Source organism: Lissotriton helveticus, chromosome 12 (assembly GCF_964261635.1).
Source record: "Lissotriton helveticus chromosome 12, aLisHel1.1, whole genome shotgun sequence".
In the NCBI taxonomy this organism is placed as follows: domain Eukaryota; kingdom Metazoa; phylum Chordata; class Amphibia; order Caudata; family Salamandridae; genus Lissotriton; species Lissotriton helveticus.
Window position 1 is genome coordinate 749,191,823 of NC_136073.1, and position 72,089 is coordinate 749,263,911.

The following is a 72,089-nucleotide window of genomic DNA, read 5'->3' on the forward strand; positions in this document are numbered from 1 at the left end:
CGAGACCTGACTTCTGCCATGTCACTGTGGAGAGGCGATGGCGCTTAAGACAGTTAATAACCCCTTTTCAACAACAAGGAGCTGAAGCATATCTGATGTTCCCGGCGAAACTTAAGGTTATCAGTGGTGGGCGCACAAGGTGGTTTTTTTCTGAGATAAAAGCAGGGGAGTACCTCGAAGAGCTAAAGGAGCAGCGCAAGGGGAAATAGGAAAGATCAACAAGGAACAAGACTATGGAATACTTATCAAGGTCTACGGACTGCAAATTCGGGACAGCTAGGAGGGAGAGGGAGGGCGACGCTACAATGCAAGCAGCCAACACATAGGTCAGGATTGACCTATTTGCCTGTAGAAGGGGGGGGTGGGGCTGCCGTGGGAGGGAAGGGGTGGGGGGGTGTGGGGTGGGAAAGGATCAGGTAAAGTCGGTGAAACAACACAAAAGAATAGATTGGAATGAGATAAGATTTGCAACAAAACAGAGCAAGTGGGTAAAATTTTCTTTAGGAAAAATTTATAAGGTGAAATGGCGTTAAGGATTGCAACAGTGAATATATGTGGATTAAACGATGGAGGGAAAAGACAAAAGGCGGCGTCACTGTTCAGACAGCTAAAACTGGATGTGATTTGTTTACAGGAGACGCACATTCTGGAGAAAGAAAAGTTCAAACTTGAACAGTTGGGATATGAGGTGTTGGCTAGTACAAATCAAGACACCAGAACAAAGGGGGTGGCTATATTAGCAAGGAGAGGGGCTATTAAACTTAGAAGGAAAAAAGAAGATTCTGAGGGGAGATGGGTTATCATTGAGGGGGAAACTACTGCCGGGAATTTAACAATAGTATCTGTATACGGCCCAAATGACGACAACCCGGAAATGTTTGAATGGCTAGATCAGGAACTCGCACTCTGGATAGAGCCGGTAATTATGTGCGGTGATTTCAACATAAACGGTTTGCATGGCTTGGGGGGAGCAGGAGGGGGGAGATACGTAGGTAGGAAAAAAAAAATATGTAATGCTGTAATCAATATGCTGCAGAATAATGCTCTTTCAGATTTTTGGTCTAAACGCAACCCATTCGGGTCAGGAGCTACCTTTTATTCGGCACCCCACAAAATGTTTGCAAGACTAGATTATATCATAGTGTCTAATGATATAACAAACGGGGCCCAGATAGAGCGAATACCGAGAATGATTTCGGACCATCATTTATTGGTAATAACCATCCCCAGGGTAGATAGAGGGAGTATTAAACCCTGTACTTGGACATTTGAGAGAAGATTACTGAAAGAGGAAGAATATATCAGCAGGATGAATAATTGGATCACACAGTTCTGGGAAATAAACAGGGGATCGGCTCCAGCTAAAATCGTCTGGGATACATTTAAGGCCGGAATAAGGGGGGAAACCCTGAGTTATACCTTAAAAAAGAGTAAGATGGAGAGAACAAGGATGGACAGATGGGTAAAGGAGATGAATAGTTTAGAAGAACAATTAAGCTGTGCAGTGCAGGGACAACACATAACTGAAATAGAGGACCTTATACTGGAAATAGAAGTCAAGAAAGCAGAAACGGGAGAAGCCCTCTTGGCAAAAGCGGCGGGGAATTACCTCGCTAAGAAAGAAAAGTGCTATGAGTACAGTGAGAGAGTAGGACACCTCTTAGCTATTAGAATTAAACAGAATCTGGCTGCAGGGGAAATCAAAGAAATTAGTAATAGCGATGGGATAGTGGTAAATAAGACAGAAGAGGTTTAGGAGGCATTTAGAGAATTTTACGAGAAACTATATGATCAGAAACCAGAGGATATAGGGGAAGGGTGCAGGGACTATTTGACAGGGATATCGCATGATAAACTGGACAAGGAAGAAAGGGACAAATTAGATCTACCGTTAACATTGCAGGAGATTAAAATGGCAGTGAATAACTTACCAGGAGGCAAGGCTACAGGGCCAGATCAAATACCAGCTGAATTTTACAAAACATTTTGGGAAAGACTTGGGGAAAATATGCTGGAGACTTTTAGACAGGCACAGCTGCAAAAATCTGCACCTCAGTCTTGGGATGATGCAAATATTATTGTGATACTGAAAAAGGATAAACCCCCACTAGACCCAGGGTCATATAGACCTATCACTCTCCTGAATGCAGATGCAAAATTATATGCCAAAGCTCTAGCACAAAGATTGAGTCGAGTTATCGAGAAACTAGTAAGCAAGACACAACACGGTTTTATTCCCGGGAAAGGGACTACTCAGCACACCAGGCAGTTAATTACTATATTAGATGCTGCTGAGGTAGCAGGAGACCCTGTCGCAGCCATATTTCTTGATGCTGAAAAAGCATTTGACAGGGTCTCCTGGCAGTTTTTATGGAATGTAATGGACTGGTTTGACATAGGCAAAGGGTTTATAAGTGCTATACAGGTGTTGTATTTGCAGCCAAAGGTGAGGGTGAAAATAAATAAGACATACACTAAAACGGTAAAGATCACACGTGGAACTAGACAGGGCTGCCCGGCATCACCCCTACTCTTTGCCTTATATCTAGATCCATTTCTCAGGAGACTAATAGGTAACATTAACATCTCGCCAATAGTGATACAGGAGACAGAGTACAAAGTATTCGCATACGCAGACGATGTGGCACTGATAACTCCGGAACCAGGAAGGGCCATGAGGGAAATAGAACAGGAAGCAGCAGTTTTTGGGGGCTTATCAGGATACTCAATTAATAAAGGGAAAACCCAGATTATTTTGAATGAATTTACACCCTTTGCGGATCCCAGAGTGGTAAAGGAGGCAGTATACTTAGGAGTAAGAGTGTCGGCAGACTTGGCGGAGTTAGTGAAAATAAATATGGAACCGTTATTATCTAAGGTAAAAAGCAACACAGAAAGAATTCACAACCTGCACTTGACACTATTGGGACGCATAAATGTAATCAAAATGGTTACGTTACCTAAATTTCTTTATCTGTTTAGGGCTATACCTCTATTTTTCGAACAACTTTGGTTTACTAAGCTGGAAAAAATACTTAATAGACTAGTATGGGCACAAGGGAAAACTAGAAGGGCCTATAGACATATGACACTTACACGGGAGAAAGGGGGATGGGGAGCACCGGATTGCAAATTGTACTATTGGGCGGCAGCTCTGCAATACTTTCAAGGTTTAATTGGAGGGAGACGGGAACACACAAATGTGTATAGAACCATAATGGGGGAGACCGCGGTTGATGGTCTTCTGAACACAATTGATTATAGACTCTTTAAGAACACCAGGTTTAAAACACTAAAAGCTGTTTATATGATCTGGAAAGCTGTGGTGAAAAAAGTGGGTATAGGCAGATTTAATAGATATACTAGGTTAATTGATAATGAAACCCTTCCGGGGGACATCTTTAGGGATGGAACGATGAGGATATGGAATGAGAGGGGCATCAGGAAAATAGGGGATCTTCTAGATACAGAAGGAGATATAGTAGAATTTGTAGATTTACAAAACAGATACGACCTACCCACTAACACTTTCTTTAAGTATTTACAGGTGAGGAGCTACTTGAGGGATAAAAAGGGTGGTCGGATAGGTTTTAAACACTGTAGGCTATTAGATTGTATAGAACAAAGTAAAAATTGTAAGATACGACAGATACATGCAGAATTGTACGCATACAAAGTAGATGACAGAGAGAAATTTTCAAAAAAATGGACAGAAAAAGTTGGGACCTCCCCGGAAGGACTTCAGAAGTCTCTAGATTTAGGAAGATCGGTTTTATGCTCGGCCACGCTGCAGTCACAGCACTACAAAACATTATATTGTCTCTATTACACGCCGGCAAAAATAGCGCAGTGGGGTGGGACAGAAGGTACTACATGCTCTAGATGTAATTCTACGGAAGCTGATATAGTACATATGTTCGCCCAATGCCCACAGCTGTACACCCTGAAAACGGCCATAGAGGAATTCCTGGGGAAAGCTCTCGAGATTAAGATAAAATTAAGCAACGAAAGACTATTGTTGGGGGTGAAGACTGACGAAGAAGAAAATGACTCTACAAAGTTTTTGTTTATGGTGGCAGCTGTATATAGAATTTGTATTGCACAGGCTTGGCTTGATAAGACACCTCCTACATTCCAAATTTGGATAGCTAGATTACTAGCGTCATATAACCTAGAGAAGGCTATATATGAGAGAAAGGGGAAAAGAGCAAAAAAATTGGGAGAGGAGATATGGCAACCCATCACGAGGTGGAAGTATAAGCAAAATAGAGTAGGAGTTGGCTAAATAGCTGTAGGCAGGATTGGCCTATCTATTTGTATTTTATTTATTTATGTATTTATCTGGTTTTTTTTTTTTTGGTTTTTTTTTCTCTTTTTCTTTGTCTTTGCTATTTTCTTCTTAAGTACAAATTTTGGGGAGCACTGTTGCAAGAAGGTATCTGCTCGGTATTTAATTTACTCTATATTATATAGGATATATAATATGTGTATTTTGTGTTGAAAAATTTGATGTCTGTAATATGGGGGGGTAAAAATTGCTTTTAAAAATGTCTCAATAAAAATATTTAAAAAAAAAAAAAAAAAGAAATTCACCACCAAAAATTCCTCACAAATGTACCTCAGACAGTAGTATCACAAAATGGCTGTGGTTTCCTCTCATTTGACATATATACATAACCAATTAACTTTCATCACACACAAATACAAAACCAAAGTAACATTTTAATTGGTTCTAAATTTCAACACTTTCAAATGTGTTTTCCCCATGCAATTTTCCATAGGACATTTACATACGTCTACAGCCTGAATGGCTGAACGGAATTACACCAAACTTGGCAAAATGGTACATCAAACCTAAGAGGTCAGGAAGGATCTACTATGCCCCCTTATGGTCATTTCCCCCTTCGCTTTGACCTCCTCTTGTCTCTCAATCCTACCGAGAGACAAGATGGCGGCCGCTACGGACTGTTTGGAATGTTGACAGACGCCGGAGAACCAATCAGCTTCGCAAAGCTCCGTAACGCGAAAAGTACGCGAAGCGGAGCGCTGTTACAGATATATATCTTTTTTTGAACGTTAATTTCTCAAAATCCACTGGAGCACATATATTGAGACCTAGCAAAGGCACATCGGGCTACCAGTCCCTAATATTTTACCAAGTTTCGTGCAAATCCATTCAGCCGTTCGATTATTATTATTATTTTTTTTTTTTGCCCCGCGGGGCCCTTTTAAAACCTCCACATCAAACCTAGGGGGTCAGCGAGGATCTACTATTCCCCCTTATGGTCATTTGCCCCTTCGCTTTGGCCTCCTCTTGTCTCTCGATCCTACCGAGAGACAAGATGGCGGCCGCTACGGACTGTTTGGAATGTTGACAGACGCCAGAGAACCAATCAGCTTCGCTTCACAAAGCTCCGTTGCGCGAAAAGTACGCGTCCTGGGCCGCTGCCCGGTCCGCTGTTACAGATATATATCTTTTTTTAAACGTTAATTTCTCAAAATCCACTGGAGCACATATATTGAGACCTACAAAAGGCACATCGGGCTACCAGTCCCTACAATTTTGCCAAGTTTCGTGCAAATCCATTCAGCCGTTCGGGCTAAAAGTGAGGCCAACCGCCCTATGGAAAACTCAATGTTAAAAACACGTTTTGGGACCCCCCTTTTTTCTCGGCCCCCACTGGACGAACCCCCCCCAAATTTTCAAGGGCTGCTCAGAAACAAAATGTGCCATTTTCCTGAAAATTTCAGCCAATTCCGTCCACAAACGCCAAAGTTATTAGACATAGAATTTTCAAAAAACCCATAGAGAAAAAATCCTAACTATATATACCTACTGGCGACCGCCAGTAGGTAATATTTATATATATATATATATATATATGTATACACATATACATTCATACACATGCATATATACATATACATATACACAAATATATACACAAATATATACATATACACACACACATATTTATATATTATACACACACACATGGTATACACCCGTTACGACGCAACTTTTACTCCGCACTACCATTACAACGCGGGCATTACAACGCATGACATTACAACGCATTGCGCTGGGGGGCGCTCTAGGATAAGAGGTAAGTTTAATTTACTATCCAACACCTTCCCTAGGGTCCACGGGGACTGGAGTTAGAATAGTAAATTATACTTACCACTATCCAGCACCCCAAAGCGCTATGCGTTGTAACGGTATTCGTTGTAAATACCGCGTTGTAATGGTATGCGGAGTAAAAGTATGCGTTGTAACGTCATACATCCACACACATGTATACACATACACAAATATATAATATACACATATACATTCATACACACGCTTTTTCTACATATACACAAATATATACATATACACACATATATTTATATACACACGCACATTTATACATATACACAAATATATACATATATATTACCTACTGGTGGTCGCCAGTAGGTATATATAGTTAGGATTTTTTCTCTATGGGTTTTTTGAAAATTCTATGTCTAATAACTTTGGCGTTTGTGGACGGAATTGGCTGAAATTTTCAGGAAAATGGCACATTTTGTTTCTGAGCAGCCCTTGAAAATTTGGGGGGGGTTCGTCCAGTGGGGGCCGAGAAAAAAGGGGGGTCCCAAAACGTGTTTTTAACATTGAGTTTTCCATAGGGCGGTTGGCCTCACTTTTAGCCCGAACGGCTGAATGGATTTGCACGAAACTTGGCAAAATTGTAGGGACTGGTAGCCCGATGTGCCTTTTGTAGGTCTCAATATATGTGCTCCAGTGGATTTTGAGAAATTAATGTTTAAAAAAAGATATATATCTGTAACAGCGGACCGGTTAGCGCTCTGGTTCGCGGACTTTTCGCGCAACGGAGCTTTGTGAAGCGAAGCTGATTGGTTCTCCGGCGTCTGTCAACATTCCAAACAGTCCGTAGCGGCCGCCATCTTGTCTCTCGGTAGGATCGAGAGACAAGAGGAGGTCAAAACAAAGGGGGAAATAACTATAAGGGGGCATAGTAGATCCTCGCTGACCCCCTAGGTTTGATGTGGAGGTTTTAAAAGGGCCCCGCGGGGCAAAAAAAAATAATAAAAATAATAATTGAACGGCTGAATGGATTTGCACGAAACTTGGCAAAATATTAGGGACTGGTAGCCCGATGTGCCTTTGCTAGGTCTCAATATATGTGCTCCAGTGGATTTTGAGAAATTAACGTTCAAAAAAAGATATATATCTGTAACAGCGCTCCGCTTCGCGTAACGGAGGTTTGCGAAGCTGATTGGTCATTCTGTCACTGGGCTATAGTTGGGCTACATCTGGCTGATATTTGGGCTACATTTGTTTTTTTGTGTGTCTGGCGGCCATCTTTGGGCTACATTGGGCTACATTGGGCTTCATTGGGCTACATTCGGCTAATTAGCAAATAGCTCATCGCAAACTAGGAATGGTAAAGAATCGCTATTTATTCCTTAAAGTTCGCTATTTAGGAAATGCAAATAACTTTGATGATACATATGGCGGTTCATCTCTAACAAGATAAGAAGCATAGGGATAGATTTATGATGACTGGCGCATCACCAGGGATGTGTTAGTCATTCTGTGCCGCTGTTCCGTCACCTATGGTGTGCTGCATTTACAATGCGGCGCATCATGGGGCAAAAACAGCACAGATGCGTGATGTATCTGTGCCGTAAAGGTGGCGCATTGCTGGAGTTGTATCGCAAGTGTGATGAAGCTCCAGCAAGGGTCGGGGGTGCCCCTGTCGCAGGGTTTCTGTTCTCACACAGAACTGTGGACAGAGGATTGGAACCTCGGCGAATTAGGGTGTCCCAAAACTCACGTTAGTAATCAAAAACTATTTAGCAAGCTAGGTACAGTGTCACATTGGATATAACAAACTCTCAATGTTTAGACAATCCAGAATATGAACTTATAGTACCTCAGGATACGTGGAACTCATGAACAGTCGGTCGTTATAGATTTCTTAGAAACCAGAACATGGAGTTAAGAAGAACAGATGTGTATTTGAAATGTTTATTTACTAATGCCGTCTTCTCAGGCGTAGTACCTTAGATAATAAAAGTACACATATTATCAGTAGCAAAATTACCAGCATAGTTACTAGTACATAAAAAGTGAATGGTGATAGTATGTTAACATGCTGTAAATGAATAAGAGTTAGCAACACTTATAAGCAGCCGCGGGCCGTGGAGGGAGTTACGGTGAGGCAGGGAGGCGGGGAGGGGGAGAAGCAGGGTGGAGAATACAAGTACACATATTATCAGTAGCAAAATTACCAGCATAGTTACTAGTACATAAAAAGCGAATGGTGACAGTATGTTAACATGCTGTAAATGAATAAGAGTTAGCAACACTTATAAGCAGCCGCGGGCCGTGGAGGGAGTTACGGTGGGGCAGGGAGGCGGGGAGGGGGAGGGGCAAGGTAGAGAGGGCTCCACCCTGCTTCTCCCCCTCCCCGCCTCCCTGCCCCATCGTAACTCCCTCCACGGCCCGCGGCTGCTTATATCTCACCCTCCCTAATACACATATTATATTATTTGCTAAGAAGGTCTCTTTGTGTTGGTTTAGGGCGTGTCCATACTTTAGTGTCTTAGATTTGAAGGAATCACATCAGCATACACCAGCTCTCTCTTCATGTGAACCGCATCAACTGTTGTGTATGTGTGTTCGGCAAAGCAATATAAAACCCGCCTCATGCCCAGAATTGGCAGAAGTTGCACTTATGTTATGAGTATGAAGTCGTGGAGATCAGACCTCATAACAATTCTGTATCGTGTTGTTCTTGAAACTTTAGCACTCGCTGTACAGATATAGTTTAACAAGTAAAGCAGATAGTAGACCAATAACATATTATTCTCATGTAAACCACGATGAACTACTAGGTGGAAAGCTAAAGCAACAACTAAGTGTCGTGTGCAGAAGTTGCAAAAAAGGAAAAATGGCGTTTAAACCGGTAATGAGCCCATGCTAACTTAACACGGTGTAAAGATATCCAGGACCTAGATGACACCTCCTCATGATCCGGAAACGAACTGAATAAGATAATAGAAGTGCCATCTCATGAGAGCAGATTGCAAGTTTATATGTGGACGGTCCGCAAGGTAAAGCATTAAAAACTAGGAAAATTCAATGCTAAAGAAAAATAAAACAGCCAAGTACTTTATCGAGTCTTAAGCCAATAGGCAAGGTAAATAATAAAAACTTGACAAATAAGTCAATGAATTGTCAATGAAATGCTAGTACTCAGCATATCAAACATGAAAAAGGTCTATGACATAACTGTGTATGCAAAATAAGCTGCAACAGCCTCCAATAGGAAGTCACCGTCTTCATCCGAAAATAGTTCAGCCATCCAATTTAAAAGCGGAAAAGAACATACGTGCTCTCCCAGCACCGGATCCTCTATCACCATCAGAGGACAGCTCGGTGGGTTTTCAAGAAAGCTGTGTTCCAAGAAAGACTGTGCTGCCGCCAGTAAATTCCAGGGACCAAGTAGTCCATGCATCAATGCCACAGCCATAATCCTTTCGCCAGGACAAATCAACTCGTGAGTAATGATAGGAGTCATCAGCTGATTAAAGTCGACGTCAGGAGAAACCGGTCCGCAGAGACACAAATCAATGGCCCAATCGAAATCACAGGTCAGGCAGTGAAATACAGGCTGGACACAGGTGAAGTAGGAGAACCGAAAAGATAATCCATATGCCGTGCTTAATATCGCCAACGGCATTGTGCCATAATATTCTAGCATGCGATTGCGGAACAGTGTCAGCAGCTGCAGGGTCGGAGGTTGCATAGGAGGGACATCCATATTTAAAAATGTAAAAAAGCACAAGAGCGTCCGCTGGTAATGCAAGTAAAAATGCCAATCCACGAACCAGAGTGCAGAAAATACAATGAAAGGGAGCAGGGATGACTCCAAAGATTTTCTCAAATGAAGTCACGAGACCACTGGTAACAACTTTAAAAAAGTGTGCCAGGGATTTTGTGGAGGATGCGTTAAAGATAGTCGGAAACATGTTGCTGAAATTGAAAGGCAAACCTGTGTACGGGTGTTCGCTATGTGAAGTACGAAAGTTTCACGGGCCGAACTCAAGGCCACCTCTCTCTGAGACAAAAGAGCTCTTATTCTTGTCATGCCGTTGAAACGTGTCCCAAGGTTGGTATTTGTGGCCAGATTGAAAACTTCCTATGTTCATGTGTGGGAGGAAATAGAACATTTCTGCAGCAAATAACCCGTTCACTTACTGTTACGATAAAAGGAATACTTTTAATTAACTCAGAACAATCTTCATTATTGAGCATCAAATAACTACCATTTTCCAACAACTTGAACGTGGGGATGATAGCAGGAACTGGCGTGCCTTGCAACACGCAAGCCATATTTGGTCGGTGTTTGTTGCATGAATCGTGTAACTGTATGTGCCTACACATTAGTGAATGATCTGGCGTCTCAGTGCATTCCTCTCCATTCAGATAAACTTCTTGATCATCTTTGAAACATCTGTATGTGTATGGAAGCGACCAGGCCTCATGAACAAAAGCACTACCTAAAGGTTCATAAAGACCTATTGGTATATATTTCATACAATTTGAAAACTTATATAAAGCAAAAGGCAGCGTTATTAAACCGTGGATAAGGCATGTTGCCAAAAAACCCGCAATCCTCTGCTGATGATGTCACTGAGCATGTCATGAATGATGTAATATGTGACATCATCAGTAGTGGATTATGGGTAATAGTATCTCTAGTTTACTCCCCTATAGCTGTCTTTCTTTTAACATAAGTGTGTGTTTCCTTCCCTTATACTTACTGTTTTTGGTTCGCTTCCAGTTCGCGTACCAGCGAGCGAACTAGGAAGCGAACTAAGAGAAATAGAGGTTGGCACAGTTCCAAATATTGTACCAATTTTTTAATAACGGGGAGGTAGTTCTGAAAAGAACTTTTTTTTTTTTTTCTGAACATTTTTTTACTGTTTTTGAATTTTTCGGAACAGTTTTATATTTTTTTGGGTTTTTCTTGGAGGGGGCAATGAAAACGATTCATTGTAAAGGGCTCAACAGGAGCAACAAAACAAAAAAAAGAAGTATTTATTATTTTGGGCGTTTCGGACAAACTTGCATATGATAGTCAATAGCTCTGTTGATCAGAGTGATGCTTCTTTCTCCGTAGGAAATTAATCCATCGCAAAATACGCAGGTGTGTTTTACTTCACCAAATCTCATTTGTATATTTGGCACCATCTCCCTGCCCTCTGGTCCCGTTACTTCCGGTACAACAGATCTTCTGGCCATAACAGGGAGATTATCTAGGTCGTTCCGAAACTGTGCAGCACTGTAGTTGTTAGGATGCCACCTAGTCATATGGCGATGCATTGTGTAGTTTCCGAAACTGTATTTTTTGTCGGTCCCTCTGGACAGTCTATCTTGACATATAAGGCAAGTTACGTATCTTGCATTTACTTTTTTCTGACCTTTGGGAATTTTAAAAAATTGCCAAATGAAGTTTTCTTTCCGGTGAGACGTCTTGGGCTGCTCAGGCAAAAACTGCCTCTCTTCGTGCTCGTCCTCCTGTTCCTCTTCTTCTTCTTCTTGTTGAATTACAACTTGAGCAGGTGGTCCACTCTTCCTTGGATGTGGTGGAGGTGGTGGGGAAGCACCAGCTGAAGCTACTAAAGAAGCCATTGCTCCGTGATCACAAAGGGTCTTTCTCTCACAATGATGAAAGTCAGAGTGAGGAAAGAAGGAGGGATTTTCATCATTTGGGAAAAACAAGAGTTCTCAACCAATCAAAAGTGTTCATTTTAGATTATATGACCTAGTCTTACATCATTAGGAAACCAAAAGTGAAATGAACCAATGAAAAGTGTTATTACCAAGTCACATGACTTGCTGTGTTTACGTTAAGCGCTTTGCAGGGCCTCCCGGTTTGCTTCCAGAAACCTGCGCTTTGGCACTCGCTTCGCTACCAGTTCGCTAACGTAGCACGTCATATGACGTATCACGCGACAACGTGGAACGTCATGCGGACGGGAGGCGTCACGATGTTGTTTTCTAACGCGGCACTTGCGGTAAAGAAACGTTTACCGGCTCGCGGTCTATTTCGCGGCATCAAGGTCAGCTAACGGGAAGCTTCCCGATTCGCGAAGCGGGAACGAAGAAAAAAAAATATTTTAAAAAAAATTTATTCATAAACATATAAAATATATTTTTGGATTTAAAGAAGAATACATTTTACAGCTACAGATATTAGCTGTTAAAAAACCAATGAAATTCACAGAAAAAACCATAGGTTATAGACCATATATAGTTAGGAATTAGCATTTACAAAACCTTGAAAATTCACTGAAAAAACCATAGGTTATAGACCATATATAGTTAGGAATTAGCATTTAGAAAACCTTATTTTACTCACACAAAACCATTGAAATTCCATATATAGTTAGTTGCACTAACTATATATCGCGCACCCGCAATCCACTGCTGATGATGTCACATATTACATCATTCATGACATGGTCAGTGACATCACTGATGACATCACTGATGACATCTCAAATGACATCACTGATGACATCACTGATGACAACATCCAGTGACTGTATGCTTCTGTAAAGTTAAAATATGTCTTACATATTGAAGAATGAGTGGTTGATAAGTGTCTGGATGAAGGATTTAGTAGGTGCATGACTGACTGTATAAGTGAGTGATTAAATGTGTCTCACTGAGTGCATGGGTTAGTGACTAAACTGTTTTAAATTGTGCATCATTGTGTCTGTTGTTTTGTAATCTGATGCATGTGTTGATCATTAGCTATATGACTAACTATATGGGTTATTGATTAGTTGCCCAAGTATTTGTATGGGAGACTGAGTGTGTGTGTGGGTGTCTGGGAGGTGTATGACTCTGTGCATAGATGTGTGAGCAGTTGATTCACTAGATGTATGGGTTCAAAAGTGCATGTGGAAACATCTGTATGGGCGGTTGACTGTGTGCATGAGTGTATTGGTGAGTGAATGGATATCTCAGTGCTACATGTCAAAGTAAGTACATATGTAAAACACAGTACATGTGATAGTTGACATATATAAATAACTGTGCATAAGAGCCAGTGAATGTGTGAGTGGCTGTATGGATTATTGTGAACTTGTATCAGGGATTGTATAACAGAGTAAATATGTGTTATTATATGTTCCAATAAGTAAGGTGTGTATAACTATATAGTTGAGGAAATCGAGGTGTGATTGATTCTTTGCAAGACTGACTAGGTGTGTGAGTAACTCCATGGATGAGTGACAGTCTGTGAGTGTCTGTTTACACTGAGTGTATCTAAGGTTATATTAGAGTCTGAAGAGGTTCATTGTATCATCACATGAATGATGTCATCAGTGATGTGATCAGTAATGTCAAATGAGATGTCATCAGTGATGTCATCAGTGATGTCATTTGAGATGTCATCAGTGATGTCATCAGTGATGTCACTGACCATGTCATGAATGATGTAATATGTGACATCATCAGCAGTGGATTGCGGGTGCGCGATATATAGTTAGTGCAACTAACTATATATGGAATTTCAATGGTTTTGTGTGAGTAAAATAAGGTTTTCTAAATGCTAATTCCTAACTATATATGGTCTATAACCTATGGTTTTTTCAGTGAATCTATATATACATATGTATGCACATATATTCATACACACACGTATATACATATTCACAAATATATACATACATTTGTATACATATATAAATGTATATATATATATACAGATATATATAGATATATAAATGCTTGTTTGCTGTGCCATCAATGGACATGTCACTGTGAGTGCAGGATCCCCCCTTCAAACCTTTTTGCTGCTTTCAGCTTGTACAGGAAGGATTTGGCGTTTCTTCTGTCATCTATGCCTGTGCATTTTGGTAGTTTAAATCGCCTTTGCATTTTTCTCTGGGACAAATACCTGTGTATTTTTCAGTATTCTATTTACAATAAACAAGCTAGTTCTCAGTTCCTTCAGATATTCACAACGATGCTAGATTTTTCTCATTAGAAAACAAATCTCTCAAGATGAGACTTTCTAATTCCATGCCCAGGCACTGGGAAGTCCTCCCCACTGACCCCCACCTACACTGCCATAGTTCAAGTTTAAGTTTAATATTTGAATAGCGCACTACTCACCCAGAGGGTCTAGAGGCGCTCGAGGGAGGGGGGTATTCATGCGGCACGGAAACCCTCTACGTGCACATTTCAAAAGAACAGCCACACCCCTGCGGGTTGCGGGGCCTTTTTAATTGCGTGTTTGCCTTGCCATCAATGAGTATGCCACCGAGTGCACCTCGGACACCATCAATTGTTTAAGCCCCTTCAGAAAAGAGTGGGCGTTTGCCATCAAAGCAACTGTCTGAGTCTATTTGCGCATGTGCGTGTGTGCGCGCGCACGTGAGCACGCGCACAGATGCGGTGGATGTAAATGCTCCGCTCAATCTCACACGTGGGTGATTCTTCCGGGAATGGTTTTACGCGCTGATTCCATGTCAAAACATAGACTGCAAACCATATTTTGCAAGAAACATAGACTTCAAAATAGAGGTTCCCCATAAAGTGGATGTTACATACATTTCCCGTTGTGAAAATATCCAAAGAAGGTTAGGAGGTTGTTTGTGGTCTGCTTTTTTGGAGGCATCTGAGAACACACATTTTCTCCACCGTTGACCCTAACTTAACTCACACCCATCAACCTCTCTGCCAAAGATTGTCTTATCGCAGTAGTTGCTTCATTGGTACTTTATTGGGTACCATCCGGTTAATTACTCTAATCCTCCACTCTCATGTCTTTCCTTCCCACATACAGCTGCTGGTGCTTGCTTAGAGGGTGGGAGGGCAAGGGTCGAGGCTTCATATGGCTTATTCCCATTGGCCTGGGATAGGTTGTTCAATTTCTCTTTTTCGATCACTAAGTATCAATGTCTCTCTTGTCCACCTTTGTGGAGTTATTTTCTTCATACAGGGATTCTGTATATTCACTTCCAATCTTCAGGGCAACCCGTAGAGTGATGCCAGGCTTTTGCTGCATTGGGTGGGCCTCATGTTGCTTACTAGTGGGGATCGCCACTGTTTCTCCCGCCTGCTGCCTGCCCATCAGTTGCAGGTGCTGTTTTGGGTCCACTTCTCAGTCAAGCCAAGATCTGGGCAATTCAGTCTTCTCAATGTTCTGTGGCTTCTTTCATTTTTATTCTGGAGGTGCTGTGAGTCTGGATGACTCTTTCAATTTCTTTATGGGGAATTCTTCTGTTAGTTTTCAGGTCACTTCAGTGGGGTTGCAGAGGCGCAGGGGCAAGAAGGCAGCATTGTAATGTAAATGTAATGTAATGTAAAAAATATTTTTAAAGTGCAACTAACACCTAGCGGTTTCTTGGCGCTCGAGCAGAGGGGGGTAGACAGTAAACAAGGCGAAAGGCGTTAGTCATAAACATTACAGAACAAGTGAGTCTTTAACCCCTTCCATGCTCATGACGGAACGGTTCCGTCATGAGCTACGGTTGAGCTGTGCTCATGACGGAACCGTTCCGTCACGACCACACCCGTTTTTATTACGGCCCAGCACCGGAGGGGGAATCGCGGTCGCGCTGAAAAGGTTAAGAGGGACCTAAAACGGGTACAGGAAGAAGCAAGTCTTATGTTCAGGGTAAGGGAGTTCCAAAATGAAGGAGCAAGGACAGAAAATCTCAATCCACCATGTTTCTCCCGTTTAAAAAATGGAACCTTAAGCAGAGCCAGGTGAGCGGAACGAAGATTGCGGGAAGGAACGTAAGGGTGTAGTAACGAGGAAATGAAAGATGGACCAGTTGGTGCACAGACATAATATCGACTCCAAAATATCGTTTGGACAGAATATCGAGTTTTAAATATCGTTTGGAGAAAATATCGACAGGACAGAATATCGACAGCAAAAATATCGTTTTTAAGGTAAGTGAAGTAATATCGACTGTAAATAATATCGAAAGTAAAAAATATCGTTTTTTATATAATATGTAATTATTTATAGTGTTTTTATGTTATAATATGTGTGAAAAGTGTCATTTTATGTTATAATTATTTTTAATTAATGATTTTTTTTAAATTATTGTGTAATTTTATTCTGTAGCGGGTTGTGGGTTTATAGGGGAATAGGGTGGGAAGTAATTTAATTATAATTAATTAAATATGTAAATTTATTAATTGGTAGTAATAATTAATTAATTGGTAATTAAATATTATATGTTAATTATTTAAAATTTAATTGGTAATTAATTTAATTTAATTTATTAATTGCTAATTATGTAAATTAAAATAATGTATTTCCTGTAGCGGGTTGTGGGTTTATAGGGGAATAGGGTGGGAAGTAATTTAATTATTATTTATTAAATATGTAAATGTATTAATTGGTAGTAATATTTAATTAATTGGTAATTAAATAATATTTGTTAATTAATTAAAATGTAATTGGTAATTAATTTAATTTAATTGATTAATTGCTAATTATGTTAAATTAAAGGGGTATTTTTAGGGTTCAGGGTCAGTTTTTAGTTTTTGGGTAAAGGGGTATTTTTAGGGTTCAGGGTCAGTTTTTAGTTTTTGGGTAAAGGGGTATTTTTAGGGTTCAGGGTCAGTTTTTAGTTTTTGGGCAAAGGGGTATTTTTAGGGTTCAGGGTCAGTTTTTAGTTTTTGGGTAAAGGGGTATTTTTAGGGTTCAGGGTCAGTTTTTAGTTTTTGGGTAAAGGGGTATTTTTAGGGTTCAGGGTCAGTTTTTAGTTTTTGGGTAAAGGGGTATTTTAAGGGTTCAGGGTCAGTTTTTAGTTTTTGGGTAAAGGGGTATTTTTAGGGTTCAGGGTCAGTTTTTAGTTTTTGGGTAAAGGGGTATTTTTAGGGTTCAGGTTCAGTTTTTAGTTTTTGGGTAAAGGGGTATTTTTAGGGCTCAGGGTCAGTTTTTAGTTTTTGGGTAAAGGGGTATTTTTAGGGTTTAGGGTCAGTTTTTAGTTTTTGGGTAAAGGGGTATTTTTAGGATTCAGGGTCAGTTTTTAGTTTTTGGGTAAAGGGGTATTTTTAGGGTTCAGGGTCAGTTTTGGGTTTTTGGGTAAAGGTTTTTTTTAGGGTTCAGGGTCAGTTTTGGGGTACAGGGGTACAGGGGTACAGTGTAAAAATAAAGTAAAATTAAATTTACATTAATTTAATTTAATGAAATGAAATTAAATTAAATTATATTTAAATAATTTTAAATAATTTAAATTTAAAAAAATTATTATATACTTACCAATACTTACGGTGTAATGGTAGTGCGTTGTAAAAGTTGCGTTGTAACGTCATATATCCACTGTTGCACTCTTTGCAGTGGGAATAGTAATTTTTACTCTTTTGTATTTGTACGTTAATAATATTGGCTATTATTTAATTAAATTTTGTTACTATATATATATATATGTTTTAAGAAATATGATAAAAAAATATTATTTTTTTACTTTCATTAATTATTTAATTATTAAAAGTTATTTTAAGTATTGTTAATTATATTTTAGTAATTAATTTTTTATATTAATGTAATTAAACATTGTTTTTATTAAAGTCGATATTTTTTACAACTATATTTTTGTTAACGATATTTTGTACTCGATATTTTTGTACTTACCTGTTTGTACATACAAACTCGATATTTTGGTTGTAGATATTTTCTCGTTGATATTTTGGGTAGTCGATATTTTGGTAGTCTATATTATTTCAGTGATCCGGACCAGTTCCAGCGAGGGATTTAAAAATAGTGCAACCAAGTTTAAATTTACAACGCTGAAACATAGGAAGCCAGTGAAGGGATTTCAACAAAGGACGGACGTGTTGGTGCCTGGGTTGACGGTAGATAAGACGGGCAGCCTGGTTTTGAACAAGTTGCAACCTCTTCAGCAGGTAGGCCGGAATACCAGCATAAAGAGATTTGGCGTAGTCTATCCTCGAGATGACTAAGGCCAACAGAACTACAATAAGGGCCTCAATGGTCAGGAAACGAACAATCTTTCGGATTTTACGCAACTGAAAAAAACTGGATGAGACTACAGCGTTGATCTGGGGCTTCATTGTGAGATCGTTGCTAATGATAACCCCCAGACGTTTTGCTGAGTCAACTGGGTTGGGGGGGGGAACCCAACCTCACAGGCCAAAAGATGGGTTTCCACGGGTTGGCAGCTCCCCCGACAAGGACCAACTCTGTCTTGTCGGGGTTAAGCTTGAGGTGGTTTACCCCCATCCAGTCACTGATGTAACAGAGGGTGGACTGAAAATTAGCAATAGACTGGTCCAAGAGTCAATATTAAAAACTAGCTGGATGTCATCCGCGTAATTAAACGCGGTGACATGACTACCTCGCAGGGAGCGGATAAGGGGAGTCAGGTATAAATTAAAAAGAAGAGGGGATAAGGAGGAGCCCTGCGGGATGCCGCACGTCAGTCCGACCCCTTCGGCAGTAAACCGAGAGAGCCGGACCGACTGGCGGCGGTTTTTCAAAAAGGAGCGGACCCAGTCAAGGGCGGTACCCCGAATGCCGGCCTCCTGCACACGGTCGACCAGAATATCGTGGTCGACCGTGTCAAAGGCGGCCGAAAAATCCAGGAGCACCAGAACCTGACTGATGTTAGAGCCCGCCCCTCTCTGCAGTTCCTCCATAACTGAAAGTATAACTGACTCCGTTGAGTGGGCGGGTCTAAAACCGGCTTGTTGAGGGTCAAGATATTGGGAATGTTCGATAAATGATCTCAGAATGTTGGTAACATGAGACTCAAGAATCTTGCTGAGGTAGGGGAGGAGGGAAATGGGCCGAAAGTTGCTCATGACCAAAGGGTCCGCCGTAGGTTTTTTTAAGATGGGCACAACCTCAGCAACTTTAAATGAGTTGGGAACCAAGCCGGAAGAAAGAGACTTATTCAAAAGCCCCAAAGGGGGAAGCGGGCAGGCTGTGAAAGCCTCACGAAGAACTAAAGGGGGACAACAGTCAGAGGGAGACCCGGAAGTGACTTTATTTAAGAGAACTAAGAATTCCCCCACCAAAATCGGAGGGATCTGAGTCAGTTGCTGAAGGTTAGGAGACGGCATGGAGAAACTGAACCTGGGGGGCAGGGGAGGGCCCGCAAGTGAGATGCTATTTTTAATATTGGCAATTTTGTCCACGAAAAACTGGTTGAGGGAGTCGCAGAGAGCACGGGAGGGGAGAGGTTTAATAGTGACCATGTCTGGCTGTGACAGCTCCTCCACAACGGAGAAGATATCTTTGGTTTTGGAGGACGAGTCAACAATCTTTTTAGAGAAGTAAGAGGTCTTTGCATGTAAGACCGCTGTTTTGTATTCTCTAAGCAGAGATATAAACCGCAGCTTCGTGTCAGCGGCATAGCCTTGTCGCCAACAGCGCTCAGCCTGCCTGAGTCCGAGCTTTAAAGCTTTGAGATCCTCGGTAAACCACTTTTGTGCATCATGAGGGCGCTTGAGCTTAAGATGCCTGAGAGGGGCTACAACGTTACTGGCTGAATCGAGCCAGCACGTTAAGGCAGAAGCTTGAGTGTCAATGGAATCAGAAGGGGAGGAACAAAAGTACTAAGTAAATTAACAAATTCGCTAAGGTTAGCCCCATTCCAAATCCGGGCCAGGAGGTTGCCCTCCAGGGCCCTATTAGGGAAAGAAGTGACCGTAAGGGAAAAGAAGATTATGGAGTGGTCTGACCATAGACAGGGAGAGACAAGAGGGACGGAGATGTCCAGGTTAGAAGTCCAAACCTGGTCCAAAACATGACCTTTGATGTGGGTCGCTACGTTTATATGTTGACTACAATTCATCCCAGATAATAGATCAGAAAACATAACAGAACAGACACTCTCCTTTTCATCAAGGGGCCAATAATTGAAATCTCCTATAACTAAAATTTTAGAATTGTTAATGACTAATTGAGAAAGCATATCCCCAAACATCATCGGAAAATTGGGCATAGGCTGAGGAGGGCGATATACTAAAACACAGATAAGAGGCGTCACTGGAGATTCCAGTCTCAGCACGAGATAATCAACCGAGGGAATACTAACAGTAGTCAGAGTAGAGAATCTAATGGAGTGTTTGATAATAGCTGCTACCCCACCTCCTGGCCTACCTGAGGCTCTATTCACTTGAAGAATGTAGTAGCCTGATGGAATTGCGGCAAGGGTGTCTGGAGAGGATTCCTTGTTCAGCCAAGTTTCGGTGAGCAACAGTATATCAGGATTCACAATATCTAAATAGGTAAAAATTTCCAACTGGTGTTTAACCAGTGAACGAGTGTTAAGATAACTCACATTGAGTTTAGAACATAAGGGCCCTTTAGTTGAAGGGAGATCAGTATCTGGGGGGATGATGTGGCAGAAGGAAGGGTTGGGACTGAGGCCAGGGGAAAGTCTATCTCGGGCAAATTTTCCCGAGCACAAAATAACCCCAATAACTCAAGTTTTGGCCGAGTGGTAGGGGTAAGAGGCCAATGAGCATGTAGATGGGTTAAATCGGAGGACGAATACCTTAAAAAACGAGCAGGGAGACATGCCCCAAGCCCCGAACGGCCGCGGACGGGCGCAGACTGGCTTACCTTTGGCACGCCATCGTCACCCTACTGAGGGAACGAGTATTAGATCACCCGCTAACTGGCCCGTTGGGCTAACTGTACATTGGATCTGCTCAAAGCCATGGACTGCACCCTCTGATCTGGCTTTTTGTCCCCCGCTGTTGTCCAGACTTCGTGTGCGAGTACTGGTCCTGGAGTGTAGGCATTTCTAGATTTCTACTTCAAGGTCTGGTGGTGGTGCTTCCGCATGTTGCCCCAGGAGCTCATTGTCCCTTCTTTCCGCATCAGCAGAACTCTTGACCACACCCTCATAACCCTCCTAAAGAGCCATGTGTGGAAGCTGATCATGACATGGGTGTGCCCAGATATAGGTCCCGTGCTCGCTGTGCCCGTGAATTCAAGTTAGCCTGGCGGATATGGGGTGATGCCCCAAAGCTGCTCCCAGGATGCTTGTTTACGGCCCGTGCAGGACCTGGCTTGGTAGTTCAGGCTGGATTGGTCCCATGAGGAACAGGGTCAAGACTGATTTGCATATGGCTGGGTCCAAACTGGGGTGACAGAGTGAGCAAAAGAGCAATGGATTAAACCCAGATTTTTGTGACTGGGGGTGTGAGTGTTTGATTTGTTCAGCATTCTATCATTTGTTTGTGCAGCATTTTTCACTCTAAATGCGATGAATATGCCCAGAAGTGGGTCCCTTCTTCACTGCACCACTGGATTCAAGCTAGCCTAGCTGATATGCGGTGATGCCCCGAAACCGGTCCCATGATGCTTGTTTCTAGTCCAGGGAGGACCTCGCCTGGCACTTCAGGCTGGACTGTTCCCATGAGAAGCAGGGTCAAGACTGATTTGCATATGGCTGGGTCCAAACTGAGGTGGAGTGATGAGCAAAAGAAGGATGGATTTAACCCAGATCTTCAGACTGGAGGTGAATGTTTGATTTGTTCAGCATTTCATCCATCATTTGTTTGCACAGCATAGACCACCACATAAGGGCAAGGACAACTCCAGTTACCCCCTAGCTTGGTGAAATGCTCTTGCAACCCTAAAACAGTAGCTCACCATAGGCTGGGGGCAGAATGGCAAAGGATTTATTAGTGTGAGCTCTTGTAGTGCTCCAAAGTTCATTAAAACAAAAATTATTTTGTTTGTGTTTAAATAACATATTATTTAGTATTATTTAATACTATGTAATACATAGTATACTTGCTATACTAGAGGTCAAAGTGAGCAGAAACTACTGAGATTGGTGTTCCCACACATATTTTTTATTGTGTCATTTCCTATTCTTCGATTAAAAGTAATTTTAAAAAAGGTCTCTATTCGAAATGCGGTGCCTGCACAGAGGATCGTGTTTTTTTTAGGTCTCCCTTTGCTTCAGCTGTAGACTCTATCACAGGAGTGGAGGGGCTGCAGGGGGTTCTTTTTCCTAAACCCAAACCCAAATAGCCTCTCACTGTGCTGGGCATACGGCTTGTTGTCATGCCTCTTTTTTCTAGATGAAGTAAACATTAATAAAGGTCTAGATTTTTTTTATGAAAGCGATTGGCATTCTGAAACCTGTATTTTTTGTTTTTTACTTTATAATTATTGGAAGGTGAATGCTGAGGCCCATGTCTCTTTCTATTCACACTGCCCATGCTGACATCTCACCCTCCCGTGACAATTCCTCCACACATCATGGCTGTGTCCCAAAGCACAGTCCAATATGTTTTTTGCACTTAAACCACTGCGCAACGTAATTGCTCATTTTGTTCTGTGTTCTTCTTGTAAATGTGTAATAGACTATGGATCTGAACGGGATTTATATTTCAGCGGACAGGATATCCGGCACCGTTGTGACAAAGTAACCCGTCAGCCGAGTTCTGAATCAGGCCCTATGTATGGAAGCGCCGAAATATTAACAAGTGCAGATATCCAGTCCTGCGAACCTATTGAATAAATGTGCAATAAAGTGAACGTGGTCGCCATCTTGTGCCACTTCCTTCCATGAACTCAAATAGCAGTACAAAGGGGAACAGGAAGTTGCGTTTCCACAAACAGGATCATGAGTCTGAAGCTCAGGAAATTCTCTGCTTCCAGTTCTGAAAATAGGCTACAGGGACACCGGTGGGAGGAAGGCGGAGGGAAGCAAAGCATGGTAATCTGGTGGCTGGGAAGTGACTGGCCATGGATGTGAGCAGGACAAGGTCACGGCGGGTCTGAGAGAGGATGGTGACCCGGGGTGAGGTCATGCATTGTTGCTGTAACCAGGAGTCTGACTCCAATGGTGCATGACAGGCAGTGCTTACGCAGAGCGACTGATGCAGAACAGCCACCAAGTGGGTGATAGACCAGCATGGGCGAAGAGAGAAGAAACTGAACTTCAGTATGGGAAGCTACGCTGCTTCAACAAGCATTGGCAATGCCAATAGGTCAGGCTTTAAAGGGATGTTGTATGGTAATGTGAAAGCATTACAAATAAATAGCACAAGAATTTTGTGAAAGCAAAGAACTGTAGAATAAAATTAGCGTAGGTTAAAGGGATTAGTGACAATTGTACTGTTAAGCCAGACCCAAATATCCTTGAAGGTTAATGACTGCAGCACACAACTTCTGCCCAATAAAAACATGTACTCCTGGATCCCACCATGTGGACGGAGCCAAAGCCCCCTTTAGTGATGAGCACATAATTGTCTGGCGACAGTGCCGCTGTCAGGCCAGACCATAATAAACTAAAATACAGCAAAACAAGAGAGATGTGTGTATTTATTTTTAAAGGAATGGATGGGTTTAGATACAAGAAGCTTCAAAGGCCCTCATTACGAATAGTCCAGAGCAGCAAACCCCTTTGAGTAGTGCTTCCAGACCCAGGATTTCAGAACCTAGTAGCTCCATGCGGAGGTTTGGGCAGCAGCTGCACCCGTAGCCACCGCCCACCATGCTCCTGGTCAAGGTGGAGAGATGCGAATCCACCCCCAGCTATCCCCTCACCTGCTCTGCCCTCCTCCTGCTCCATACCCCACCACACTCTCAAAAAAGAAAACCATTTAATCAATTATTAACTGCTCCCAAACAGGATTTGTCTTGTTAAGTTCCCGGTGATGAGGAAGAACAAAAAGATTTTACATGGTATACCTGGGTCTGCGTGTTATTCCCCATTCCTGAGAAAATAACTCATAAATCCCAGATTTTAGTTGTGGGGATTGAAACTTCTGGCTCCACAGTATCCCCACACGTAAATCAGTAGTTGTCATTCAGTGCAAGGTGTGTGATGAATCACTTCTGGGTCCTCTTTATTTTACAATGGTGAAACGTGCACTATTGTATTTGCATTTATGTAGAGCAGCATATTATAATGTGGGAGCCAAAGTGCATTATCAGACGCGTTACATGCTACCTTGTGGGGGAGTGCATGGTTGGAATGGTGTTGTACTTGCAATGAAGGCCCATGAGGGACGCGTTGTAGCGCTCCGATTCCGTCTTGTGCCGCAGTACTTCTTGATATGGGAGACATAGAGCATACACAGTTTACATTTCAAACTTCTAGGAGTTACTCTGCTGGTCACTTATGAAGCTCTGTGATCACAGACCTTCAACTCTCGTTTTCGGCTTGATACAGCAGTCAGGACGACACAACAGCTGTTGTAGTTTCTTGTGTGGAGAGAAGACTGTAAAGGGTCAGAATGGCCTGTAGGGCAATCTGGCAGTGTCAAAATCTCTGATCTGACCAGTTACTGTGGGCTGTTTTTGAGCTGTTTGTGGCCTCTTTTGTGGTTCAGTGGGCCTTTGTTTACTGTCCCTGATTACCACAAACGTGTTGCCTGCAGTAAGCATAAACACGTTCAGTCTAACATACATTGCAAAACACCTATATAGCTTGTCTTTACAAGTTCAAAACTGACCTCATTTGGAAATACGGGCCACTTTTTTTATCTATCTGATTTGCTAATAATAGCCATTCTTATTTGTAGCCCGGGCCTATTCTCTGTCCTACCTAAAGGGGGTGGTCCCAGAGGCAATGCAATATCAAATGAACATCAATATCGCCTGTTAAATCAATTACAAACAGTACTTATTCATGTTTTAACTTATTTAATCGAGCTTGAACATTTAATGTCATGTCCAAAAAAACAGCACATTTGTCAGTAGAATTGCGCCAAAGTGCCCCGAAGGGGGAGGGAGGGAATGGAGCAGCAATGTGCAAAAGAGAGCTTAAGTGAGAGAGGAAGGGCACTGAACAGTATAGACATCCAAAACATAAAAAGCCTATCTAGCCTTGACCAAGGCTAAATTATTTGCACAACCATAATGTTTGAGAAGAACCGGTGAATCTATCCCTGTGGTCTCTATTTGGTAAACGTAGAATAGGGCTGTCGACGTTTCGACCCATGGTTGGTGTAGGAAATTCAAGTCCTTACAGAAGGGTCTTCATCAGGACCGAGGGGGGCACCCTATATCCACCAGGGCATGCGGTGGACGAAATGACATGAAGGGCCCGCAGGCTCCAGGGTCAGAGAGGGACGGTTTCCTTGTAAAAGAGTTGATGGCTTAAAATAATTTCTTGAATGTAGTGGAAAAGGCACAATGACTTCAAGATGCTTTAATGGTCTTGGAATAGAATACACATCCATTCGCTGGCTCAGTGTGGCAAGAACTGATGCATCACCGGTCTGCAGCTGGAGAAATCGACGCAGCACCTGGTTCGCCACTGCCGCATCGCCTCCAGTGCATCTGGATTTTCCATGCATTGCACCTGCGCGCCAAATTTACACCAACGTTGGGGCCGCAGTAAGAAACCAACACATTACCTACCCGCACAGTAAGAAACCAACGCCTCACCTCCTCTCCAGTAAGGCACCAACACAGCATCTCCCCTTCATGGCAGTAAGGAACTGGCACATCACCACTCCTGGAGTAAGGAACCAATACATTACCTTCCCTACAAGTAAGGAACCAACACGTCACCTTTTGTGCGGCTGTTTTTGCTTGTGATTTTTTTCTTCGTTTCAGGTGCTTTGTGCTGAAAGTGACACATCCTTAGTTCCCTACGGATAAAACTGTTTTTATCTTTTAAAAGTCATATTTTGATATCTATATGTTGGATTTTTGTCATTTTAGTTTTCTTTATTTTAGATGAACGGTGTGGTGTCCATTTGTGGTGTTTTTAATGTGTTACTGTGGGTTATATATACAAATGCTTTACACATTGCCTCTGTAGTTTAGCCTGACTGCGCTGTGCCAAGCTACCAAAGGGTGAACACAGGCATACTTAGGTGTGCACTTTACTCATCCTGACTATAAGGAAGGGTCCCTACTTGGACAGGGTGAAAGCCAGTGTCAACTAGACCCCCATTTCAAACACTATTCCTTTGTGTTACACTGTAGTAGCAGTCTTGCAGTAGCAATTTGGTTCCTTTGTAGTTTCAGTAGGTATCCCTGACATGGGAAGTTGGGTTGCAATGTCAGTGTGGTGTAGAAAGCATAGTTTGTGACTTAATTTACAGATGGAATCAGGGACAGATTGGTATCAAAGGGCATTGTAACTTCCAGAAAAGAATGCAAGACATTGCAGTCTGGGTGACCAACAGCTGCCTGAAGCTCAACGCCGAGAAGACAGAAGTCCTCGTCCTCGGAACCACCCCGTCAGCATGGGACAACACCTGGTGGCCGACCGCCCTCGGAAGCCCACCCACCCCCTCAGACCACGTCAAAAACCTCAGCATCATACTCGACTCCACACTCACCATGAACCGACAGGTCAACGCCGTCACCTCCAGCTGCTTCAACACCCTCCGCAAGACCTTCAAATGGATTCCCCCTGAGTCATGAAAGACAGTCACCCACGCACTCATCACCAGCAGACTGGACAATGGAAACGCACTCTACGCCAGCATCATCAAGTCCCTACATACTCGTCCTTGGCATCCCCCGGCACCAACACATCAGCCAACAGCTACAAACACTTCACTGGCTCCCCGTTAAGAAAAGAGTCACCTTCAAAATACTCACTCACGCCTACAAATGCCTACACAACCATAGACCCAAATACCTCAACAACAGAATCAACTTCCACGTACCCACAAGGAACCTCCAATCCTCCAGCCTAGCACTAGCCGAAACCCCATGCATCCACAGAGCCAGAGCAGGCGGAAGATCCTTTGCTCACATTGCAGCCAAGACCTGGAACGAGCTACCAGCAGAGATCAGACGTGCCCCCTCCCTGAACACCTTCAGAAAGACCCTCAAGACTAACCCTGGGCATCCGAATCGGCTACGCCCACGGAGTAGGCGTAGTGTTGCCTCCTACGCATTTTGCGTAGGCAGCGTAGCCGGCAACACCACGCCCACTCCGTGTGCGTAGCCGAGTCGGCCGCCACCCGCCTCCCTCCCGCCCTCCCCTACATACATTATCTAAGCAAAATACCCTTATTAAAGCAATTTTAAAGCACTTACCGTGTCCGGGCTCGTCCGGGGCTCCCTCTTGGAATAGCGTCCATTCACAGATACCAATGCGCATGCGCGGCCGCCCACGCATGCGCATTTCTCGGGAGAAATGCGCATGCGCGGCCGCCCGCGCATGCGCATTGGTATCCATGATGACGCGATTCCAAGAGGGAGCCCCGGACGAGCCCCGGACACGGTAAGTGCTTTAAAATTGCTTTATCAAGGGTATTTTTCTTAAATAATGTATGTAGAGGACAGCGGGAGGGAGGTGCGTAGTGGGGCTACGCGAAGTGCGGGAGTGGGCGTAGCTTCTCGCCCACTCCGCGTAGCTCCGCGGAGCCCCACTACGCCCACTACGCCCAGGGTTACTCAAGACCTGACTCCGGCTAAACAGACGAGCGGGCCGCCCCTCCCACCCCCCGCTCCATCTCAGTGCCTTGGGACCCTCACGGGTGAGTAGCACGCTTACAGTTCCCTTGATTGACTGATTGCAAGGACTCCTGCATCCCTTGATGTCTCCTGCTGTGTGCCCAGTTGTTTTGTAGAAGTTCAGATTACTTCAGTTTGACCGAGTAATCTGTAAGAAATCCAGTTTTGATATTTGCAATGTATTGAGGTATGTGTAGTTCTGCATTGACGCTTAGACAAGCTAAAGTCTTTAAAGGCAAGGAAAAAGAAAGGATGAGTTACTTGTGACATGTGACAGCCAGGCATGTGGATTGATTATGTTAAGTAACGTGACATAGAGCAGCAATTGGGATGCTCAGCGAAAATGAAGAAAACCGATAGGGAGAAAAAAAGGGCTAGCAAGAAAGAGAAGAAGAAAGCAACTAAGAGAGTAAGGAAAAAAGAAAGAGAAGAATAAAACAACTAAGCGGTAAGACAAAGAACGAAAGAGCAGAAGAAAGCAAGTATGACAGTGCATAAAAGATAGAAGAGGAAAGAAATAGAGGAAGGAAAAAAGAAAGAGAAACTATGTGGAAACTTCTAAGACAAAGAACGAAAGAGCAGAAGAAAGCAAGTATGACAGTGCATAAAAGATAGAAGAGGAAAGAAATAGAGGAAGGAAAAAAGAAAGAGAAACTATGTGGAAACTTCTAACAAATGATTGTAGTCACACAATGAAAGAGACAACTAGTAAAAGAGACTAACAAGAAATACAAATATGATGGAGAAAAGCGAAACGGGAGAATCTGCCTAAAATACGTGAGAAGAAAGAACACCATGGAGTGGAGTTGGGAATGTGACATCACAATGCAGTTACAGCAGGCAGAAGAACGTACAACATGCTTCTAAAAATCACGACTTTGGGAAATTCCAGGCCATGTGTGTTTTGTTCGTAGAAATTTCTCTTGTGCAAAGTCTGAGGTTCAGCAAAAGTGTCTGGAGGTGTGCTGGTGGTAGACCATGGAGAACAAGCACACAGTCTGTCCCGGGCAAACCCAATAAAACATGTTTTGGCAGCGTGTGGCTACTAATGAAAAATACACCAGAAATGTAAATATTTAAAATGAGGACTTCTTCCGAATACTAACCGGGGCTGTTCTTGATCAGTCAACCAGACACCACGGCTTACCTGAAATTGTGAGTCTGATCCCACCAGACTATTAGGAACACCAAGGCAGAAGCTTAAGGCCTTGAACAGAGAGGACATTGGAATCCACAAGGACACGATGGTCCAATTGGATGACGTAGTGGAACAGAGCCTCTCCTCACTCGGTGTCGGACCACGGGTCCAAATCAACCGCATAATTTCTTACCTTCTCATGGTCCAAGTGATAGGACCTGTTGGTTTCAGTCTGCTGCCCACTTTGCACTGGAAACCACCGCAAAAGTTGGTACGGTTAGTAGCAGTTTTAGCAGAGAGGCCTAGCAACGAATGGGTTTGGAAGTTGGAACTGTGATAAAACTTTGACCTCCGCAAGCAGCCTTGCTGCTCAAAGATGGACCCAATGGATACGTTCCTGACAGCGGGAGATACTGTTTCTCCTTATTCCATGTCACTAGGTTTATGTTATAAAATGACTGTAACCTATTGCAAACTATCCACGCGTGATGCACTGAAGGTACACCCGGATTGTATGACCCAGAATGCAACATGTCATAAAATGAAATGCCAGGACTAGAGCCTTGGGTCCTTTGTGACATGGATCCAAATTAAAACTACAATGTTAAGATTCATGCTTTCCATCTGTGGCACATCTCACCTTTGAACTTGCTCAATACACCATGTAGAATTACGTTGGATTATAGAGATGTTTCTCACTGATGGGTTCTGCATGATATCGAGTAGACAATGAGGGCGAAGCTCAAGTTGTTTATGATGTCACTCAGAACCCTGAGGTGAACGAACATCCCTGTAATTCACAATTTACTCATCTATAATTTTATGTTATGTATGGCCCCCAAAATCATCTGCCCCTGGTTTCAGATGCTATACAGGAGCATCGGAAAACAGGGGCGGGGGCATATAAAATGGCTTCTCTTCTGTGACATAAATGTGAAAAAAAATACCTTACCAGTCATCCTTAAGTAACCCACACCACCTTCCCTGCCTTCCTCCCCTCTCCTGCAGCTGTGCTTTCTGCTGAGGCAAAGAAGGCAATCAGGGCTGCAAAGCCCTGTCCACCTGGCCTGGAAGGCCTTTAGGACATAGCAATGGTGGGCACCAAGTTTTGTTACCGACTGGTGCTATGACATAGCAGTGAATTGCCAGATTTCGAATCTGGTGTAAGCGATATAGGCTTACTATGGAATGCAGAATTATAGATGGGTAGTTTTCAGTAAAAATCACCTCAACTCCCTAAGTCAGCAGTGGAGATAGTGCTGCTATCCGAAGCTACTGCATAGCCAGCTAAATGCATTTAACTATCAAATGTCAATCTACACACTGCTTCACTCTCACTAAGGCTTGAGGCTCTGAATACTCAAGATTAGTCAGTTTCATGACAGCTACAATGAATATGCATCTGGAAAATGTGCATAGATTGTATTTCATTTTTGTTGGTCATATTTGTTGGTTATTCTGAAAACCCAATAAGGGTTTACTTTTTGTTGCTATTCAATATGTCCACAAATGTTCTATAGTACTTCTTGGCACATGTAATGTGATGGAGAATCAACAAAATATATACGTTTAGTGAATCATATTGCAGTCATTGCTTCAAATTAAAATGTGTTTATGTTGTTTTTTAACCTCACACATATTCTGTGGGGTGTCAGAGCGGTGTCCAAGAATGGGCGAACGGCCATAGTTTATAGGTCAACTGAGGAGGGAACATTGAGCGCTCCATTGAAATAGACAAAATACTATGACGTATAATTCTGATCATTAGGCAGCTGCATTTCTGGCACTTTGCCCTAGAATCAATATATATATTATATATATATATATATATTCACTGAAAAAACCATAGGTTATAGACCATATATAGTTAGGAATTAGCATTTAAAAAACCTTATTTTACTCACACAAAACCATTGAAATTCCATATATAGTTAGTTGCACTAACTATATATCGCGCACCCGCAATCCACTGCTGATGATGTCACATATTACATCATTCATGACATGGTCAGTGACATCACTGATGACATCACTGATGACATCTCAAATGACATCACTGATGACATCATCCAGTGACTGTGTGTTTCTGTAAAGTTTAAATATGTTTTACATATTGAAGAATGAGTAGATGTAGAAGTGTCTGGATGAAGGATTTAGTAGGTGCGTGACTGACTGTATGAGTGAGTGATTAAATGTGTCTCACTGAGTGCATGGGTTAGTGACTAAACTGTCTTAATTTGTGCATCATTATGTCTGTTGTTCTGTAAACTGCTGCATGTGTTGATCAGTAGCTATATGAGTAACTATATGGGTTATTGATTGATTGCCCAAGTATTTGTATGGGAGACTGAGTGTGTGTGTGGCTGGCTGGGAGGTGTGTGACTCTGTGCAGATCAATGTGTACTTGTATCAATGATTGTATAAGAGAGTAATTATGTGTTAGTATATGTTTCAAAATGTAAGGTGCTCTATGTTTAACTGTATAGATTAGAAAATGGAAGTGTGATTGATTCTTTACAGGACTGACTAGGTGTGTGAGTAACTCCATGGATGAGTGACAGAGTGTGAGAGTCTGTATAGGTGTATGAGTGCATATGATAGTGTTCTAAAGATGAGTGATTGTATGTATGAATGATTGTATGGGTAAATGAGTGAATGTGTGTGTAAACATAGGAATCACTGAGTGCGTATGTAGTAACTAGTATTGGTGTGTCAATGGTTTCAAAAATTATACTCTGTATTTAACACTGGGTGTAACAGAGGTTATATTAAAGTGTGAGGAGATGCATTGTATTGTCACATGAATGATATCATCAGTGATGTGGTCATTGATGTCAAATGAGATGTCATCAGTGATGTCATCAGTGATGTCATTTGAGATGTCATCAGTGATGTCATCAGTGATGTCACTGACCATGTCATGAATGATGTAATATGTGACATCATCAGCAGTGGATTGCGGGTGCGCGATATATAGTTAGTGCAACTAACTATATATGGAATTTCAATGGTTTTGTGTGAGTAAAATAAGGTTTTTTAAATGCTAATTCCTAACTATATATGGTCTATAACCTATGGTTTTTCAGTGAATTTTCAAGGTTTTGTAAATGCTAATTCCTAACTATATATGGTCTATAACCTATGGTTTTTTCAGTGAATTTTCAAGGTTTTGTAAATGCTAATTCCTAACTATATATGGTCTATAACCTATGGTTTTTTCAGTGAATTTCAATGGTTTTTTAATAGCAAATATCATAAGCTGTCGAATGTCAAGTACGTGGTAAGAATTTTTTTTTTCGTGTTTATGCACACTGATCTGCTTTGATTGCTGCCCCCCACCCCTCATTTCTATTAGGAGTACTCTCTCTTTGCAGATAGTGAAGGGTAGTTAACGCAGCCCTTTGCCCCCTTTGTAATCCGTCGTGCCTGCTTCTCTCTCCATTTGATTGATTGTTCTCTTTGGTTCATTCTCTATTTACAAACAAGCACAGAGTCGCAATACTCTGTTTAGTCTTTGCAGATAGCGAAAAATCGTGTAAAAAAACAAAAGGAATCGAGCAAAATCAGTAGGCCACTAATGGGATCTCTTTTGACCTCGCTAAAATAGAAACATTAGGAACAACCTGTTGAAAATAGCAATGCGTATGTATATAAGCGGCGTTCATTTGTGTTCACAGTACCCCTTGTTGATTGTTTCAATCGAGCATTGAATTGTTCGAAGTTAATTCTCTTAAGGATCTTCTCTACCTGCAAACGAGGAAGAATAGGAATATTCTATCTCCCTTTGCAGATAGTGAAGGGTAGGTAACGCAAGCCTTTAACACGTCGTACCTATTTCATTCCTCATTGATTGATTGATTGTCCGAACATTGACTGTTTGGGAATTAGTTCTTTTTGGAGGTATTCCCTGTTTGCAAATAAACGTAGGAAAATCTTTGCAAGTAGTGAAAGGGTACGTAATGCGGACCGTTCTCCCCCGTTGTAATCTGTCATGCCTATCTACTCCCCACTGATTGATGCACCTTTTTCACCCGGACCATTTACTAGAGATACGTCATCTGGCCCGACCAGAGAGCACCCCTAGTGAAAAGGACATATGCAATAATAACGAAGTGATCACTGTATCCTGTTAACAGAAACTTTACCATGAAACAACCTGGAAAGAAAAAAATAGTAAAACGAAAATCAGTAGGCCACTGATGAACATGAACTTTTATTAAACAACGAACAAAGAAACGATAACATAACGTAATGATAAAACCTATTAATGTCCTAGAAACAAGAAAACGTTAAAATATGCCAGTGGTGAGAGACCAGAAAAACAGTAAGAGAAACCAAATCACCCCTCGCTGTCCCACCGCCTGCCACGCCAAAAAAATCGATAGACTAGGGAAAATGCAAGTCAGTAGAACATCCACCCCCACTCTGGAAACTTCCAAGGTGGGGCAGGGTTCCGGCTACGCCCAGCCGGGAGCAGCCCATATAAGGCAGGTCCTGCTGCCACGCCTCGGCCAGGAGATCCTAACGTAGGGTGTAGCCGAAGGAGAGGCCGAGGCCAGCGGGACCCGGCCAGGGGATTGCCTTTACAACGCTGAACAGTTGCAGGGGGGGGAATGTCTCCTCGACCCTCCCCTCTCTCTCCCAGTCCGGCCGCGGTGGCCCTTGAGAGTTGCAGGTAGTCCCGCCACATGCTCTTCCGGTCCGACCACCAACGGTCGGGGGGCCGAGGCCGACGGGATCCGGCTGCAGCCGATAAACCAAGAAACCCGTTCATGGGGCCAGAGCCAGGGGCGTCCGGCCGACATCCACCGGAAGCCCGGCCCGAAGACGGATGGGACACTTCTTTCTTTTATAATGGCTGCGACAACACTGGGGGGGGATGTCTTGCACATGCCTCCGACCCCCCCTCGTCCTCATCGCCTGGTCCGGCCATAACAAATCTCAAGCGAGACGCCGTGGGGTGCACTGGGAGGGAGAGACGGTGCGAACAGGCCTCTCCCGCCTCCCCAGGTGGAGACTTCCCAGCTGCACCCTCAGCGCTCCAGGCGCCCGGAAAACGGTTCTTCCACTGTGGCCATGCTGCAACGTCTCGCCCGGCAGGGTGGAGCCCGTCCGCTCATGTGACCCCGCGATCGCCGGTAGCTGCCGAACTCTCAAAATGGCGGTCGACCTGGCAAGAGCGGGCCCAGCATAAAGAAATGGCCCGGTCACTGGTTGACTCCACCACAGACCTCACTTCCGGTGAAAGCACAGTGTGACCCGGTAGGAAAAATTATTGCACCCCCTCCCCTTTTTGACTGATAGTTCAAACCACCGATCCTTTCCTTTGCCCTTTTAACGGAACTTTGGACTGCCTCCCCCTCTTTTACATTTTCTAGAGAAAACAAAACATTAACCACTACATTAGCATAGCAGTTGACACCAGAACTGTTTTCAAATTGAAAACCAACAACATCTTCAACAGAATCCTTTTTGTTTCTGCTGTGACCCTGCTACAGCACAGGCATTGTCCCCAGCAGTAATTCTGCAATGCCGGTAAGAATAGCTGTGGTGCCTACTGGACTCACTCACCCCCGCGGCGCCCCACGCCGTTATTTGCTGGGCGGCAACTTACTAGACATCACTTTCGTGCCATCTAGATTTCAGCGCGTTCTGCTGCCTTGGAACTATTCGCACAACAGACCGCTACTGACAAGAATATTTCATTATTGGTGCTGTCAATTTCAATAAATCTATTGGATAATTCAAAAGAAATTGCCACGGTCTCTTCGTTGTTTAAATGTTTTTACTGTTTTTGTTTTGTTGTATATATTTATATGTTATTAAAGTTTTATATACCTACTACTTTGTTGGAGTGCTATATATTTTTAATGTGACACATAATTGTAAAAACTTTGATGTACAAAGAGTCATTCCTGGAATCTTCCGCTTCAGGCTCGGTCCCCTCCCCAATCACAATACAGGATGGTTTTCAGATAGTAGGAACACGTGTGGTGTGACGGATCTCATCGAGTGTGGGCCTTGATCTACTATAACTCCTTTGAAGAGGGGTGATTCTTTACAGCTGGGGCCATAAACTACATCTGCAGGGCTAGCTGATAGCCTGGACAATCGGACACAGAGAAAGAGGAGTGTCAGAGGGTGCGGTAGTGAATAGGGCGAAAGGGAGGTGTCGGGCGGGCACAGAGTGTGATTCTCAGGGAAGAGCAGCGCAGATGGGGGGAGGTTTATTGCCCATGCATAAGACAGAGAGCGGTGGTGACCAGTGCCTAGGGAAGATGCTTGCGTGGGTGAGGAGCCATGCTACGAATCGACAGCGTGCAGAGAGTGGGTCTGGTCAAGACACCTAAAATGGCTGCCGTGCACGACAAAAGTGTGGCATTTCAAAAAAGGCAAGATGGCGCAGACAATGTTTTTCAACACTTCCTCATTTCCTTCGAATCGAACGTTAACAGACGTTGGGGCATATTACCAAAGTTAAGCGATATTTATCGCTAACGATGCTTACCAACCAATTTTTTACCACTAAGCATCGTCAGAAATTATCGAAGATAAACCTTACTATTATCAAGGTTTATCGCAAATGCGATAATAAACGGCCGCAATGCATGAATATCGCTAAAAACTCAGCGATATTCATGCATTACCGAGCTAATGCTCTTAGCCATGTTATCCACCTCCCATTGGATAACATGGCTAAGAACTGCTCAGGGCAGGTGTTACTTTTTGGAGATATTCGCGCTTAGCGCGAATATCTCCAAAAGTTGGTAATAGGAGATAGATATCTTGCATGTTGTAATGCAAGTTATTGTGGTATATGGAACTCATACCATAATCTCTCAGGAAAGCAGAAACTGATCCTTTTGGGACCGCCTAAAAAGGCCTAGGGGGTGAGGAGTACTCTACTTTGCCCCCTTTTCACGTTCCGAACTATTTTATTTTACTCTCTTCTGTAATTACACAAAATACCAGCGATAAGATGCATCGGAGACACACAGTGAGAGAAAGGAGGCCGGAGATGAAGAAGACATGTCAAATACACATTGGAGATAATATAGTGGCAGAAGGGAAGTAAATATGAGTAAACTTACCATGTAACATAAAAATGTTGCACTCTATACTATAAGTCTCATTTTATACTACAATCACTTCGCTACAACCTCATAAATTAAAAATAAAAATGAATAATGTCTCAAACAATTTTTGATTTCTAAATATAAATTTATTCTTCAGAATTTTCTAAATTTGAAAGAACTAGTAACATGTCCTCATCAGCAATGTCCTCATTAAAAGTCTCCAATGATGATTCTTGTAACTCTATGGTCTCCAAACACTCGATAAATTCGCCATCAAGAGATTGATCAAAAAAATCATTCAAGTCATCTCCTCCTTGTGACAATATTTCATTATTGGTGCTGTCAATTTCAATCAATGTAGTGGAATCATTCAAGTCATCTCCTCGTGACAATATTTCATTATTGGTGCTCTCAATTTCAATCAATGTAGTGGAATCATTCAAGTCATCTCCTCCTTGTGACAATATTTCATTATTGGTGCTGTCCATTTCAATCAATCTAATGGAATCATACAAGCCATCTCCTCCTTGTGACAATATTTCATTATTGGTGCTCTCAATTTCAATCAATGTAGTGGAATCATTCAAGTCATCTCCTTGTGACAATATTTCATTCTTGGTGCTGTCCATTTCAATCAATCTAATGGAATCATACAAGTCATGTCCTCCTTGTGACAATATTTCATTATTGGTGCTCTCAATTTCAATCAATGTGTTGGACAATTCAAAAGAAATTGCCACGGTCTCTTCATTGTGAGCCTGTAAATTGCAGAAAAAAATAATCACTTTCATTTATCGTTTTTAGTAATACATAATATAAAACTAACTTTATCAAGTATTTAGTATAACAGAAGGACTGCAAATAAATAACAGAAAACATTTTTCAAATTATCTTCAAGTGTACAACATAGTTCCCCTTACAAATTAACAACTCACCTTTTTAAAAGTAGCAGAAGTGTTAGTACTGTGTAAATCAAACACCAGAAATTCACCACCAAAAATTCCTCACAAATGTACCTCAGACAGTAGTATCACAAAATGGCTGTGGTTTCCTCTCATTTGACATATATACATAACCAATTAACTTTCATCACACACAAATACAAAACCAAAGTAACATTTTAATTGGTTCTAAATTTCAACACTTTCAAATGTGTTTTCCCCATGCAATTTTCCATAGGACATTTACATACGTCTACAGCCTGAATGGCTGAACGGAATTACACCAAACTTGGCAAAATGGTACATCAAACCTAAGAGGTCAGGAAGGATCTACTATGCCCCCTTATGGTCATTTCCCCCTTCGCTTTGGCCTCCTCTTGTCTCTCAATCCTACCGAGGGACAAGATGGCGGCCGCTACGGACTGTTTGGAATGTTGACAGACGCCGGAGAACCAATCAGCTTCGCAAAGCTCCGTAACGCGAAAAGTACGCGAAGCGGAGCGCTGTTACAGATATATATCTTTTTTTGAACGTTAATTTCTCAAAATCCACTGGAGCACATATATTGAGACCTAGCAAAGGCACATCGGGCTACCAGTCCCTAATATTTTGCCAAGTTTCGTGCAAATCCATTCAGCCGTTCGATTATTATTATTTTGTTTTTTTTTTGCCCCGCGGGGCCCTTTTAAAACCTCCACATCAAACCTAGGGGGTCAGCGAGGATCTACTATGCCCCCTTATAGTTATTTCCCCCTTTGTTTTGACCTCCTCTTGTCTCTCGATCCTACCGAGAGACAAGATGGCGGCCGCTACGGACTGTTTGGAATGTTGACAGACGCCGGAGAACCAATCAGCTTCGCTTCACAAAGCTCCGTTGCGCGAAAAGTCCGCGAACCAGTGCGCTGCCCGGTCCGCTGTTACAGATATATATCTTTTTTTAAACGTTAATTTCTCAAAATCCACTGGAGCACATATATTGAGACCTACAAAAGGCACATCGGGCTACCAGTCCCTACAATTTTGCCAAGTTTCGTGCAAATCCATTCAGCCGTTCGGGCTAAAAGTGAGGCCAACCGCCCTATGGAAAACTCAATGTTAAAAACACGTTTTGGGACCCCCCTTTTTTCTCGGCCCCCACTGGACGAACCCCCCCCAAATTTTCAAGGGCTGCTCAGAAATAAAATGTGCCATTTTCCTGAAAATTTCAGCCAATTCCGTCCACAAACGCCAAAGTTATTAGACATAGAATTTTCAAAAAACCCATAGAGAAAAAATCCTAACTATATATACCTACTGGCGACCGCCAGTAGGTAATATATATATATATATATATATATATATATATATATATATATATATATATATATATAAAATCAATAAAATAAAAAAATCAATAAGACAATACAAAAAAAAAAAAAATCCTAGCAGCTACTTCCATTGCACCTCAGACACTGTAGTTATTGAAACCTAGTCCCTAGCCCAGTGAACTCTGATCTCAATTTCCTTCTCTTCTCACATTGCAGTGGACTTCCTGTCCGCTAGAACAATGGACTGGTCCAGGGTGGGGGACATAATAGACTTTCTGCAAATCAGAATCTTTCCATGGTTCCAGAGGAAGGATGCTGAGTGACGGAATTTTAAATCAGCTTCCTGTCCAATTCTAGGTCCGGCTCACCTTTCCGTCCTTCACCTCATTGACTTCCTTTATCAGTGACAAACCAAGGGGGGCAGTGGCCTTTCCTCATTGTGATAAGAACGTATTCAGATCCTTTCACACCCTGTTACACTCACCATCAGCAGGAGGAGGTGGAAGTAGAAACACCCAATAGGAAGCGAGCAGAAGTTAGATGATCGGTTTTGAATTCATAATGGAAGGTGTGACCAAAGGCATAGCATTAGGTGGAAGCCACTCCACTCCCAGAGGTCAGATGTTAATGGACTGCTCAAGGCTACTTTCCAAAAACCCCAGCACCGCCCAGAGAGTGGGCCTGTAAGATTCAAGTTCAGGAAAAAGCTGCAGGTAGCTCACAGACAAAAAGCAAGTTCACGTTCTGTTCAAATCTAAGGCAGGATGGTGTCAGGGGGCTACAAAAAAACTCTTGGGCTCTGCAATTTTGGCAGATTGCACTCATACTTTTTCCAAGAGCACCCTCCATGCTTGGGTCCAGGGTGACATCAAAGTCAATCTCTAAGAAAAACCATCAATTGCAGTTTTCTGCTCGTTACATTTCTTCTTTTATACTTCTTTTTAAATTCTCATCGGCAAAACTCTCTCTCTCTCCGTGTGCCCAATAAAAGTCTAAATAGTAAGAAAACCATTTAATTATATATGCTGGGTTCAAAGATTTAGAAAACTTTCTTATTTTATCTCCCCGATTTAATTTAAGGTACTTTTAACAAACTTAATTGGGATTTCATATGATTCATTTCTGTGCGTTAACAATATAGTAGCTTTTATTTTGACCAAGAAAAGGTGTTTGTTGGAAACATCCCTTTATTAAATATGTTATGTATGTATTCTTTAAAGTAACACTTTTAAAAAAATTAGATTTTATTTATTTGATCTATAGTTGTGTTTTTACAAGAATTCATCTTCTTTACTTTTTAATTCGTACAACTCGCAAACGATGAGGTGAAAGCCCATTGCATTTATTGCACCAGTATCAAAGAAACCAATGAAACAAACCATTCTCAATCCAAATAACTGACTAACCTATCCACCACTCAAATTACTTTCATATTTCACATCCCTAATTCAACACTAATCCTTTATGGGTTCCGGAGTAGCATGCTACTCGCCGAAAAAGCGCTTTGACGCCTCATCAGGGGTAGTAAGTGCTATATAAATGCAATTACAATACGATACAATACAATATCCTGGAAACATAGCTCTTGTGAGACATGACCTTCTAAATTTCATATTTGGAAAAAGAAATGCGTTTCAGCACTCTTTTAAATCGATATTCATTCGATCAGGGCCTCTCCCGCATGCCATCACCGGAATCCAGCCCAAAACCTAGAAAAAGCTACTCTGCAACCCAGTCACAGAACTGCAAACAGGTATTATCCGGCAGCCATTAACCACCAAGGGGTACAGATCGTCTACTTTTTTCCATAGGCATCTCTACTGTCTTGCAATTACCTCAAGAGGGAGAAAACCTGTTCTGCATCACAAAATATACATGTGCTGAAGTATCCATTGCCATACATATAAGGATATTGCAAGTTACAGAGGAGTTCTGTGACCATATAGAGGATTGAGGTTGAAGGCCATGTATCTCAGAGGTGACTTACAATATCTTCATAATGTATGTCAGAGGGCATTTTGTTCCTTATTAATCCATGGTCACGCCGTCACCATGATAAAAAAACAATGACATCTTAGGTTTCTCGCTACTGTATGTTCATTGTAGATCCAAGGAATAAAAGCAGCATTTGTACAGCAAATCACACCAAAAAGCAGTTTGTAATTTAAAAAAAAAAAAAGTTATTAGAATCAGTTTTAATGTAAATTGGATTAAAAATGAGGAGACATAGGCTATAAAAACTAGGAGATTCTATATTTCCTGTAATGTATGTTGAAGGCGTAAGCTGAAACGCATAGGGGTCCTGTGTTGGGTGTTGCGGCATGTTAAAATACAAATAAAAAAGAAATCAAGCATTCAGACTAACAAGTGTTTCCTGTGCTATAATTGTGGGAAAGTGCGGCTGGGCCCGTTGGTGAAAGACAGTGGTTGTGGAATTAAATATGTATATATCAATCTTCCACCCATTTTTAATATCACTAGGGATGTACAAATAGATCTATACCAGGGGGCTCCCTGGTTATTTGATTCTATAAGAGTATTGTAATAAATAACTTTATTTCCAAAGGGGATGGCAGACACTTTACATAAGGTATTGATCCCTAGTGGTTTCCGTTAAGCTTGCATTATCCTAGGATATTGTGGATTTCATTTGTGAAATTCCCATAACGAGTAGCCGCCAAATTATCTCATTTTATACACAATTTTTTAATTTATATTGCCCTTTTACACAGCAATCTCCCTTTTGCACTTTACACGCTTCAGTACTGTTCTGGCACTAGCACTTTAATATTAGATCATTATATGTATAGTTATTACAATGCAGTAGGCCCAGTCATTTGCTCATTTGCACTTCTTAGGAGTTACTGTATATTGTTATTCATATATAAGGACAATATCAATTGATTGCACTTTGCACTTTATACCAGTTGGATTTGAGTTGATGCAATGAATCGGATACATTATTATCTCACATTCTGGTAGCTGGCTTTGCAATATGTAGCCCGATCTCTTTGCGCACTGCTCATGCAGCATGTGTTTTTATATGTTAGCCAGGTAATAATTATTGCAAGCACTAAGCACTTTAGAAAGTAATATTCCTGGTTAAAACCTCTGTATGTGAACGTATTGTATATCCTGAATGTCAATAAGAAAGTGATGTTAGAGATGACCTGTGCAAATATCTACTTGCAGTACTTGTACCATGCACTGTGCACTTTATCCAAAAGTAAAATCTGATGTATTGTGTATATATGCTCCTTTTTTAAATGCCTTAAAATAAATGTGATTAGATTGGATAACAAGAGCTGGGTTATGCAGAAATGAGAGTTGTACTTTTTAAACAAAGTAATTTATTTTGTACAAATGTGACAATGTTCAATAGGTGTGTGCATATAAAATAATTATTAAAGCTTTATATGTAACCTATTGTCTCTGTTTTTTATCAAATTTGTAAAACAGACAAATGTACACATAGTATTTCTTCTATTGTTGTTAGTGCGGACCACGTCACAGGAAGCATCACTTTCCCTTTAAATTCCCGTTTCTGAAAGTCATATGTCATGTGATCAAGGACACCGTTTGTGTCCGAAACGCGTCAGAGGTAGCAGCCTTTAATCAATAAAGGTATTATTTTGGCACCAGCTATACCTAGAGTCCGTGTCCCTGTGGGTGCGCGACTGCACTTGGGATTTCGTCTGTTGATATATACACACTCACACATACATACATACATAAATAAAACTATATAGCACAGAAAAGTGTCATGTCATGTGTACTATCTAGGAAAACATATGTAAAGTAGGAAAATCCAGTTCTCATTTTCCTTATTTAAACTGCGCCTATAATCCTCCATGGCCTACCTTTCACCCTGGCCTGGTAGGAGGTTTAGAGGGGACCCCCCCCCGTGGAGCCTAATATTTATGCGATGATTAACAATGCACATGACACACTTGGCTGGTTAGATGCAATGACCTAGAGCGGTCACAGCACATTTATTTATACTCCCGGGCCCAAGCCCGGCCTTGAGAGTGCAATGTGTAACAAATTATTGTAGTGGCCGGATGGCTCACTACATCCCCGTAACTTCTAATAGCACTGATAAGAATAATAATATAATAACCACACTCAGCGCAGAATACGAGGTGTATCAAACCCAGTTCCAGTGACGTCCATGGTTCTCAGCACACAAAGTCTTTCAGCCTTTGGCTGGGCCTGGGATTCTCTCTTAACCAATAGGGATATCCTCGCTGAGTGACAGATGCTCCCTCAGTCCAGGGCGCTGACAGAGGGTCTAGGAGGATATGCCTTAGCTTCCTCTGGAAACTCTTCATTCACACTGTCTCCTCCTTCACTGGGCATGAGCAGCTGATCCTCCTCAAAACATGGCTCCATCGGAAGTGTCAGATTGCCCATGCCATTACCAGGATCATGAGTTGATGACATTTCTTTGAACCAGGAAGCATTCCTTGACAGCACACGCTTTCCTCTTTTGACAGTACTCATAGTTCCTTTCACTACTTCCCATGGTTCGCGCTCAAGCGGTGTTCTAAATTTCCACCCCGACTGTCTGTCCTTGATTACCACCTGGTCTCCTGGGCAGATTCCTAGATCACGAGCATTCTTTTTCCTGCTAGCCACCTCATTGTTTCTTTTCCTCTTGGCTTGTGAAGCCGCAATATCCAAATCTCCCGGTACCCACTTGGCACTCACCAGAACTACATCACGTACAGGCCTCCTCATAATCCACTCACACAGCGAGCACCAATGGTACTATGTGGCGTTTGTCTGTATCTCATAAATTGATGAAGGCATGTTTCCATCTCCACACCTTGATCAACTCCAATCCGTAGTGCTTTATTAAGGGTTCTCATGAACCTTTCGACCTCGACATTGGCTTGAGGCCACTGTGGGGGTTACTATACGGTGTTCGATGTTTAGGTGAGGCAGGTAGTCTCTAGATTCCTGACCATCCATCTTGATCTCATCTGGCAACCCTAACAGGGCAAAACATTTGTCCAGCGCTGGCTCGATACATTCAAAAGCAGTGGAGCGGATGAGTTCCACGACCGGAAACTTGGAGTGGCTGCTGTCAATTGTGACTAATGTTAGGGGACCATCCCGGAAGCTCCCGAAATCCAAACTGATGGATGACCATGGTTCGGTGCTGGGACTTTCTGTGATCACCGGCATGGATGGGCGCTCTCCCCTGGTAATTAGACTGGAGTGGCACCCATGAACCAATTCTTCAATCGTCCGATCCACACCTGGGAACCAAACCTTGGCCCTTAGCCTCACTTTCGTTTCAGCCAGGCCCTGATGACCAAGCTCAACAGTCCTCCTCAAAAGACTCTTCAGTATCACAGTTTGTTGGCCTCGTAGAAGCAGCCCTTTGACACTTTTGCTGAGCTCATCCCTACACTGCCATATGCTTATCCTGGCCTCTCTTTCTACATCCGTCATTCGACCTACTCCTTCCAGAAAATTCTTCCAGCAATGTTTCCTTAAAGCTTCTTTCACTTTACTTAAATACTCATCCTCCTTGGTGGCTTCGACTAGCTCCTCAAGCAACAGTGCACATGGACATGACAGTGCAGTGATTATCTTTACGAAACCCTTAACACCTCTTTCAATCTCTTGCTGTGTCTGTGCGTCTGCTTCCAGAGGGTGACCCGACAGATAATCCACTGTGTTATTGGTTTCTAGACAGTATATCTCCTCAAAGTCATACTGCTGAAACTGTACCACCCACCGTTCAATTCGAGGTGGTCCATTTCTTGCTGTCACACCGAACATCGGCACCAATGGCTTGTGATCCGTAATCACGCTGAACTGGTGCCAACACAGGTATATGTTGAAGTGTTGATAAGCCCACCTGATGCCTCTCGTTCGATTTGTGCATATCTTGTCTCCACTGCTGACAGCACCCTGCATGCACAAGTGATCGGTACCCATTCTCTTTGAAGGTCGTACTGAAGTAGCACATCCCCTAGCCGCACAGGGCTGGCATCTACTATGTGTTCTGTGGGACTCCACAGACTGAAATAAACCACTTTGGCTCCTTTCAACAGTGAACCTTTCACTTCCTGAAATGCCTGGGAACCTGCAATTGACCATGTCCATGGTGTGTTCTTTTTCGTGAGAGCCCTAAGAGATTCAGATATAGGGCCATATGTATCATCATCACCAATTGCGATTTCTAAAAAGCGATTTTTAAGGAATCGCTATTTAGAAATCGCAAAATGGTATGTATGTAGAAATCAGCTTCTTTTTAGCGATTTCTTACAATTCCTTAATTGCGATTAGCAAATTGCTAATCGCAATTAAGGAATAATTTCCCATTCATTTCTATGGGCCAGGAGGCCCATAGGAATGAAGGGGAAATGTGCGAATAGCAATTAGCTAATCGCAAATTGGGAATATTTTCAAGGGTGCAGGGGTGTCCAAAGGACACCCAGCAGCACCCCTGAAAATGACATGTGTGCGCATATGGCGCACATACATGCCCTAAGGGCATGTATGAGCGTCACGTGGCACCTTTGTTTTAAAAAAAAAATGCTTTTTCAAAGGAATTCGCAACTTACCACCAACTTGAAGTTGGTGGTAATTTGCGAATCCTTTGGGTCAATTAGCAATATATTTTTGCTTCATACATTGCATTTAAGGAATCGCAATTTTAGCGATTCCTTAAATGCAATCGCAAATTGTGCAATTCCTTATTGTGAACCACATTTGCATAATACATACCATATTGAGAATTCGCATTCGCAAAGGCCGAAATTCTGCGAATTTCGGCCTTTGCGAATGCGAATTTCAATGATACATATGGCCCATAGTTGCTAGATGAGGAATGAACCTCCCATAATAGTTCGCCATTCTCAAAAAACTGGGCATCTCCGGGGATTTTTGGGGAATGGCTGCTGCCCTGATGACCTCAACTTTCACCGGACCTACCTGCAGTTCTTCCTGGGAGAATTTGTAGCTGAAAAATTCCACCTCATTGGTGTAGAAAGTGCACTTGTCTTTATATTGGGTCAACCCTTGATTGGCAAGTCTGTGCATGGTCGCTTTTAATCGCATATGGTGCTCCTCCAGAGTCTGTGAGAATATCAAGATGTCATCACTGACATTTATGACTTTTAACAGTCCCAACAGGGCTTCTCTTATGGCATCTTGGAATACCTCGACTGCCGATGACACTTCAAAACTAAGCTGCATGACCTATCGCAACCCCACATGTGTTGAGAAGGTTGTTATATAACGACTTGACTAGACTTGTCCAACATGAGCTGGTGGTACCCAGAGTTGAGGTCTACCTCCAAAAACCATTTCAACCCATTAATGTCAGTGAAAATGTCATCAATCGTAGGAGTAATATGCCTTTCACATCGTATTGCTTTATTCAGTAACCGCATGTCCACTCACAGCCTGATCACTCTAGGTTGCTTTGGTTTGGGAGCAATTACCAACGGTGACACCCACATGGTGGGCCATGATACCTTTTCAATTACCCCCACCTTTTCCAGCTTCTCTAAATCAGCATCTACAAGAGGCCACAGATGAAAGGGTACCTGTCTATGTCATAGGGCCACAGTTTTGCCGACCAGTCAATGTGCAGTTTCACCTGAACACCCTTCCAACATCCAAGCCCCTCTAACAGCTCAGGGAATTCCAACATGTTTTCTTAAGCATGCGATTGGTGTACTTGTCGTGCGAACAGCACTAATCTCAGGTCCTCATCTATGTGACAGCCCAACAGCATGCCTGAACTGTCCTGTGTGACATGAATTCTGATCTGGGATGTTACTTTGGCATGCATGAATTTCACTTCTATGACCTCTTGCAAGGGAATTGGTGTGTTGCCCCGTATGTGAATATTTTTGCTTTAGTGACCATCAGTTTCAGAGGGGGCTCTAATTGGCGATAGTGTTCTTCAGCAAGGATGTTTACAGAGTCTTCCATGTCTATGAGAGCAGTTACTTGAATCCTACCAATGTTTATTCTGCACATGAACAGAGGTCTTGTCCTCTGAATTGTTTATCCTGTGAAAGATATGGTGAATACTTCTTCTTCGTCTTCCTCTTTTCCAATAGGAGCATTTGTTAGCACACCACTGGTCGTTGATCTTCTTCCTCCGATACTTGCTTGACACAACCAAACTTCCTGGATTTGCCTCCTATGTTGACAGATCGACCGGTGCCCAGACATGCGTTCATGAAATGTCCTAGTTTTCCACACCTCAGGCAGGGGTTTCCGATGGCCAGGCAGCCCCTTGACGGGTGACTGTCCATTCGGCAGTTACCACATGCCTTCTCTCCAGGACGTGCGCCGGCATTTCCTCTTCCTCTTCCAGTCCACTACCTGATAGCTCCTACCCTTTCCTCCTTGATTTTGACCTGGTTTACCGAGGGAGACGAAGAGTCTCGACAAGCTAATGCGGATTCCTTTTCTCCGGCTCATTTGCTGGCTAGATTGTGGGACCTGCCTAGTATTAATATGTCATCAATATATATGTCAGGCTGTCTTAAAATAAGCTTACACAGTTCAGAAGACCTGCAGCCCTGAATCAACTGCGCTCTGATTTCAAATTGTTTGTCAATCCCCATACAGGAACTTGCCAGCTTGCCTAATCTCGCAAAGAACATGTCGACAATCTCCCCTTCTTGCTGACGTGCTTGTCTTAACTTAAAATGTTCGTAATCTGGATTAAATTTGGGGTCAAAATGCCTGTTGATGGCTCTTACTGCCGCATCATAGTCACGCATACCTCCTTTGGTGGGCAAATCCTGAAATAATGCATACAATTCATCTCCCCATGTGTAACATTCTGGATCGCTTGACAGCGCCCTCAGCCTCTCGTGCGTCGAGAAAGTAGTTTTCCAGCTGCCCAATCCATTTTTGCAATTGGGATTGCCATGGACGCGTCTACTAATTGACAAAATGGGCGTAGCATTGCGCACATGGAATGTGAACAGTGTTCTGGTGCTCCCTCCGCCACGTCCTGTCCTTGTACTGACATTGCGGACGCTATTCAGGAAGCCCATAAAGGATTAGTGGTGAATTAATACGGTGAAATATGAAGTATTTTCAGTGGTGGATATTAGTCAGTTATTTGGAGTGAGAAGGATAGCGGAGGGATAAAAGGGGAAGAAAGGTTTGCATTCATATAGCACTTGTGGTGTTGAAGCGCTTTTATGGCGAGTAGCACGCCACTCTGGAACCCATAAAGGATTAGCCACACCACAGACTCCCACACTCCTTCAGCCTTCCACAGTGTGACTCCACACGTTCACCTGCTCATGTCCCGTAGGCCCACTCTTCACCTCACCTCTATTGTGGTCACAGGTCAGTAGGTAATGACGTGGCAGTGTTGGTATGTCCTGTGTGTCTTTTATTTGTGTATTCTGTTACTTTTCCCTCTGTGTATGTGCTTTTCTTACTTGCGGTTACTGGGCTTTATGAGCCTTTTTGTCCCTGTTTTTTTTTTTACTTTGGGCTTATTCAGTTGGTAATCATCTTTTTCCCCTTTTTAGTCTGCTTTAACTGGCCTTGCCACGACCGGCATCCAGGGGGCAGCACCACCACACTCACTTCAATAGACCCTCTATGGCTTTTGCACCTCACTGGTTCCAGGCACTCACGCACCCGCTCACCTCCTCGTGGTGCTGCCACGCCAACCTGCAATCGCCCACGCCACAGATCACACCCAGAGTTCTGTGCTCGGCTCTATGGCAGCCACACCCACAGGCCACAGCGTGTACTGCCTCCATCTCAGGATCACACCGGGTGTGGCTAGGGTGACCAACTGGCATTGGTGCAAATTCAGGATGGTGAGTGTAAAAATTCTGGACAAAGGGTCAAAATTCAGGACACAAATTCAGGACAGGAGGTCAAAATTCAGGACAAAATTTCATGACAATTGGATACGTTTTACAGACACATCAGAGGTCGCACAATAGTATATAAGTAAGCCCAGCCATATCCAAACATATTCAACCATTTGCAAACCTATCCATCATGTATCCTTCCATCTATCATTTCACTCATCCATCCCTTCATTCATCCTTTCACTCATCCATCCATTATCCATTGTTGGACCCGGCCTCGTGGCGTGGTCCTACCCCTCCCGCATGGCGGGCCCCGGACGACATCGGCCCTCCATCCAGCCCGGGTCGGCCTCGGGCACACCTCTGCACGCCCTCCAAACCACCAGATCCGCCACCCGGCGGCCCACAACCACTGACACGGCACCCTCGGGCCGCCCCAGCATTACCGGTCCGGTGCCCACCCCGGACCCTCATTCCAGGCCCGACGCCATCTTGGGCCCATCACGTCACAGACACGTGGTCCCGGACCAGCTGCGGCCACGGCCCCAGCGAGCCCGCCATCGAGGCACCAAGAACCCTCCGGGTGGTAGAGTGGCCACTCCACCAGAGACAAGGAGAGGGGAGTTTCAATGGCTCCCCAACCATCCCCGGATGCCTGGTTTCGAATGGCCTCCGGCCTCCCTGGGCTCTGGCTCCACCCCCCTGCTGGGTGTCTGGACACCATCATCCCGGCCCCTCTGACCCCCGGGCGAGAGGGTCCGGACATCAAAGGACTCCAGACCTATATCTGGGCCAGCCCCGGAGTAGGACGGCAGTTGCATCCCGGAGTCGAGAAGCCCTGCTGACGCTGTCGCGGCTGACCCTGAGACGAACTCCCCTTGCTGTTCTACCTGGAACCTGCTGGCGCTGCCGCGGTCCATCTTTGCTGTAACCATCTTGGAGCCTGCTGGCGCTGCCGCGGTCCACACTCGCTGAACCATCTTGGAACCTGCTGACGCTGCCGCGGTCCATCTTTGCCGTAACCATCTTGGAGCCTGCTGGCGCTGCCGCGGTCCACATTCGCTGAACCATCTTGGAACCTGCTGGCGCTGCCGCGGTCCACACTCGCTGAACCATCTTGGAACCTGCTGGCGCTGCCGCGGTCCCCACTCGCTGAACCATCTTGGAGCCTGCTGGCGCTGCCGCGGCCCAACCTCCCGGAGCTCCCCAGCTCGAGGATTGAGAGCTGTGCGTAGAGTCTCCTTGCAACCGACCATCTATAAGACTGTCCCGCTACCTTGCCCCTTGTCACGAGACTTTCCAGATCTCGGGATCTGCTGTATATATTGAAACGATACTTATTGCCAGATAAAGATTGAAAACTCTATCTACGTGTGGTGTACATTTGTAGGGGTGTGGTTACTCTGCTGTACGATTCTAGGAGAGGGCCCTCCCGTCGGAGGCCTCTCGACATCGCTCGGTCCCTTCTCTGAAGGAAGGGTAGACCTAGGGGTGGTCAGTCAGACACCTTCTGCCTCCCCCGGGTTCGCCTTTCTAGCATTGGTGGCAGCGGTGGGATCCGAGCCAACGCAAAATCGTACAGAGAGTGATCTACCAGCTACGACGGAAAAACACACAGAGACCATGACGACCCAAGGAACCAACCTACCTGCCGAATTCCAGAAAGAGAAAATAGAAGAATACAGCCACAAAGAACTAAAACAATTCTGTAAAGACATGGGTATCGCTACCACTGGCCTGAGCACAAAAGAGGACTTCAAATCGGCCCTGCAAGCCTGGGTGGAAACCCGAGACAGACCACCCCAAGAGGAGAATAGCCCGAACGGGCAACAGGAAACCAGCGCACCCCCGACGGGGGAAAGAACCGCAACACTAAACGCGGACCTCATCTATGAAGACGCTCGAGAACGAGAGCGCAACCGGCTACACGAATTGGAGTTTGCACGACTCCGGCTAGACGGAGAACTCCAGCTAGCGGAGAGAAAGATAGCCCTCGAGCAACTACGGCTGGAGGGGGATCTAGAAGAGAAACGGAGACAATGTGACCTCGAAGAAAAACGACTAGCATATGAACACGAACGAGGCCTGAGAGAACTAGAAATCAAGGCCAAGAGCAACGAAGATAGCGCGGCCGGGGCCAAGACCTCGGCCCCTCCCGTGGACACCAAGGTTCACCTACCGAAAGATGTAGTCAAAGAATACTATAAGAACGATGATATCCAGCAATGGTTCAAAGCCTACGAGGTGGCCATGACCGCCCATCGGGTGCCCCTGAAGGATTGGGGCGCCGGCCCGTGGGGAAAGTTCGTCAACGAAGGGAGGGACGCCCTGCTGGAACTCCCTGACACCGAAATGACCTCCTATGAGCACATGAAAATGGCCCTACTCACGCGCTACGGACTCACCCCCGAAATGTACCGGCAGAGGTTCCGAGACTGTAAAAAAATCCCCGGTACCACTTGGGTAGAATATGTGAACTTTTTTAGCAGAGCCTTCGAGGGGTGGGTCAAAGGCAGTCAGGTCACTACCTACCAGCAGTTGGTCGACCTTATGTTATGGGAGCACCTCTCCAACAACTGCTTCATTGAACTAGGACAGCACCTCCTCGACAGCAAGTTGACCGAGCCGCGAAAACTAGCGGTCGAAGCAGATCGGTGGGCGAGCAACCGCGTCCACCGGAACACCACGGGAGAATACGGACAAGGGTCCCCGGGGAACCACCGGCCGCGAGGCGGCGGGTCTGGCATCAGCCGAGGCCGAGACCTCCCGCCGGGGTCTTCGCCCGCCTCCTCTACACCAGCCTCCAGCCCGAGGGGGGCCCATCCAGCCCGAACGGGGCCCCGCCCCAACGTTACGTGCCACAGATGCCAGCGGCTGGGTCACTATGCCAATGATCCTCTCTGCCCCATGAACCAGCGGCCCGGCACCACCGGGCCCCCCGGTCGACAAATCACTGCAGCTGCTCTGAGCGAAGAAAAGGACATAGAAGAAGAGGTCCCTATGGAACCGGAAGAATGGGAGTCCGCGGCCATGTGCCTCGCCTCCCTGGGTGACAAAGACATGATCCCCCGAGACCAGATTCCGATCAACACCCAGAAGTACCGCCAGTGGGTCACTATCAACGGACGCCGGGCCGAGGCTCTCCGTGACACGGGGGCCAGCATAACCGCCGTCCGCTGCCATCTGGTGACCCCAGAACAAATCTTGCCCCACGTTCTGTGCCCTGTCCGGTCAGCGGACAATTTCGAGAGCCTGTGCCAGATGGCCCGCATCCCCTTCGAGTGGGGAGGAGTGTCTGGCATGCTGAAAGTCACCGTCCGAGACGATGCCCCGGTGGACTGCCTCCTAGGGAACGACCTGGAAAGTTCCCTCTGGGCACAGATCGAGCGAAGAGAACATCTGGGGATGCTAGGCCTTCCTGAATGGGTTTGCGTAACGACCCGATCCATGTCCACCCGGGATGCCGTCCCAACCGAAGACAATCTGCCCGAAGAACCTGAATGGCCGGCACCGCCGCCACCCGCCACTGCCACGGCCGAACCCGAACTGGGGCCGCAGGGCCCCAGCCATGAAGAACTTCCCGAGCTCGGGCCCCTTCCCGAACTAGCCCAGTGGCGCCAAGAAGGGGGCCCCACCCGCGAGCAGTTCCGTCGGGAACAAAAGACATGTCCTTCCCTTGAGGGACTGCGACAACAAGCCGCCACGCAAGCCACAGGAGACTCCTCGGGGTCCCACTGGATCTATTGGGACCAGGACCTCCTGTACAGTGAACAAAAGATCGCCGAGCTGGGGGCCGGCCGAGTGCTAGTCGTCCCCCTCCACTTCAGAGACTTTCTCCTAAACCTGGCACATGACGTGCCCCTCGCCGGGCACCTGGGGCAGGACAAAACCTACAGCCGCCTGGTGACCCACTTTTATTGGCCGAAGATGCGCCGCGATGTGTACAACCACTGCCGTACCTGTCCGACTTGCCAAGCCAGCGGAAAGAGTGGGGGGAAAATCAAGGCCCCACTCCAACCGTTTCCCGTGGTGACCACTCCCTTCGAGCGAGTAGGGATCGACATCGTGGGGCCCCTGGATCCTCCCACCTCTCAGGGGCACCGCTTCATCCTCGTCCTGGTGGACCATGCCACCCGCTACCCAGAAGCTATCCCCCTCCGGACTATCACAGCCCCCGTAGTGGGTCGGGCGCTAATGGGGATCTTCTCCAGAGTCGGCTTCCCCCGAGAGGTCGTCAGTGATCGGGGCACAAACTTTATATCGAAATATATGCGGTCCCTGTGGCAACAGTGCGGGGTCGCGTATAAGTTCACCACCCCGTATCACCCTCAAGGAAATGGACTAGTGGAGCGATTTAATAGGACCCTGAAAGGAATGATCAAGGGCCTAGAAGAGCCCCTCCGGCGCAAATGGGACGTTCTGCTGCCATGCCTCCTGTTCGCCTACCGGGAGGTACCCCAGAAGTCCCTGGGATTCAGCCCCTTTGAACTATTATATGGACACCCGGTGCGAGGCCCCCTCAGCCTGGTCAAGGAAGGCTGGGAGCTGGCCGCCTCCGATACTCCGCCCGATGTTTTCCGATACCTCTTGACTCTCCGCAACCAGACTCGGAAGTTCCGGGAACTGGCCGAAACCAACCTGAAGGCCAGTCAAGAGGAGATGAAGCGCCGGTATGATGAAAATGCCTCGTCCATTGAATTCGAGCCGGGCCAGCAGGTCTGGGTCATGTCCCCGGTCGACCCTGGCGCCCTCCAGGACAAATGGACAGGGCCCTTCAAAGTGGTGGAGCGCAAGAGCCCCGTCACCTACCTAGTGGACATGGAGTCCCCCCGGAACCCCTCCGGGTCCTACACGCCAACCGGCTCAAGCCCCACTTTGTCCGCACTGAACTGAGCCTGTTGTTGGCTACCGATGACGGAGCAGAGGACGACTCCGAGCCTCTACCAGACCTCCTGGGCACCTCCGATAAAGATGGCTCAGTCGAGGGAGTCTCCCTCTCTCCAGCGCTGACACCCAAACAGCGCCAGGACTGCCAGAAACTGCTGGGTCAATTTGCGAACTTATTTTCCCTCACCCCCGGGGTCACCCAGTGGTGTGTTCACGACGTCGACACCGGGGACAGTCCGCCCATGCGGCACCGAGCCTACCGAGTCCCCGACCGAGTCCGGGTCTGCATCCAAGCCGAAGTTTCCAAGATGCTAGCCCTAGGGGTAGTCGAGCCCTCAGACAGTCCATGGGCCAGTCCCGTCGTCCTGGTCCCTAAGGCCGCCGCCCCCGGGGTGCCCCCGGAGCTGCGGTTCTGTGTCGACTACCGGGGACTGAATGCCGTCACCAGGACCGACGCCCATCCCATTCCCCGAGCGGATGAACTGATCGATCGCCTGGGAGCCGCCAGGTACCTCAGCACCTTCGACCTCACGGCCAGATACTGGCAAATCGGCCTCATGCCAGGGGCACAAGAAGGATCCGCTTTCTCGACCCCCGATGGCCACTTCCACTTCAACGTGATGCCCTTCGGCATGAAGAATGCTCCGGCCACCTTCCAGAGACTAGTGAATCGGGGGCTGGCAGGGCTGGAAGAGTTCAGTGCCGCCTATCTGGACGATATCGCGGTGTACAGCCTCTGTTGGGACGAGCACTTGACCCACCTCTGGAAAGTCCTGACGGCCCTCCAACCGGCCGGACTAACAATAAAAGCCAGCAAGTGCCAGATCGGTCAAGGGTCCGTGACCTATCTGGGACACCAAGTGGGGAGCGGCCAAGTGGCTCCCCTTCAACCCAAGATCGACGCCATCCAGGCCTGGGAGCCCCCCATCACCCAGACCGCCGTCCGAGCCTTCCTGGGGCTCACTGGATACTATCGGCGGTTCATAAAGGACTATGGGAGCATTGTGGGGCCCCTCACAGAACTAACCTCCAAAAGACTACCCCCGAAGGTGCACTGGACCCCCGAGTGCCAAGTAGCCTTTGAGACACTAAAGACGGCCATGTGCACCGCCCCGGTGCTCCAGGCCCCTGACTACAGCCGAGAGTTCATCGTCCAAACGGACGCCTCGGAACACGGCATTGGGGCCTTACTGTCCCAAATGAACTCTGACGGAGTTGACCTTCCTGTGGCCTTCATCAGCCGGCGCCTGCTGGCCCGAGAACAACGATGGAGCACCATCGAGAGGGAAGCATTCGCCGTCGTATGGGCCCTAAAGAAGCTCCGGCCCTACCTCTTCGGCACCCACTTCCGAGTACAGACCGACCACCGGCCCCTGCGGTGGTTGATGCAGATGCGGGGCGAGAACCCGAAGTTGCTACGTTGGTCCATCTCCCTCCAAGGGATGGACTTCACCGTGGAGCATCGCCCTGGCAACGACCACGCCAACGCTGACGGCCTCTCCAGATTCTTCCGCCTTGGCGAGGAGAATCCCCAAGAAGATGGGTGACTCTCCCCTGCCTTCAGCTGGGGGGAACGCGTGTGTTGGACCCGGCCTCGTGGCGTGGTCCTACCCCTCCCGCATGGCGGGCCCCGGACGACATCGGCCCTCCATCCAGCCCGGGTCGGCCTCGGGCACACCTCTGCACGCCCTCCAAACCACCAGATCCGCCACCCGGCGGCCCACAACCACTGACACGGCACCCTCAGGCCACCCCAGCATTACCGGTCCGGTGCCCACCCCGGACCCTCATTCCAGGCCCGATGCCATCTTGGGCCCATCACATCACAGACACGTGGTCCCGGACCAGCCGTGGCCACGGCCCCAGCGAGCCTGCCATCGAGGCACCAAGAACCCTCCGGGTGGTAGAGTGGCCACTCCACCAGAGACAAGGAGAGGGGAGTTTCGATGGCTCCCCAACCATCCCCGGATGCCTGGTTTCGATCGGCCTCCGGCCTCCCTGGGCTCTGGCTCCACCCCCCTGCTGGGTGTCTGGACACCATCATCCCGGCCCCTCTGACCCCCGGGCGAGAGGGTCCGGACATCAAGGGACTCCAGACCTATATCTGGGCCAGCCCCGGAGTAGGACGGCAGTTGTATCCCGGAGTCGAGAAGCCCTGCTGACGCTGTCGCGGCTGACCCTGAGACAAACTCCCCTTGCTGTTCTACCTGGAACCTGCTGGCGCTGCCGCGGTCCATCTTTGCTGTAACCATCTTGGAGCCTGCTGGCGCTGCCACGGTCCACACTCGCTGAACCATCTTGGGACCTGCTGGCGCTGCCGCGGTCCATCTTTGCTGTAACCATCTTGGAGCCTGCTGGCGCTGCCGCGGTCCACACTCGCTGAACCATCTTAGAACCTGCTGGCGCTGCCGCGGTCCATCTTTGCCGTAACCATCTTGGAGCCTGCTGGCGCTGCCGCGGTCCACATTCGCTGAACCATCTTGGAACCTGCTGGCGCTGCCGCGGTCCACACTCGCTGAACCATCTTGGAACCTGCTGGCGCTGCCGCGGTCCCCACTCGCTGAACCATCTTGGAGCCTGCTGGCGCTGCCGCGGCCCAACCTCCCGGAGCTCCCCAGCTCGAGGATTGAGAGCTGTGCGTAGAGTCTCCTTGCAACCGACCATCTATAAGACTGTCCCGCTACCTTGCCCCTTGTCACGAGACTTTCCAGATCTCGGGATCTGCTGTATATATTGAAACGATACTTATTGCCAGATAAAGATTGAAAACTCTATCTACGTGTGGTGTACATTTGTAGGGGTGTGGTTACTCTGCTGTACGATTCTAGGAGAGGGCCCTCCCCTCGGAGGCCTCTCGACATCGCTCGGTCCCTTCTCTGAAGGAAGGGTAGACCTAGGGGTGGTCAGTCAGACACCTTCTGCCTCCCCCGGGTTCACCTTTCTAACATCCATCCATCCACCCTTTCACCCTATCCATCTGTACACTCATCCATCCACTCTTCTACCCATCCATCCATTCATTCACTCAACCATTCAGCCATTTACCCTTTCACCCATCCAACCATCCTTTCACTTACTATCCATGCACCCAGTCACTCATCCTTCCACCCTTTGAGTCATCCAGCCTCCCTTTCTCTCTCCATCGACCCTTTCACTTAGCAATCCTTGTGAAGAAGAAGTGTGGCTCAGGGGTTAGAGTGGAGAAGTGTGGCTCAGGGGTTAGAGGCAGCAGACCCGGAAGCTGAGATCGGTCCTGGTCCAGGGTTCAATTCCCCGCCTCCGCGGGGTCTTGGGCAAAAAATTCCACGGACTCGATAATTCTCGCCCCGGTGCCTCCTCGACTCACGGGTTCACACTCTGCGACTCTGGGCAATAGCTTGCTTAATCTCCACAACGGCCTCTCGCGGCGGGATGCCTGACTTTCACCTTGTGGATACCCTGCTATCTCACAGGGGAATACCAGGAAGGGTTCCCTAAGCAAGCGCCGGGAAACCCACTGCGGGTAGCTGTGCGCTATATAAGCTCAACTACATTTACATTTACATTTCCTTCCATCCATTCACCCACCCACCCATCTACTCATCCACTCATGAATCCATCCATTGACCCTATCACTCATCCATCCTTTCTCTCATCCATTTATCCTTTCACTCCTTCACTCATCTATTCATCCTTTTGACCATCTACCTTCCTTTTCACTCACTCACTCATCCATCCTTACATCCACCCTTTCGCTCATCTGTCCATCCATTCACCCTTGCACTTATCAGTTCATCAATCCATCCATCATTTCACTCATGCATCCACCCACTCACTCATTCATCATCCACCTTTTCACTCATCCATATTTTCACTCATCCATCCACCCTTTTGCCCATCCAGCTACCCTTCCACCCATACATCCAGCTATTTACCTTTTCTCTCTTCCTTCCTTCCACTCACTCATCTATCCATCCATCCTCTCATTATCCATGTATTCAATCTTTCGTTCATCCATTCACCCTTTCACTAATACATCCAGCCATCCAGCCATCCCTTCACTTGCTCACTCGCCCACCTTTTTATATTAATTTTGAGCTGAGCCCTTTTGAGAAGAAGACCATCAAGAACTTCACCCTCGCAGCAGGAGCCATTCCAGGACTGGGACAGAAGCCACCCACGGCACAGTTCAGGATCCACCACACGAGGGGACAGGAGCCATCACAGGCCGGGGGCGGGGGGGGGAACAGGAGCCACCAATGGGGGGGGGGGAGCATCACAGGAGGGGGAACAGGATCCACCAGGGTGGGCACAGGGGTGGGCATGCAGTATTCTAGTATCATCATGGTCTCTTCCAAGGTGGGGGAGGGCTCCTCAACCCTCCTGGACAAGACAACGAGAAGACAAGCTCTCTATCCAAAATGTACAGTACTTAAAGGAGATACTCCAAGAGAACTGATTTAACTGATTGTCCTCCATACTTTGTTAATCAGTGTGGGTGCGATTGTGCCATTTCTTTATTGTATTACATTAAGACTGCATGTTTGAAGAACCAAGGTTTGCTTACAATCTAGTGACAGTAATTAAGCTCTGTGAAGAGAACCACGTGCTGCCTCGGTGTAATCAGGGCCGGTGCTAGGATGTTTGGGGCTCTGGGCAGTCAGGGAATGTGTGAAGCCCCTCTAAATTGCGGAGACATGGCGCATTCAGGGCTGTTTGCATCTGAATAGATGCTGCCCTTGCTCCTGAAGCTGCCGTCCCCCCCCCCGTCACCTTCACGCAAGCACCTCTTAACACCTCATCAAGGGCTGGAGGTGTGAGGGTTGCCACCTCGCTGTGCCTCTCCAATTCTGCTGGGTATGTGAGCTTTTGTACTGCCTCAGAGTCTGTTACACAGACCTCAGCATCGGAGTCAAGAAGGGAGGTGGGTGGAAGCTGCGCCGGCTTCAGGGAGTTGCGACCGATGCCACCAGTTACAATTACGGACAAATGGCGGCCGTTAAAAGATCCTTCACGGACAGACGACCGAAATTACGGACTGTCCGTGAAATTTACGGACGGTTGGTCACCCTAGGTGCGGCTCATGTGGAAGGAATCCACCGGCTGCTTCAACTCGCCGACATCATGCGCTGCACCAGCCGCACTCGCGCAATAACCACTCCACGCATCAGTTAGCGTAAAAGGCCATTTATTAGGACAGGCATGACATTCAGCAATAAACATAACATCATTAACTTGAACAATCCCCCCAACATCCTGCCATTCACCCCATCATCCACTCACGTGTTCCACCAGCCACTCCCAATTCACACCATGACCTCTTTGCATCTCATTCACTTTCCCCTTTCACTTTCCAACTCCTCCGTCATCTCCATCCATCACACTCCTGTCTACCACTCCCCCCATCCTGCACCTGTAACCCCCTCCCTGAAAGGGTGATTCTGCCTGTCATGGACTCCCCACCCCCCCCAGTTCCCGTCAGCACCCCTATCTTGCCATCCTGTCCTAAACTGGCACGTTGCCTAACATGGCAATCTCAACAAAACGCCCACGGCACCCCTTTTTAGCTGTAGGGTGGGTGGGTGGTACAACTAACTTCTTTCCCTGAGGCACGGGGGACAGGAATAGGAAGTCCTTCCCCTTCCTGTCCCCTTAAATAAACCTCCTAACCCCTCCCACCCCTGACCTAACCCCCTAACTACTTCCTGCATGTCATGCCTCGCGCGAACACCCCGGGGAAAAGACTGGTCTGCCGACCTGCTTTCCCCCGGGGGGCCGCATCGCGCAATAACCACTCCACGCATCAGTTAGTGTAAAAGGCCATTTATTAGGACAGGCATGACATTCAGCAATAAACATAACATCATTAACTTGAACAATCCCCCCAACATCCTGCCATTCACCCCATCATCCACTCACGTGTTCCACCAGCCACTCCCAATTCACACCATGACCTCTTTGCATCTCATTCACTTTCCCCTTTCACTTTCCAACTCCTCCGTCATCTCTATCCATCACACTCCCATCTACCACTCTCCCCATCCTGCACCTGTAACCCCCTCCCTGAAAGGGTGATTCTGCCCGTCATGGACTCCCCACCCCTCCCAGTTCCCGCCACCCAGGGAACCCCCGGAGGGCGGTTACCTGCCCCACCAAGCGTGCACCTTTCAAACTCATTCTCTCGGACACCAGATCGATTCATTCCACAGATGGCTAATCAGGTCGCGCAACTCCATCGGGTAAAAAGCATTCCCCATGTGAGAAAGGTGCACGCCGTCATCTCGGAAAAGAAGCGGCTGCTCCAGCTGAAGCCCGACATGAGCCAGCACGTTGATACCCTTGTCCGCACAAAAGAGTTTCATTGCCCTGTTCAGTTTCCGGCGGGCCCTTTCCACGGCCGCAGGCTTGAGTGCGCCTCTCCAAATTCTTCTCGGAACAAACTCAGTCCACACAATACAGGCACCAGCCAGATTGCGTTTCATCGCTTCCAAAATCCCGCTGCATCAAATGCAAAAGTGACACCCCCGATTGCCTCACTAAGTCATTCTCTCCCAAGTGGATGATGAGCATGTCCGGGTAGCCCAGTTGCGACACTTTTCTTGTGAGCCATGGTAGCAGTTCTCCCCAACGCATTCCGCTCTTACCCCACCATTGCACTTCGTGGTGGCTGCTCCTCAGGCCCAGGTTACGGCCGTACACCCGCCTGGCAGCGTACTTCTCCCCCCAGTGCACAAAAGAGTGCCCAACGACCCAGGTGACCGTCTTGGCCCCCGGCCCACGAACACAACCTACGAAGAGAAAGAGATTAGTACCCCAGCAGAACAAAAAAAAACAACAAAAAAACAGTGCAGCGGGCCAATCAGCACGCCTCACCCCCTCATTTACGCACGTAAGGCTCACAGCACTGCGACCGCCATCGACCAATCCTCCGGATCTCCTCCCACGACCGACCCAAACCCGCCGCCGCGGTGGCCACCCCAATCCGGAACGAGTGCATGCCAAAATGCGCCGGGTCCCTGCCCAGCCTCCGCAAAGCCATCCGCAGAACCGCCAGCAACTGAGAAGACGTCAAGCGCTTCCGCGACGCGTGCACAAAAATCTCCCCTTCCAACCTCCGCTCTCGACCACAAAACCCCAGCCACTCTCGCACCGGGCACACGCCCTAACACCCACTCTCCGACAGCCACACCCATTTGCTCCGACCCAAATGGTCAGTCTTGGAACGTCCCAACCAAATGCCCAACCGAACCCCATCAACACGCACATCAGCAAACATCCGACCTGGCGCCCCACGTGTCCCAAGCAACTCCGACACCCGAAAGGCACCAAAAAACATCCAAATCATGCATAGGCGAAACAGCGCCACCTCTTCCCCATCATAACAACAGAAACGCAACTCCTTTAAAACTTGCTCCAACACTTCAAACGTAACCGCCTCACGCGGCAGTTCCCCTCCACCCATTTCCGCCCTCACCCGACCCCAACCCTTCAACATTCGACTCGGCAGATCCGTCCTAGCCGGATCAAAACCCAAATACACCATGCTGTAGAAAGAAACCCCTGCCAACTTGCCAGTAATCGTCGTTTGCGACAGCCCTCTATCCATACAATCCAAAACAAATTGCACCACCCCACGCTCACACTCCTCCCTGGACAACCTTCCCACACCCATCTCTCCCCCCACCAAGGACCCAAACTCAGCCCAAGCCAACCTGTACGCTCGCCTAGTGGACTCCGCTATCGACCTCTCAACCAACCCAACCACTCTCACTCCCCCCAGGCCCAGATACCCTCCGGCACCTTGGTCTTGCAAGCTTCCGCTCCCGGCGCCAGCTCCCTGAACGCTGCCACTGCGAACGAGATAACGCATCCGCAATTTCGTTACTCACGCCAGGCACATGTTGCGCGCGAAACAGCACATTGAAACGCAGACACAGCAGCATGAAACTTCGCAGCAAGCGCAGCACTCGCAGGTCCCTCGCCTTTTGGTTGTTCACCAAGTCCACTACAGTCATATTGTCCACATGAAACAACACAGACCTGTTCCTGAACTCCGGGCCCCACACCAACAATGCCACCAACAAGGGGAAAAACTCCAAAAATGCAATGCTCCTGCCCTGGCGCAGCCAATGAGCTGGCCACTGCTCCGCACACCAGCGGCCGTCCCAGAAAATCCCGAAACCAGCCGCACCTGCCGCGTCCGAGTAAAGTTGGACCTGCCACACCATCCTGTCACGCGCAAAATCCAAAGACACGCCATTGAAATCTTCCAGGAAAACCAGCCACACTTGTAAGTCCGACCGGACCCCCAGCGTGATCCTGATCCTGTGGTGTGGGAGGGCCACCCCCGACATGGCCATGCCGAGCCGCCTACAAAACGTCCTTCCGGCCCTCACAACCCTTCACGCAAAGGTCAACAACCCCAACAAGCGCTGCACAGACCTCAACTCCAGCTTCCGAACCTCAATCGCACTTCTCAAAGCTTCCTGCATCTCCGCAACCTTCCGTACCGGTAGACGCGCCTGCCAAGCCACCGAATCCAACTCAATCTCAAGAAAAGTCAGGCAACAACTAGGCCCTTCCGTCTTCTCCGGTGCCAACGGCACCCCAAAATCCTGCGCCAACAACTGAAACTGCCGCAAAGCCTCGCCGCAGGCGCCAGAGTGACCCACGTCCACAAACAGAAAGTCATCCAAATAGGGAGACACCAGCCGGTGTCCACTGCGGTCCACAAAGGCCCACTGCAAAAAGGAGCTGGAAGTCTCGAAAAGCGCGCAGGAAATCGCACAACCCATCGGCAGAACCATGTCCACGAAGATGGACCCGTCAAACTGCATGCCCAACAGGGAAAAATCCGCAGGATGAATGGGGAGGAGGCGAAAGGCCGACTTGATGTCACATTTGGCCAACTCCGCCCCCTTCCCACAGGACCTCACCAAGCCTATGGCATCATCCACCGACGCATACAGCACTTTTGAGTCCTCCTCAGCAATGAAATCATTCACCGACCCTCCCTCCGGCCAGGACGAGTGATGAATCAATCGAAACTCTCCACGTTCTTTTTTGGGCACCACCCCAAGAGGTGAAACAATGAGATCCGACATTGGCCAGTCTGCAAAAGGACCCGCAATCCTGCCCTCCAAAACCTCCTTCTCCAATTTACGTGCCACTACCTCCGGCAAAGCCTTGGCGGACCGCAAGTTCTCAGCCCAACGTCTCTCCCTCGGCCCCTGATAACCAATCCGAAAACCTTCCATGAACCCCCAGTATAATCGCAATGCCGCTTCCTTATCAGGGTACCGGGAGAGCCATGGACACATGGACTCCACCCTAACCGGAGTATGGGCCCTTCGGCCCAGGCTGCCCCCTACCCTTGGCAAGTTTCCACTGCTCTGACGGCGAAGCCAACGGGAGGCACTGTGTGACTGCATGCCGCCCACCGCACTTCGAACACTCACGCTTGAACTTACAAGAGGGGCGGTTGCAGAAACTTTTATTGAAACCCCAACAGGCTCCTGAAGACACTGGCTTGTACTGTTGCCCCGCAGCCCCTGACCACACCGCTTGGTTTCCCAAACCAACTGCACCTCCTTGGCTACCCACCCCAGACTGGGCGGGGCGCGACTGAAAAGACCGATAAGTCACCGGAAGACTGCTCGCCGTATGAGTGGAAGCTGCCGCCTGCGTCGAAGACATCCATTGAATCCAAAGTTCTTGGTCCACCTCCCCCCATGGCTTGTCTGGATTGACGCTGACCCTGGCCCTAAACTCCTCGTCGTAGCTCAGCCAAGCAAAACCCCCGAAATGCAGCTGCGCCTTCCTGATCACGTCCATATACTTGAACAGAGCAATCGCCCGATCACCGTGCTTCTCACAATATATACTTGCGTAAATCAAGAAAGCCAACGTCCAATTCTCCATCGTTACTGGCACCCTCGGCCGCCTGGTCAACTCCCATTCCTCCTCTTTAGACCCTTCCTTCGCCTGAATCTCTCTATGTAGCAGATTAAACACATCCACATATTCATGCCTCCAAATCTTCCCTCTCGTTTTTTCAGACAAATGCGAACCCAGGGGCATGGCCAAACCCATATATGGCAATCTCTTTCGGAGCTTCTCCACTCCATCATCTTTACCCCCCAAATCCTCCACCTTGTCAGTTTGCGCACTGGCCGTCGCGACCTGCTTCCCCCCAGCAGCCGCCACCGGCTCCGCCCCAACATGGTTCCCGTCCACACAGACCCATCCCCCACCCCCACCGACCGGCAGGGCTTCTTCCTCCCTCCTTTCCCCCCCTTCAGTCCATGCGTCCCACCAAGCGCCCTCACCTGACAAGGTTGCAGGAGCGTCCATCTCCCGTCGCCGTGCGTCCGCCGGCTTCATGGTCCCCTTGTTGGCCCGACTGGTGCCATCTCGTGCCTCATGGGAAACACCGACCGTGGCAGATGCCACCTTAGCCCTGTCCACACACTCCGACTCGCGCAACTCACCCTCTTCCAAATCATCCTCCTCATCCTCATAGTCCAACCACTCATCCTGAACATCCAGCGGCACCACTTCCGTAACCACTCTCTTAGCACCCTTCCCTTTCACTCCAGGCATAAACTCGCATTCCAGCATCGTTGGTGCCCCCTCCCTCGATGGAGGGCAGGCTGCCGCGGACCCCCCTGCTTCTTCGTCCCGGTGTTTGGAGGCCGTTTTGCGCCCCGCCGGCCCACCCCGGCCTCTGCCAGCTGAACCCGCCGGCTTGTACCCACCCCCCCCCGAGCCGTATGCGCTCGGGGAGGCCCCGGTGCCAACAGGTCTCTGATCCGTCAAGGCAGTCCCTGCACTGTCCACCCAGACCCACTACCCACGTGTCCCAGGAGCCCCCCTGCCTCTACCCCCGGTTGCCCCCTTTCCACGCGCAGGCGCTAGGGCCCCATCGCCCTGTAGCACCCCGCCCGCCTTCGCCTCCCTGGCCTCGCATAAGTGCTGCCACTCCTGCTCATATTCAGCAATGACGCGACGCTGGTCGCGAGCCCTCTCCTCCTCGGTCTTGCGCTCCCACCTGTCATACATGGACAACCGCCCAGACTCCCCCAGGCCTCCCCGCCCGAGCGCGGGTGCCGCAGCACCCCCCGCCCCACTCTGCTGCTGCGCCTTCAAGGGGCCTTTGCCCTTGGAACCCTGCTGCTTGACCACCCCTTTCCGGCCCCCCGAAAGGTCGACCGGTTGCTCCAAGATGGTAAACTCCTCCTCCCCCCAGACTCCCCCCCAGACAGGGTGAGCGCAAAATCCTCACCAGCCGCCACCTCCCACTCACCCAGGTCCTCCCCCCCCGCTGCCCTCACTGCTCTCATCGTACCCCACCAGTTGGCCCACGCTCCCTGACCCCCGGGCACGCAGTGCCAGCGGAGTCCCGACCGCCCCGCCATCCTCACCGGAAACCGCCTCCTTGGCCTCGATCTTGGCCGGGAGGCTCAGCCGCCTCCCCCCTTTCTTGGGCGCCTCCTGCAGTTTTTTGCCCCTAGCCTTCTTAGGCGCGCCCTCCCGAGCCCCAACGGGCTCATCCATACACGCTGCGACAACTGCAGCCACCCCCGCCGACGCCGACCGGGGCGTGCGGGTCATCCCCACCCATGCCTGGTCCAGGACACCGGGTTGCAGGAGGTCCGTCCTCCCCGCCCGGCCAAGCACAAGTAGTGCAGCCCTAACCGCCTCTGCATCAGGTGTTGCCATACCTCCAACAGTGTTTTCTGACCGTCCGCGAGATGCGTGAGGTCTGGCAACCTCAATTCCAGTCCGTCCGCGAGATGCGTGAGGTTTGGCAACCCCGACCCATCCGCGAGATGCGTGGGATTCCGCACCGCCGCGCGCCGCACCGGGACACCAGCTGGCCAACCGCTGGAAAACTCGCCTAAATGACAGCCCACCTACCTACACCAGAAAACCTGCCTATTAAGTCGCTCTGGGGCACAAGAACACGACCAAAACCTCTAAATCACACACCGCCTACAGCTCCGACTACAACTAACTTCTTTCCCTGAGGCACCGGGGACAGGAAGAGGAAGTCCTTCCCCTTCCTGTCCCCTTAAATAAACCTCCTAACCCCTCCCACCCCTAACTAGTTCCTGCATGACATGCCTCGCACGAACACCCCGGGGAAAAGACTGGTCTGCCGACCTGCTTTCCCTCGGGGGCCGCATTCGCAGCCAGCCCGATTGCTCTCCAGAGCATGCAGGCACCGCCTGCTTTGCCGCACCGAGTACACCACGACATGACCCATAGTGGCGAGATCTTGGAGCTACCAACCGCTGAGTCGCACCACACAGCAGTGTTGCACCCCCCCACCCCCTGTCGCCAATGTAGATGGGACTTCCCTCGGTAAGAATAACGACGTTGGCCCTAATATTAATGCAGCGATTAACAATACAAATGACTAACTAGGCTGGTTACGTGCAATGAACTTGAGCGGCCACAGCACATTTATTTATACTCTCACGCCCGAGTCCGGACCCGGGAGTGCAATGTGTAACAAATTATAGTAGTGGCCGGATGGCTCACTACAGGAGGCATTGTGATGTCAGAAGTCAACTATAATATTTTAAAACAGCTGAGCAGCTATGTCACTTGTTTGCAACAGGTGACTAGAAACTTCACAGCTCAACTGGAATAAGGAAATCAGAGGTGGACTTTTACATAGGGCCACAGGCCCCCATGTATTTTGTATTGTTATTTCCATTGATTTTGCTCTGTTGTGGGGAACAGTATCCTAGCCTTAGCCCCAAAAGCCAAGGAAAGGAAGTTTTCTACACTGTCTTCAGTATTTTTCTTCTTTTCTCTGAGGAGCTGCTCATAGGCAGAAACATCAAGATTTGGGGACCATTACACAAACCTGTCCATTTCTTTATGATCACATTCTGATCCCTGGCCACATCACTCTTATGTCTGGGCCCTCCCTGCAATCCTGAACCTAATCCAGCAGCAATCCAGAATATCCAAGTGAAGATCCTCCTGATCCTTGCAATCTTGCATCTCCAAACACTGCTCCAGAAAGCTTTTATCATCAGCATCTTCCACTCCTGGTGATCATCCTGTAGTATGTAGGTTAGTGTTCATTTACATTTAATATATTGTGTCTTTAAAGAATGTTTAACACTTGAAGTTCTTGATTACTTATATGCATTCTAGAATGTATGGTGACCTCTTCAGATTATCACAGGATTGAAATGTGATCAGTCGTGGGTCATCAACTCGGAATAAAACTACTTTGTTTATTATTTTACTCGTCTCAGCTATATATATATATTTATTGGATTTCTTCCCTGAGAACTTACTACACATCCAAGGTTCTGCTGGTAGGACACCGTCACACGGTTCTCTAGCCAATTGGTGAGACCCGACAGTGCTCTGTTTGCTGTTGAGGAGCTCAGTGTCTGCCACATCAGAGGTGATCGCCTGTTTTCTAGAGCCTTCTACAACATTTCAAGATGTTCATTTAGAAATCACCCCAGTGGTAGGTAGGGGAGCTAAAAGCAGGACCGGAAGATGTGTTCATACCAGACCCATCCTGTACTCAGGGCCGGCTATCGGGCGATGTGACCAGTGGAGCCGCACCTGGCCCTGAGCTACGGGGCACTGTGTTTAGAAATAACTTGTGGGTTTAAAAACACCTGCTGAAGAGTTCTTTGTGTGTCCAGCAGTTTTCAGGTAACAATAAAAATGTCATCACCGAACTGTATTTTATTTGTATACCTCAGTGGGTTACTGCTATTGCCACAGAGATTGTTTTGTTGCTTGCGGTTCATAAATTACCAGCCACGGCCCGTCCTAATAGGTTGAGGGGCCACGCCCCTTACCTTTTGGCTGCTACAGAATGTCTGTCAGGCTGAGTCTGTTTTCTCAGTGGCTCCTCCTGGCACCTTCATCAGCTGTGGTGGCAGGGATCAAGGGCGCAGGACAAATAGAGCTTGGGCATGGGCCCCCTCTGGCTCCCTTCTAGTCAACCGATGGTCACATAGGTCAAAAGCACTCAAGAAAAATAAGCCACATGCCTACAAGGAACCAGTAACTTCCGAAGCGGAAGACATAGATTACACCTGAGCTGATGAACTGTGTGCAGTGGCGTCTCGCACAGGTAAACGCTGTGCGGCGGTGAGGCGTGGCGGGGTAGTGGAGTTCGAAATACGACGGGAATGGTGAAAGTAAATAAATAAATAAAACCACTTACCTTGCGCTCGCCGGCTCTCGAATGCTGCAAGCACAAGGTAAGTGGTTTTCTTTATTTACTTTAATCTTTCACGTTGTAGGTTGAACTGCATTACTCCCTGCCCCGCCTCACCGCCCCATGGCATTACCTGTGCGAGCCGCCACTGACTGCTGGACTGCATTTGGACCTATCACTTCGAGTGTAGCGTTCGTTCAGTTCAAGGATGGGTAAAATCAGAGTGCTCTTTGTGCAAACTGGCTTGTGGAAAGGCTGCCAACACTGAGCAGCTGGAAGTTGTTTGGGCAGTTGATTATTTCAAGGTCATATGAATGACAGAGATCTCCCAAAAGATTTTCTCTGCTTCTGCACTACCCTAACACACTGGCTGTGCAGCTGAGCAACACAGTTTAAATAACAGGCCCTCGGGACAGGAATGGTTCCTTCCAGAGCTTAACCATCCTTCAACAAGAGGATGGCAGTGCCTTGAACCGAACCGCACAGCAATCCCTTTTCTCGGCAATTTATCCAGTTCTGCTTTTCCACTTGGTACCCCCCTTCATTTAGATCAACATAGAATCTCTGCATCTCTTCTTACCACGTAGAATAATTTTTTTAAAAAGGACATTATTTGATCTAAAGTAAGAACCACAGAACTTTTGTGACCATTGCACTCTGGGTCATTTCAGATACTGTCTTCAGGCCTGATAGTTTCAGGTGTGTTTTAGTTCAATGGAAGGAAAATAAGACTACATTACCCAGAATACATTAGGCTATCACACAAAAGTCCAGAAACGAAGTTTCTAATAACCTGGAGGGAGGTTGTCAAATCATCCGAGAGAAAAAGAGGCGGAGGTCGAGCTCAGGGATTGGGTACCCCCTCCTCCCCTCGCTATGTACCCCGATTTCTCCACAAACCCAATGCATCTCTCTCCCTCCCCCCACTCCTCCAGGCCTAGCAGAACCACTTCCTTTCTTCAGCTTCCCTATCTCCCAACCCCCCTCCCTCTGCCAGATGCCAGTTCCCTCACAACCACCCCACTTAGCTGACAGAACCTCTCCAATCCCCTCCTCTCTTTTCCTCCCAAACCTCCTTCATTACTATGACTCCAAACATTCCTCCCCTCTCCTTCCGCCCCACCGCCTAGCTCCTCACCTTCCTCCCCCTAATTATGTCCTTAATTCCTATCCTTTTTGCAACGCCAACAAAGACAACTCTCCTTTCACCTCTGATGCTCTCTACCACCACCTTTCCACACCTCTGAACATTATACCCAACTCCCCTCCAGTCCCCCAACCACTCCCTGCCTTCCACCGCCAATTGCACCCCCTCCTGTTTCCATGGAGCCACCCAACATACCATGCTCTGCCCTACTCTCTCTGGAAAATAAGCTAGGCTCTCTTATCACCTCCATCTCCCAACTTGAAGCTACCATTTCACTTCTAAGCATCAAGATTCCCACCTTTCCATACACCTCAATTCCTTTGGAAAACACTCACCTTCCCATGAGATGCACCTCGCCCCCACACCCCATAATAGCCAAGCATAACCTGTAGTCTGCAAACATTGCAAACTCACACAAGCCCTCGAACGCCACCCTTCTTCCACTTTCATCCCTCGTCACCAAAACAGTCTCGACAGAGCTATGCTGTCTGCTCCACAACTGCAGATCTGCAATAAAACACAAACTTGAAATCTCCGATACCATCATCCTTCACAATATTGACATGCTCTTCCTCACAGAGACCTGGTTCAATGATACCTCTCACTCTATTTTTGATATCCTATTACCCACAGGCTATTCTATATTTAGAAATGACAGAATTGACAAAGTTGGGGGAGGTGTTGCAGTCATCTTTAGAAACTCCCTTCAACTTAAGGCTTTTCCTAACAGCTCCTTCTGCACTTTTGAATGCCTATCTCTTGAGCTTCAATTGCACCACCGCTCACCCCTCAGATTCCATGCCATTTACTGCCCACCTTGTAGCGGCCCTTCGTTTTTGGAGGAACTCACTGACTTCATCAGCGACCAATACTCGCAAAGTGACAATCAGATCTTTGTGGGTGACTTCAATCTCCACTGGGGCTCGTCTCAAGATTCTTCTGCGAATTTGCTGGCCACCTTCCTCTCTCCAAACGATCTTATCCAACACTGCACAGAAACAACACACTCTAAGGGCTCAATCCTTGTCCTTGTTATTTCTAAAGCAGGCATGCTTACTATTGCTACCCCTATTCATGTAGACTGGTCTGACCACATCCTCGTACCATTCTCTCTTCACCTATCACACTCTATAAATCTCGGCCAACCTAACAGGGCTACCTCCTGGTTCCATGACACAAAAAATATTGACATCGGTACCCTCTGTGAATAAGCTTTGCTATCACTTCCAAGACTAGACCCCCTCTCCATAGCAAAAAGAAAAGGCCTACTCCCTCAGCACCTTGGTTCAACAAATCACTCTATGAAGAAAGGAAGTACCTAAGACTCCTGGAGAAACAATGGAGACAAGCGCCCTCCACCGATAATTTGGCCACGATTCGTTCAGCAAGATCCAAGTACCACAAGCACATCTTCCTTGGAAAAGCATCGCACTTCAGAACACTCCTCGACTCAGCCAAAAATAGACCCAAAAAATTATTCGATCTCATCAAGAATCCAAACTGCTCTCCCCCAACCTCCAATTTGGAGGATTCTACAAAGAAAGCAGCGGAATTCACTATATTGTTTGATGAAAAAGTGAAATCACTTGTGGATCAGGTCATTCATCCTACCCCTCCAGAAGAGCGCAAATCCATAGCCATTTGGCAGAACTTGACCCCATCTCTGAAGATGCCCTCCTCAAATGCATCCTCGAAACAAAGCCCTCCAACCATTCTCTTGACCCCATCCCTAGTGCCATTACCATTGCCTTTCTATACCCATTCTTTTTCCTATTGGACTACTCTGTTTAACTTCTCCCTTTGTCAAGGCTCCCTTCCTGTTTCCTTCAAAACTGGGCAGGTCACCCATCTGCTTAAAAAACCCACTGCTGATGCGAACGACCTCAACAACTTCCGCCCCATTACTAACCTACCTTTTCTTGCGAAAATCACAGAAAGAGGTGTAGCGAAACAACTCTCTTGTCATATCAAGGACAAAGATCTTCTTGACAATTTCCAGTCCAGCTTCATTTAAAACTGCAGCACTGAAACAGCCCTGCTGCAAGTGATTGATGACGCGCTGCAGATACTCGTTTCGGGGGAGTCTTGTCTTCTAATTCTCCTTGACCTTTCTGCAGCCTTTGACACAGTCAATCACAACACTCTCCTCAACACTCTTCAACAGAGAATGGGCATGGATGGCACTGTGCTTAAATGGTTTGCTTCCTTCGTCTCTGATAGATCCCAAATGATCAAAATAGCGAACAGTCTTTCATCTCTTTTGGCGGTAGGTCAAGGTGTTCCTCAAGGCTCTATACTTGCACCCACATTGTTCAATCTCTATTTAGAACCATTGGGAAATCTCCTAAGTAAATCCGGGATCCACTATCATCTCCATGCGGACGACACTCAAATCTACCTTAAGGTGGCCTCCACTCAAGATCTCTCCATCCTAAGCTCTAATCTCGACTCCCTTCAAAACTGGATGTTAACTCATCAACTGATTCTGAATCCCTCCAAAACTGAATTCCTCCTCCTCCCCAGGTTCAGATGAATCTACTTAACAATAAACCCATCATTGTCGACAGCGCAAAATCCCTTGCTGTCATACTTGGCAAAAAACTCAATCTACTCTCCCACATCAATTCCATTGCAAAGTCTGCTCAATACCAACTGTGCCTTCTTTGGGGGATTTGTTGCTTCTTCCCGGAGCAAGACCTTAAAACCCTGGTCCAATCGCTGGTTTTCTCCAGACTGGACTACTGCAATTCTCTTCTTACTGGCCTCCCCAAATCCCACCTGTCCCCCCTTAAATCTGTTCTCCATTCAGCAGCTCGTTTCATACATGGGGCCAAAAGAAGCGACTACATCACACCCATTTTATCCACCCTCCGTTGGCTTCACATCGAGGCAAGATCTATCTACAAGACTGCCTGTATCACCCACAAAGCCTTGCACTCCTCCTCTCCTCGCTACTTGGTGAATAAACTGAAACTCTCCAGAGGCTCTAGACCATCATGTAATGCGGAAAATGTATTACTTGAACCTCCCACTTTCAAGAAGGAAAGCTCGATGGCCCAATCCTTTTCAGGCAACGCGGTGAGAATCTGGAACTCACTTCCGTCTCAGCTCCGGACCACCACCGCTTCTCAGGCCTTCAAAACTGACCTCAAAGTTCTCCTCCTTCAAAGACACTTTCAAATTTAATTCACGCCCTCTCTATTATCTGAAGGAAGTCCTTCCATTATAGGAAATTCCGTTTTCCATGACTATAGAAGTGCCTTCCCACTGTGTTCTTGTGGTTTGAGTGTCTGCCACGTATTACAGTATTATAATTCTACTTGTATTTTGTACTCCTTTGTAACATGCACACGTCACTTTTCCTCTTGTAATGTATCGTTTGCTACCTCTTGTATTTTGTTTGCTTTTGATACATGCACAATTGCCACCATTGCCGCATGCAACGTAACGCTTGTTCTTGTGTTTTGAGTGTCTGCCATTTATTGCAGTATTATACCTCTACTTGTACTTTGTACGGTTTTGTAACATGCACACATGTCACTTTTTCCTCTTGTAACGTATTGTTTGCTACCTTTTGTATTTTGTTTGCTCTTGATACATGCACAATTGTCACTATTGCCTCATGTAACGTAACGTTTGCGTTTGTAACAGGCTCACTTGTAATGTTCTACTCATGTAACGTTACTGTTCCTATAGTGAAGCGCTCTGGCACCTTCCGGTAAAGTCACGCTATATAAAAACGCATAAAAAAAAAAAAAAAAGTGGTGTTGGGTGGCCTTGATAGCCAATTAATACCATGTTTGGGCTGTGAGGATGAAGGCAGGAGCTCTGGCATGATAGGTTGTCCCTGCTGGAGAGTGTTGTATGTATGCTGGTAGGGTTGGGGCTGAGTCCTTCTCTTCTTTTAACTGAACTTTGAGATGTGCCTGCTGACTCCTCCCCAGGTCTACAATCCTCCCAGAGTCACTGGTCAGTCCTGAAACGGCCCCGTTCCCCCGTCACAGCTGATCCCCCCGCTGTGGCTGGCAACTGAAGCTCTCTCTAGACCCCCTCTGACGGGGCGGACGGGGGCCCGGAGCCGCGGAGCTCCTCGGAGCTTGGC